The sequence below is a fragment of the Papaver somniferum genome, chromosome 3 (genome assembly GCF_003573695.1).
Source record: "Papaver somniferum cultivar HN1 chromosome 3, ASM357369v1, whole genome shotgun sequence".
Taxonomy (NCBI): Eukaryota; Viridiplantae; Streptophyta; class Magnoliopsida; order Ranunculales; family Papaveraceae; genus Papaver; species Papaver somniferum.
Window position 1 is genome coordinate 112,139,795 of NC_039360.1, and position 72,089 is coordinate 112,211,883.

General features: G+C 37.5%; 1 protein-coding gene and 1 long non-coding RNA gene across 2 annotated transcripts; one reads left to right on the top strand and one right to left on the bottom strand.

Moving 5' to 3' along the window:
* The first annotated feature begins 29,386 nt into the window (after nucleotides 1–29,386).
* LOC113357082 lies at nucleotides 29,387–31,892 on the top strand. Its single transcript, XR_003363420.1, has 5 exons — nucleotides 29,387–29,863; nucleotides 30,006–30,057; nucleotides 30,415–30,561; nucleotides 30,764–30,815; nucleotides 31,260–31,892. It is a non-coding gene; the product is annotated as an uncharacterized LOC113357082 (long non-coding RNA).
* Nucleotides 31,893–40,006: 8,114 nt separating this feature from the next.
* LOC113359862 lies at nucleotides 40,007–40,849 on the bottom strand. Its single transcript, XM_026603434.1, has one exon. The coding sequence runs from the start codon at nucleotides 40,847–40,849 to the stop codon at nucleotides 40,007–40,009; it is 843 nt and encodes a 280-aa protein (XP_026459219.1).
* Between the last annotated feature and the right edge of the window lie 31,240 nt (nucleotides 40,850–72,089).

Sequence of the window (72,089 nt, forward strand, 5' to 3'; positions counted from 1 at the left end):
GAGGTTGCTTTGTCTTTCTGGCATTTCCTTCTGCCCTAATTGTCTTCCCATCATGGATGGTTAGGTCCATCACGATTACCCTCTAAAAGGTGAATTTTCTCTCATGAGTGTCAGTGATCTCAATGTCTTTTTCTCTAATGTCTCAGTAGAATGTTATCCCTAGCAATTCCAGTTTCCATCTTTTCGATGAGAAACAGTATGTAAACTTAGCTAACCGGATACTATGTGACACTAGAAGTTTAATAATGCAACTAAAAAGTTTCTCCCATACCCCCAAACTTAAATCTAACATTGTCCTCAATGTTCTAAAGATAAAATTAAAAGCATGAACAAAGAGAAATTGTTACCAGTTTAAAGGAAATAAGGAGATAAGGAAAGATATTACCTTGTTGCATGAGCATGGGTTACCTCCCAAGAAGTGATAAGTTTAAAGTCTTCAGCCAGACATCAGAAGAATTATTCACCACATAAAATCATAAAGTAGTATCCGGAACAACTGTGGGTCGTCTGAATTGAAAAGTGTTATCACAAATAGAAGAAAACTGCAGCAGACCAAGAAAGTCAACCAACCAAACACACCCTTATCTCTATTTAAGACAACTATGTCTAAGTTTGGTTGGGGTTCAGGCTCTATAAAAGGGTCTAGGTAAAATATTTTCATTGGCCGAGTTTCCTCATAGGCAGGATCCAGAGTGTCAGGTTGTAGAGTCTGGAAAAACTCAAATAAAAACTTAAAAGCACATAATAATAACCTGAATAATTGTGGATCCTCTAAGTCAATTAGATTTGACTCACACAGTTGACCATAATGGTGGTCATTCTTAAGTAAATGTGTCGACGATTCTAATTTCCTAAAATAATTAGTTTTAGTTCTAAAAACTATATAATGACACATTTCGAAATGAGATACTCCCACATTTGGTAAATAAAATCTTGGTGGGACAACAAAATCAATTATGGTATCTTGGACCGGATTAACCACATCAACCAGAGGATGGGTTTCTATCAACTGAGTTTCTTTTTGGACATAACTAAGTTCAGGAAAACGTGCATGAAGATAGTCCCTTAAGATGGTAGAGGCACAAACATCAAGTCCCAAATTAGGGACCTTTGTAAGAGTCAAAGGTAAACAACGAGGATAATGATTACCCCCAAACCTAGAGTTGTCAATATCCTTGGATAAATTAGTCACAATTTCCTTAATTTCTAAATTATCAGATTTAGGAAAACGGTCTTTTATTTCTTCTAGGTTGTAATCATGTGGTTCTACAGTGCTATAATCCTCAGCAGACACTATTGTTTCCGAATTGTTAGACTCTAAAACCCTAGTCTCAGGATAAACTCTTTCCTCTAAGCCATCCTCGGCTTCATAATCACAATAATATACTACACCATCTAAAACTATGGTGTCTCTAGTCATATCCTCATCCTTTTGAATATGTGAATTATCAACATTATTAGGATTTGAACTAGAAACAACATTATAATCATAAGGATCAATTGGTGCAACAATTTCCTCGTCATTATGACTGCACATTTCAAATTCTTCATCGACACTGTCCTCATCATCATAACAATACAAGGATGGTTGAACCTTATCAAAACATGTAGTGTATTCAGATCTAACCTCTTCCTCTAAATTAGGCGAATAATTATATGCATTATCAGGGGCAAGATTGGAAACACTATTTTGGTATTCAAGTTCATTATGAGCAATAGTCTTAGGTGCATTTTGGTCCTCCTGCTTATTAAGAGTCTCACACAGTTTATCCATGAATATTTCAGATTCACATATAGATTTATTGAACTTCTTAAGTGATTCCTGTAAAGAAAGACTTGTCAATTGAAACTGTTTGAGTGCATCTTCTATGGAATGAGTTTTATATTCATCAGGAACTGGTGGTAATTGTTTGGTTAAATCCTCTAAAGATGGAGAATTCTCATTTTTTCATTATAATATTTCCCATTCACCCGTTAGTATGATTGGTGGACGTGCAAATAGTAATTGGGATCGCCATGGTATGAACCATAACCCTCAGAAGATCGGTAGTGGTCCCAAGTACTATCCACACTATGGGCATAATACGAATATTTTCCAATTAGATACTCAGTTGAATAATCATTATATTGGTCTTTATAATACCACTTGACATTTTTTTTGTGCACGTGCAAATGCAGGGTCGACTAAAATTGGTAAGCTCAGGTTACCTTAAGCTGAATATACCTACAGTCAAAGACTGGTCAATGGTACTTGGCTAAGGTGTGTGGAATTTCGGCTGGTAACTCCCATAAGGCCCAAGGCACGGGTTCAGCGTACTTTTCCACGGGTTTTCCTAAAATCAGTTGTCTGACGATGCAATTGGTGTGTGCAACGTGTTTTTTTTTTTTTATAAAGGAAACAAAAATATTTACAAAGAAAATAAAAATTCTAGACTAATTATGTATCAGTAAATAAAATATCTAAAGAATCAGAATATTTCCTAAAATAAATATTTAAAAAAAAAATAAAATCGGATACTTACCTGTTTAGTGCAGAAATTTTATTTTCACTTTAAATCTCCAATTATCCTGCACACCAAAAATAAAAAGATACCCAAGTATAATCTAGCAAATAAAAGGAATATTATAAATCTAAACTAGCCTAATATATACAATATTCACAAGAAATCAAGAATAACAATCATTAGTCCCTGGCAACGGCGCCAAAACTTTGATGGGATTTAATTATAATACCGCAAGTGCACGGCTATCGATTGGATAATATGCAAGCACAAGTCGTTCCACTGGGACTAAATAGTTACCTTTAATTTCTAATTAATTTATACGCCAAAAAGATGTAATAATAATTAAACTAATAAAAGAAATAAACAAATAAGAAGAAAAACCTAGGGTTTAGATTTCACCGCTATGACGTAATTAGATAATTATAACTATTTTAAATAATATTCTCTCAAAAACTACTCAAGACGATTTCGGACACATCGTACGTCTTGGAAAATATAACTTTATAACCATTCCATTCTCAAAATACTAACAACTCTCAAAACTAAAAATGATGATCTCTACACAAGAATATAAACTCTTTTAAGCAAGCACGAGGACATGTAAAAAGAATTATTATCATGATAAACGAGAATATAGGACCCAAGAGAATTATTATTAAAATAAATTAAACTCTCTAAAATACATCATCGGGCTCCTCTTAGCCCTAGTAAAGAGATTACACGATCATTACAAAAAGGAAGAAGAAAAGAAAATAAACTAAAACTATTTTCTCTGGACTACGGACCCCGGACCTCCCCTTTCCCTTTGCTTTAACCAGTATTTATAGTTTTCAAAGAAAACCACTTCCCTTTTTCATATCCACTACCACATCATCATCTAATGAAAGTATGCCACGTGTCAAATAATATAAAAAATCCCCCAATCAAAATGCGCCATGTGTCAAATACTGCAATCAATATCTTAATTATTATTTCCAACCATAAAGATTAATATTCTTTCCCAAATCTTCATATATTCCATTACTCCACGTCATAAAGAAATATTTTCTTCATTAAACTAAATATCTTCAAATATCCTTTATCATAATATCTTGCACATGGTCTACACATGTCGTGGCACATTTCTACACACACCCATATCCAAATAATTGGCCCAATAATTCTACATGTTTCCTTTTGGGCTTAACCCATCAAATCACTTCCTTTCTCCAGCAGAATTCCGCAATTTAGTCCATAGAGTTTTATTTTCTAAAAACTGCAAAAATAAATAAAATTATCAAATATGTACAAAATAAAGAACTAAATAAATGTAAATTTGAGTAGTAAATATGTAAGAATTAAGTACTTATCACTAAGTCTAGTGTGTGGAAACCAATTTCGGAAAATCCCCTAGTTACTATTTCTAGAGGTCATAGACTTTGTTATCAGAAAGGTTTCTCACCAGTGATTCCCAGAAAGACTGCGAGACGCACCCTTTTTCCTGGAAGCTGCAATGAAAAGACAATAAATGTTGAGATAAGATATCCTGGAGGAAATTACAGCTACTCTCTCACAAACTATGGTGAGACTATGTCTCCCTCTGCTACCTAACATCAGAATGTTCTATTCTTGTGTCTAACTTGAGAAACACAAGGATAAGGATTTGAGAGATGCTCAAGTATTGTGCTATTTTTCTCTAGCTTGTATATCTTTTGATGTAATGCTCTTCTCTAGTTTACTTTTCTTTTGTCACTATGACCTTTTGGGATGGAGAATCTTTGAAAGCTGCACAATGTGCAATATTTCCTCTTAGGGCCATTTCTCTTTTGGTCGTCCCACGAATGTCCGCATATCCTCAAGGAACTCTAGGGTTTCTAGCCAGGGCATTCACAAACATATATAACTCTTATATGTGTTTCATTCTTCTTCAGAAAGGAGCTCTATGGAAACTGTTCCGAAAAAAGAAGTTAACCCTATGGTTGAGGATGATCTCAAAGGATGTGATTCTGGTCAAAAGTTTATACTGAAGAAGATGCTTGAAAGAAAAGAGTATAACGCTTGGATTGGAGAATCTGTCAAGGATCTGATGCGTGTTCAGAATGAAGTTAAGAACGAACTGGCTAACCTTCAATTGCAGATAAACCAGCTCATTGATGGACAGGCGAAAATCCTTGGTACTCAGAATATCTTGATCAGAAATCAGAAGAAAGTTATCCTTGATTGTGCAAAGGCTCGTCATTACGCTCGCACTGTTGATCGGAAAGTTAATGTTCCGACTTATGAACATGGTGTGTCTACAGTCAGCATGATCAAGGATATCAGTGACTCATACTTTGATGGACCATTTCAGAGGTATGAAATTATCAAGGAAAACTGAGGATATTTTCAGATACCTAGTATGTCTTCCTTTGAATTAGTTAGAAGAATAACTAGTGCTTTGAATAGAGAAGATTGTGACTACACATAGCTATTTTTGTTTTCATCTTCTTATGTTATTTTTAGGTTTATTGGTTTTTAAATTCTAAAAATATTTGGAAGATGATATTATTGCAGTATTAATCTGGTTTGAAGTATTGCAATATTTTTATGGGATATGTATTGTTTGCGTCTGTGAACTTGAAGGTCCCATATTGTGTCAAAAGTAAAGTCGTTCTTAAATTGATATTCGTATTAATGAAAGGACAATGGACTTTTGACAATTACAAAAGTTATGCCTACGCAGTCATTTAATTGATGGAAAATATGATGAAATCTTTTGTTTGACAAGGATAAAGTCTATTATGTCGTTATGCAAATAGTGATGGAAAATATAATAGATCCTTGTATGTTATCCACGCTATTGATCTTCATTGATCCATTTTGTTATGTTTTACCGTGAAGGCTCCACGGTGTATCTTATGTTGAGCACCTTACAACTATGTCGACTAATATTGGACTTGTTGGTTGTTCCATGCGATGCTATATGTTGAGCATTCTTGAACTAAATTAATCATCTTGATTGGTTATTTAGTTATTTGCTCCGAAAGTCTTCTTTTATCGAGCAAAATCTTTTGACAATTAAATTGATTGCTTCAGTGATTAGTTTGGTTGTGTATTCCAATTAGATTAATTATAGGTTCTCTTGTAATTAATCTAGTTGAGTTTTTCATATATTCCACAAGTTCTTGTGTTGAGTATATGAACGGCTATACTAATCATGTTCTATTGGTTGTTATAGTCGTATATTCTGTAAGGTTTTCTTATGTTGAGTATTTGAATGATTAAGGTAGTCATCTCCGTGTGGTTATCTTAGTCGTAGCTCCGTGAGTTTTCTCTTGTTGAGCACAATCAATTAAATTGATCACTTTTGCGGTTTGATTTAGTTGCGTATTCCGATTAAATTAATCATGGGTTTACTTGTGATTAATTTGATTGAGTTTTGGATATAGAAAATCATTTCCATGGTTTATGGCGTCCAATTAAAAAATCCTTCTCTTTCGAAATTAAGGTCGCTCTTGTTGTTCCTTCGGGAATGACATCAAATGGGGGAGAGTTCTTTTGAACTTGTGCTTAATGGTAATATCTTGCGGGGTGTGTGGCTGTGGAATTTTATAGGGGTTATCTTGTATCTTAAAACTCCTTGATGAATGAATTTAGCTTCGGCTTTATGATTGCATCTAATTTAAGTTGGTATGTATTTTTTCTTTTAGTCTATGAAATGTCTCTTGTGGAAATTTCATTATGATCCCGTTCTTTTACCTTTGCCAATTTTATTGACAAAAAGGGGTAGAAATAATGTAGTTCACACTACAAATACATATGGTTTTCGGATCATTGTGTAAGGGGGAGTGGTTTCCATGATCGAGATGGAGTATTGACTAAGGGGGAGTGATACATATCTCCACAGTATTGTTGTTAAAGTTGTGATGCAATTGGACTTTGATGTTACATCATGATACTATGACACTGTATAATAATGATCGAGAATCTCGATTTCTCTCATTGTTATAGCTACGGATCTTCAACAACGGTGGTGCTAAACTTACAACCTTTGGGATCATTGGAGTACTTGGAAGGACGAAGATTTCAAGGAACGTTGAACATTAGACTATAGAATAGGAACCACTAAAGTTTATCTTTTTTGTATTCCATATGTATTAATAGTTTTGTCACTAATATTGAAAAGGGGGAGATTGTTAAACCATAGCTCGGTCGACCTCGCATGCGTTGCTATATCAAGCATGTTTGTCAATGTTAGTGATCAAAACTATGAGTTCTAGTCTATTATAGCTAAGTCTCAGACTAGGATAGAAAAGTGTAGTTGAGCTCAAAGACTTCATGGCGATTCATCATACAACGACGAAGATCTACGCAAGGAACCGTGGAACTTCATCAACAAAGAGGTATGTGGAGACTTGAACTTATCTATCACTCAAAAGTCTATCTATTCTATCTCCTGCTTCTTATGAGACAAAAAGTCGTATGCTATATAGACTGGATCATACACATTTGACATTTCGAGCGGAGTATTCACTACTTATCTTTTTCTCGAAATCGTTTGTTGCTAAAGCGTTTCGCTATGATCAAGTTTATCTTCACCTAGTGACGAAAGTCATGAAAAGTTTCAATTACTTTGAGAATTGCTCTGACGTGAAACGGTTTGTGAATAACGGCTATATAATGTCCTCTGAGAATGTCTCAATGATTGGAATGAGAGTTTAGATTACATAACCATGTATTCCTTAATCCGAAGTTTTCGAACTTTGTTGATTGAGAGAAACCAGAGGAATTGGATTTTCCAAGTCCGCGAACTCAGTTTACGAACTCAGTCCGCGAAATGAAGGAAGTTCTCTTGCCGAAAATTTCTGCTGGGATTTTCCAAAAACTCGTTTGCGTGTTTAGTTTGCGCTGCGGAAGTCTCTTTGCCGAGATTTTCTGCTGAGTTTGGAAAACTCTGCCGGTTGTCTTAAGTCCGCGAATTTGTTTGTGAGCTTAAGTGGTTATGATCTAAAGATGTGCTCTGAACATGAAACTTAAATTACTAAGGAATGCTTTATGCAAACCGTGGCTATAAAGTTCATGAGCCGATTCATCGAATCGAATCATCTTTGTTTCAATCGTGTCTTGTGTAGTTACATAAGATCTCATAGCAATTGAACAACTCTCTAACTAGTTCATTTGAGTCAATTGAACTAGTTATGGTGAAGAAGAACTATGTTAATATGAAATGCTCATATGGTTAACCTTTTGGGTTACTATGTTGAACCAACATACACGTACACGTTTGGGCACGGTTTTCACAATCCCAATAAACATCTACCCAAGTGTGTGTGACAAGCTAAGTTTTCAATCTAACGGTTGAGAAATATTAGCTTGAATCTAAATCAGGTTTTCATCTAACGGTGAATATGGATTGCTTTGTAACTAAGGCAAAACCCTGATTTGAAGGCTATATAAAGGACACATCTAGCATTGTGCAAAACTAATCCCCACACGTCTGTGTGATACTAGTGCCTCGCTAGAGTCGATTCTCCTTTAACCTTTGGTTTTCTTCTCTAAAACCAGGTTAACGACTTAAAGACTTCATTGGGATTGTAAATCCAGACCGATACTACTTTTATCGTAGTTGTGTGATCTGATCTTGCATTTTCTATCGTACGATTACAATATATTGATTGGCTTGAGATCGTGAGAGTTCTCTGATAGTCAAGATAAAGAAGTCACAAACATCTTCGTCTCACTGTTTGTGATTCCTCGACAAACTGCTTGTGTAGTCAATAAGTATTGTTGAGAGGTGATTGATTAATCTAGGCTGTTCTTCGGGAATATAAGACCGGATTATCAATTGGTTCCTGTTCACCTTGATTTTATATCTTAATACGGAGCAAAACCTAGGGCTTTTCTGTGGGAGACAAATTTATCCTTTGATAGACTTTTCTGTGTGAGACAGATTTGTTTATTATCAAGTCTGCGATTTTGGGTTACAACAACTCTTAGTTGTGGGGTGAGATCAACTAAGGGAATCAAGTGCGCAGTATCCTGCTGGGATCAGAGGCGTAGGAGTATAACTGTACCTTGAATTAGTGTGAGACTCATTGAGGTTCAACTATAGTCCAGTCCGAAGTTAGCTTGTAGTAGGCTAGTGTCTGTAGCGGCTTAATACAGTGTGTATTCAATTTGGACTAGGTCCCGGGGTTTTTCTGCATTTGCGGTTTCCTCGTTAACAAAACTTCTAGTGTCTGTGTTATTTCTTTTCCGCATTATATTTTATATAAAAGAAATAATACAGGTTGTGCGTTAAGATCATCAATTGGAAATCCAACCTTTGGTTGTTGATTGATATTGATTGATCCTTGGATATTGGTCTTTGGTACCGTCCAAGTTATTCATTGTATTTGATAAAGACTCGTTATTATTTTTAGCTTGAGTAAAAATCAAATGAAGAGAGAGATATTAATTCCTTGAGATACTATAATCTAGATTGAGTCTGACTGTCTAGTTAATTCTCTAGCAAAGTATTTCGGAGTTAGTCCATACAGATTGCTAAGCGAAATATTGGGTAGTATTGTTAGACCCCCGCTTTTCAGAAGTCCCCAGTCGTATATTTCTTTGTCTGTTGCTGCTGAAGGCTCATGTGGCGTCTCCTGAATCGATAAACGCTTTCCTGACACAATATGGTTCAATGCAGCAAACATGTCTCCCCTTTGAGATTTTGATAAATACAGCAATTCGCAAACATGTTCAATTAAGGATTGAACTGCTTCCTTGACAGGTGGTTCAGAAAGAGTGAAGGCTCTGACTGGGAGAGGATCTCTGTGTACTCCTCCAGTCCCCAAGTTAAGCTCTCCTGATTGAATCTTTTCCTTAATTATGCGTTTCAAAGTTCTGCAATCACTTTTGGGATGGTTGACGAACCTATGAAAGCGACAGTAACGAGGATTTTCCATGGCCTTTTCAGTTCGTTCTTTCTTGACATATGGCAACTTGATCGCGCCGTCTTGAACCCAGACATCTAGTAGTTCAATAACCTCTTCAATGGGAAATGGGAAGTCAGGTGCCTCTGGATCAGCTTCCACGTGTTGAGCAGGAACTTGTGCATTATCCTTCCGTTGCGCCTTTGAAGGAGTCGAGGAAGTATGCTTGATTTGTGGCTCGGATTTTCGTTTCCCTCCTTCTGCAACAACGTTTGTGGAAGGTTCGAGATTATATTGTTTGTTGATCAAACGTCTGCTGCCTCGAGTCTCTCGTGGTTCTTCGTTTTTTGTAGTTTTAGCCCTCTCCAGTAAAGCAGGTGCAGTAGTTGCCGATCTCTTAGCCGCTGCATGAAGTTCGGAGAAAGTCTGGAACCTGAGATTTTCTAGTAAAGCCCTATAGACTGGAATCATTTCATTGATGCACAAGTCCACGAGTTGCTGTTCTGTGACATTTGGATCATGGAAGTCCAAGGCTTGATCTTTGAACCTTTTCAAATAATCGTTAGGATGTTCGTTGCTCCTTTGGAACATCTTACCGAGATCAGAGAGGGGTGATTTGCTCTGAAACGAAGAAATACTTTCTGTAGAAAGCATTAACCATTTCACCCCAACTCTTGATACTTCCTGGTGCGATGTTGTTATACCAGGTATATGCCCTGCCTTTCAGAGACTTTGAAAATTCCTCCAGTCGAACAGTATGGTTGTGCTCATGTTCACCCAATGCTTCCAAGAATCGGGAGACACGTTCTCGAGCGTTGCCCGTTCCATCATAAAGGGTGAATGTTGGAGAGGTGTAACCTTTTGGCAGAGGAATCCTTTGCGTAGCAGCAGGGTATGGAGGTTGGTGACGGTGGACAAAAGACGTCTTGTCTTTTCCACGATCCTCCAAAAGGCGTTCCAGATATTCACGAGTGATAAAACTGGATGGTTCTTTCGCTGGCGGATTGTCTGCAGCCTTAGGGATTTCTTCATCATCTACCACATGAATTGGAGTGACCTCGGGATCAGCGTCCGAGGACGTTTCTTTTGAGTCTTGAGATAATTGCATAACTCTTTCTCCTGAATTTTCTCTGACATCTTGTCTGTAAGAGTCTTGAGATAATTGCATAGTTCCTTCTAAGTAGCATCCATGTCGGTCTGATTTTTGGCAAGAGTCTCTTGCACCTTCATGAGATCACCAATGGTAGGTGGATTTTCTCTGATTTCTTCAGGAGATCGACCAAAGAGTGGATTGTTGATGGCGCCCGTGCCGTCACTTGCAGGGGTGATCACCGGAGCATTTGGAGGAGTTGTGGTGGAAGGCTGCGCCGGAGGAATAGTAGTGGCAGGTTGCGCCGGATGAGTGGTAGTGGCAGGTTACGCCGGAGGAGTTGTGTTGGCATTATCACTAGAGCTTGCAATATTGGGGTCGGGCGTTGAACCCGGATTAGTAAATAAACCAGACCTAAGACCGACCATCTTTTTGAGAATTGAGATTGCAACCGAGAGAATGATCTCCCACTATGGTCGCCAATCTGTAGATGGGGAAAAACGATTTCCTGGTTTTTACGGAATTGAGGAGACGACCGTACGGAGGAGACTCCTTGAACCGAGCGAAATTTTTAACCTCACACAGATGCACTACAAGAAGGGAGTGCTTTAAGTTCGAGAGATCAATTTGTAGGACTTTGGCCTAAACCAAGACAATGTCCGTTCCAGAGTCAATTAGGTCACAAGAGAGGATGGGTCGATCTGTAGGAGGGAAGCTGAGAAATGTGTGAGATCAATGTTGATCGAAGATTGTAGGTGTGTTCTGTATTCTGCATAAAGAAATAAGATAAGCTCTGATTAATTGAATTTTTTCTGTTGAGAGTAATTGCTCAGACGTTGAGATGTTAATCTCGTGTTGTCTGTTGGACGAAAAGATTGTCTTGTCTTCAATCACGATTCATAGACTTATTTATATTGCTAGAATTGAAAACACCTTGATCCCATGAAGTGTGACAGTTGCTGGAGTCAAAGAGTGGGGAAGTGGAAATCGTGTTAACACCAGTTGCTCATCGTGTGGAGACTTGGTTGATTTTCTACCCACTAATTTGTTAACTCCTTCAAATGATTGCACGATTTGCTCACATTCTCATCGTGTGTATGAACACACATGTCGTAGACCGCCTTACCAAAACCCTAGTTAATCTCCCCCATGTAACACGATTGACGTCTCGTGATTGTGGAGTCTGCAAGTTAGACGTGTATTTAGTTAGTCAGTTGCTGACTTCATGGGACGATGAGTCCTTGTATTGCTGAGTCGAACATATGTTATGGGACTCATGAATTGAACGTGTATGTTGAGACAGAAGTATAATTGTCGAATAAATGTTGATAGTTAAGGTGAGCATATATTGCTCATGGAACGTTGAATATTGATAGTTGAACCAATATTCCTTAGTATGAGAAAGTGTTGCTCGTTTGATGAATTATTGGTAGTATGACCAAGTAAAATATTATTTTAAGATACTAGCAACTGAACCGAGTATAATTAATAAAATGTTGATCATAGGATCGTAGTAAAATTATTAGTGTTTGAATCTGCTCAGAATTATGTTTTCGCAGAGCTTTGGATTCGAAACCTTAATTTTGATCAATTGATGATATATTGAAAATGAACCATGGAGTGAAGGAGGGACCGACTACATGGGATGATGGATCGACCATGTAGCGCCCAGATGCTCGAGTGAACAAAATACCAAAGTCTCTTGAAGACCAGTTGGTGAAAGGATGATTAAATGCTGGTTTAATCATTTATTCAAACAATGTTCGTCTGAACCTTAGGTGATAAAACCTAATAAATTATGAAGAGATGAGGGACCAACCAAGGGGTCGTGAAAACCGGCTCTGGTTGGTCACGGGATCGACTGACGATCGTTTTATGAAATTCCAAAACTGTTTGGAAGAGTTTGAACCTAATGTGAACAAATTAGGTCAAATGATGAAAGTATGTGGGACTGGCCTCTTGCAAGCCAAAGAGCCAACCTTGATCGGTCAAGGTAATATGCTCGCGTCGCCAAAGTGTCCGTTCCTCAGCCCTGAGAATTTTGATAATTTCTGATGTGCGTTTGAACAACATTTTGAGAAAATTATGAAGAAATCAAGGATTTTGCTGAAACTGAGGAAACTTCATAAGATGAAGGACATGATAATAGAAAATTAAGGAATCATGAAGTTTGGGACCGGCTATGGCCAAGGCCAAAGAGCCCGGTCCCATGGCACTTTTCCTAATTTCATATTTTTTCATGATTTTAGGGAAATATCATGAAATCAAGGAGTTTGTTGAAACCAAGGAGTTTTGTTGAAATCAAGGAGTTTCCTTGAAGTGAAGGAGTTTCCATGAGATGAAGGAAACAAATAATATTAATAATAATAAAATAAGGGCGTGTGGGACCTGCTTGGGCATGGTCGGCTGCTTAGGCCCCGGTCCAGTGAGCTTTCCCTAATTTTATGTATTATTTCATGATTTGGAAAATAATAAAATATAAAATTGGGAGGCCACGACTAGGGCATAGTCGGTCGGCTAGTAGGCACGGTCCCACGACACCTTTCCCAATTTTATATTACTTCCTTGATACGAAGGAAACACCATGAAACTGAGGAGTTTCCTTAAAACGAAAGATATTTGTTCAAATGAAGGGATTTTCATGAGATCAAGGAAAATAATAAAATATGATAAAATATAGAATTGGGCGTGGGACTGGCCACGACACGACCGGGCGGCCGGTGGGCCAGTCCCCCAGCGCCTTGATTAATATTTTATTATTTATTATTTTGTTCCTATTTTTGCATAGGTTCATCGTTCCTTCGTATTTTGGAATGCTCGTTCGTGCATTCAGGTGCTCGTTAGTGCATTAGTACACTTGCACCATTTTGGTCGGGGCTTACTCGATAGTTGCTCAAATGCCCGTGTGTTGAATATTTATTACTAACCCATGGAATTCTGCTGGGAAGAACCATGGATTGAAGTAACGAAATATTATGAAAAACGTAGAAATATTTTCCAGGGATTCAGTTAATGAATCTAATGATTTAGGAATAATTAATTGATGGCTCTATACTAGTACGATCATCTAGGAGCATTAATTATTCAGGAATTGAGCGATATGAGCTTGTTGAAGCGTCATATTTCTTTTATATAGTCAGGGAAAATATTGTTACATCCAGAAGACGTTATTGCTCTATACTAGCACGCAATCTGTCTAGGATCCGTCCAATATTTCGATTCTATATAGAAGTAATTACTTAAATTGCTCAGTATTTATGAGATATGCCGTTGCCTCAGCTGAGAGACTACATATCTACATACACTCTGAGAGACTGTATTCTCAGTCAGAGATTCTTGTGGCATGAGCTGTCATGCTTCGATGAGAGACATGAGCCTCAATACTCATCTGATTGCTGGATCAGGAGCACTATAATTATGGTTTGACGATTTTATCCCTTGTCGAAAATTCACCATCTACAATCGGTTACACCAATTACTAGGATCGGTCACACCAATTACAAATATCGATCATACCATCTCATGGTGATTACTTAGGATCAGTTACACCAATTAATAAAAACCAGTCATACCAAATCATAAGTCACGTATTGTGATTAGTTATACCAAGATACATAACATAGTTACGATCGGTTCTACTATCTCACACATATCGGTCATCCAAAGATTTACAATGAATATCCAGACCAATAAGCCTAATGATTCACGAAACAAGTTCATGAATGTACTTCTTTTAAACGGATGTAAAACATTGTTTCCTAGGATGAAATCTTCACCATAACCCATTCACATAATCATAACAGTATATACAAGATTATGTCGATGTCATATCTATGAAGTTCAAAAGATAAGCGTTATACTTAGTAGTCTAATACTTAATACTATGATCATACAATTATGACCATGTCACATCACTAGAGTATTATACAATATGTACATCTTCGCAGTTATGTTTTCAATATAGCACGACTTGAGAGATACGTTAGGAATGAAATAGTTCAAGTAAATATTACTAACCTCAAGTGGAAGGATGACGTCGTCGTTGTAGTTCCCTACTTCTTCACTTTCTTCAGATCTTCGGAGTAATACTTGTATGTCTCAACATTCCTAGACTTTCTGGTCTAACCTAAACGAAGTTGACTCTAGTATATAATCAAGCGACTTTAGATGAGTTTTGACACACTAAAATATGATAACCAAACTTGACATACCAACGCTTGGTGAGTTCAACCGAGCTATGCTCTAACATCTTTTTTGGTCTTCTTGACATTGTGAGCAACCATGTCTTTGTAGTGACATAAGAGTAATGAGCTGGCAACACAATTACAATTCAGAAGCTAAAATGGATAGATAATAGCATCAAAAGAACTAGTGCACGTGTTGGCTTGCTTTCAGGTTCTGGTAGGAGAAGAAGTTTCCGGCACTGCTTTTGCAGAACTCTAGCCATCTCTGGTGGTGTCTAGTTATATTTGATGAACAACTGGATAAGAGAGCATCGGGTAATTAACCATACAATTTCTTTCATTTTGTTGCAATAAAGATACTAAGTTGTACCAGTACTCAATCTTGTGTATTACGTGAAAAAGCGGGGGGTCTAACAACCACACCTAATGTTTCGTTTAGGCAATCTATATGGACTAACTCCAATATATTTCCAAGAGAATCAACTAGACAGTCAGACTCAATCAAGGAAAATATATCCAAGAGTTATATCTCAATTTCTCAAATCAATCTGCAATCGAACAAATAGAAATCTGTGAGCCGGATTAATAAGAGAAATAACTTGGATGGTACCAAAGACCAATATCCAAGCGTCAATCAATTTCAATCAACAACCAAAGGTTGGATTCACCAATTGATTGAACTACGCACAACCTATGATATTTTAATTATATAAAAAATATAATGCGGAAAAGAAATAACATAGACACCATAAATTTTGTTAACGAGGAAACCGCAAATGTAGAAAAACCCCGGGACCTAGTACAAATTTGAACTCCACAGTGTATTAAGCCACTACAGACTCTAGCCTACTAGAAGTTAACTTTCGACTGGAATGTAGTTCTGCCCTAACCAATCTCACACTGATTAAGGTATAGTCGCGTTCCTTACGATTCTGAATCCCAAGTTCCCAACAGGACTCTACGCACTTGATTCCCTTAGCAGATCTCACCCACAACTAAGAGTTGCTACGACCCAAAGTCGAAGACTTGATAAACAAATTTGTCTTACACAGAAAAGTTCATTGAATAGATAAATCTGTCTCCCACAGAAATACCTACGAGTTTTTGTTCCGTCTTTTGATAAATCAAGGTGAACATGAACCAATTGATACATCGGACTTATATTCCCAAAGAATAGCCTAATAATATAAATCACCTCACAATGATCTTAACTGTATGGTAGCGGAACAAGATACTGTGGAATCACAAACTTTGAGGCGAAAATGTTTGTGACTACTTTTTATCTTACTTATCAGAGATTAAATCTCGAGCTAATTTAGAGAAGATAGTATTCAATACAATAGAAAAAGATAAGATCAGAACACACAAATACAGAGAAAATAGTTGGGCCTGGCTTCAGAATCCCAATGAAGTCTTTAAGTCGTTAACCTATTATGGTTTTAGAAAAACCTAGGTTAAAGGAGAATCGACTCTAGTCGGAACTAGTATCACACGGGAGGTGTGGGGATTAGGTTTCCCAGTTTCTAGAGTTCTCCCTTATATAGTCTTCAAATCATGGTTTGCAATCAATGCTACCTTGGTAACAAAGCATTCAATATTCACCGTAAGATGAAAACATGATGTTTTGGGGTAAAAACTGATTCTGCTGGTTTTGGTAAATTTGGGTGTGCCGCCGAGAAACAAATCTAAACCCTAAACAAATGCAATGCACGGGAGTACTTTAGATTCGATAGATCAATCTGTACAATTCTGACCTAAACAAAGAAATGGCCGTTCCAGACTTGCTTCGGTCACAAAGTGAAGCAGAAGGGTTGATCTTAGGGAGGGAAGCGAAGAAGGTGTTGAGATCAAAAAATATTGGATTTTGAAGGTGTGGTTGTTTATGACTTGTATCATAATATGGATCTGGCTTGCGGAATGTAAGCAATCAGTTCTTGGTATTTTCTGGATACTTGTGTTGATAACACTAACTGTTGTTTTCGAAATAGGTTGAAAAACTATTTATACAAGTCCTGATTGAGCACACCTTGATCTCGTAAGAAGTGGAGACAATTAAGTAGTGGATAAGTGGGGTTGTGTAAAAAGTGGTGACCGTCACGTTTCCATCATAAGGAAAAACTGGTCAGCCTTACACCCACTACTCTCTTACCGTTATTGATCGACCGCCCTTTCCTGACACTTTCTCGTAATGGGCGCGTTGCACGACGCACGCTGTAAACCGCCAGACCAATACCCTGATGAACATCCCCCAGTTTGTGACATGTTTGATGTCTCGAGTATTTTCGTGGAAAGTATGCCGCAGGTTGCTGAGTGGGTCTTGTGTTCAAGACCTAGATATTCTGACCAATCGCGCGCAACCTGGGTGGCGGATAGTCATGTGTGACGAGCCAAGTCATGAGACTTGCCGCCAAGAATAGAATGTGATGCTATTAGGTTAAATAACTAAGTTATTTGATACTCATAAAATATCGTATTGTCTTCGATGCATGTAGAACATCGCTTTTAAGCAAGCAGCTCAAAATAATTGATGCATGTGAAGCATCGTTGTATAAAGCTCGCTTAAATCAGTCGCGGATCTTAATGTCTTAAAGGAGCATGACCGGCCATTTTCAGGAAGCTTCCAGAAGCTATTCACGTGCGCCAAAGGCAAGCCGGTCGGTCTCTATAGGAGAGTAATGGCTGGCGACTATGGTGACATATTATTGGTCGCCTAAAATTTAATCTAGGCCGGTCAATTCGGATGGCGAAGTTGGACAACCGAGATGATTTGCGGAAGTTAATGGCTGCCTTAAAATTCATGTAAGCGGCTCGACCAGCCCCTTTTGGACGATCATTTGGGAGCCATATGGGGAGGCCGTGGCTTGGCCGATCGTAGCTTATGGAAGGGGATTGGCTACCTAAAATAGGAGTTAGGCCGGTCAATTCATCTGGAGAAGTTGGGAGGCCGAGATGATTTGCGGCAGTTAATGGCTGTCGTTGATTTAATTTAGGCTTTAAAAAGCCGTGTGGCCAACGTTTTTGGTATTGGCGCCGTGTTGGGAGCGGTTCGTCTGGCAAGCACAATAGCTCGGCCGCTGGTGAGCGTATCCGCACTGTTCCCATTGATTGAGATTGAATCTAGGCCGGTCAATTCGGATGGCGAAGTTGGGCGGCCAAGATCGTTTTGCGGCAGCAATATGCTGCTGCTAACATAAATTAGGGTTTTATAACTCGCGCGGCCAACCTACTTTGGGTAGACGTTTGGTGGCTCCGCTTGCGAGTTGGAAGGATTTCGATCAGCCAAGGAATTAGTTGGCCTACCGGTATGCACGGTGGCGCTTGTCCGGTCACGTCAAGAGGAGGCCAAGCTTGGTAAACCAGCCAGCAAAATGTGCGGCTGTGATCGTTTTTGAGACTGACAATCCTAGATTAGATTCCTTAAGGAATTATCATCGACCAACCAACTTCCAACTTTATTTAAAAGTGTGTGTGGCGGGTTTAAAGCGATCTGATTGGTCGATAGGGAAGATGGCTGACAAGCAATTTTATGGGGCGTGGCCAGTCAGCCACAGGCAGTGCCTGCTAGGGCGAACTGGCCGGCCAAGTGGCGTGGTCGCGCCTCCTCTTTTACTTCTTGCTTTATGATTTTTGGTAGGACTTTTCTCCTACTAGTCCATGACGGATTGATTTCCTAGATTACCTAGGTTTGGTCTCGACCAATAGGGTTCGAAATATTGCGCAGGGCGCAAAAAACCTAATTTTTGTAAATTAATTAGCCTTACCATTTTGTTGTAAGCTCTGGAGATCCTTTGTTTGTATGCTTCTACGTATTTTTCTACCTTCCTCATCGACTCAAGCATGTCCAGTTCAACAATTTTCGAGTTGGACACTTCGGCTTTATCCCACTGTACTCCACTGGCTGTTGCAATCCTTGCTAAAGGAATTTTGATTTCTATTGGGAGTATGGCGTCGGCTCCATAGACGAGAGAGTACGGTGAAGTTCCGATCGAGCTCCTTTGTGCGGTCTGATAGGCCTATAAATCCATAGGCAATTGTTCATGCCACGTTCGCGGATTATCATGAATTGTTCGACTGAGAATTCAGATCAAAGTTTTGTTGGTGCTTTCTGCTTGTCCGTTTCCCCGGGGATAGTATGGTGTGGAGAAGACTTGCTTGATGTCATATTCCTCGAGCAGTTCTGTCACGTGCTTGTTGGAAAAAGGAGTTCTGTTATCGGTGACGATGTGTTTAGGAACACCGAATCTATATATTATGTATTCTTTGATGAAGGCTGCAATCGTGACTCCAGTGGTGCTTCAGAGAGGAATGGCTTCAACCCATTTGGTAAAATACTCAGTTGCAGTGATGATGTATTCATGCTGCTTTGAAGATGCTGGATTGATCTTCCCGATGATATCCAGTCCCCAGCTATAGAAAGGCCATTGACTATTCACAGAATTCAATGGAAGACAAGGAGTGTGGATGAGATTAACATGGATTTGGCATTGATGACACCTCTGAACGTGCGCAGCTGCATCATCTTCCATGGTCGGCCAATAATATTTCTCATGAATCTGGAGAAATAATTTCCTTTTTCCCTGATGCTCTCCATCATGCATCTCTTTTAAAATTGTTGGGATTTCATGCTCATCTAAGCATGACATTAAGTTCCCACCAAAACTTTTGCGTTATAGGATTCCATCAAGAAAGACAAATCTTTTAGCTCTCTGAATGAGTTTGATTGTTTCTTTCTTTTCCAACGACAATTCATTCTCTCGAAGGTACTTGATGTAAGGCTCCCTCCAGTCCCCAGTGTGATGGACTGTCAGAGCTTCTAAGTGATGAGGAGGCGTCTGACAATTAGGACAAGATCTTTGCAGGATTCTTGATTGAGTCTCCATGGAAGGCCAATAGTATCCCATCCTTTGAAGCTTTCTGTAAAGTGTTACCACCAACGTCTGTCCACGGATTTCTTCATGTATGCGTTTGAGTTGTTCTTCCGCTTCGTCGTTTCCAAGACATCGTGACAAGGACCCATCGGGATTTCGATAGTATAACGCTCCGTGAAGCAAGAAAAAATATTTTAATTCCTTGAGGCTGACTTTCCCTTCTGAAAGAGAACTGTTCAATTCATGAATAATAGGTGCTCACCAATCGTTTGCTTGAATGTCTTCGACTTGATCAAGCCAGGTAGATGACATAGTACGCCTCTGTACCGTGATTGTTTTCTCTGCTCCTTCGAATTGCAGCTTAGAAGCGAGAGTTGCCAGGAAGTCGGCATGCCTATTGTTAGTTCGTCCAGTATGGACGATCATCGCATCAGCAAAATGAGTTAATATCCTCTGAGCTTCAGCTCTGAATGGGGAAAGCGTGATTTATTTGAGAGAGTATGCTCCGTTCATTTGATTGAGCAGTAGTTTTGAATCTCCCCTTATCTCAAGGTGTGTATCTCCTGCTTGCTTGGACAAAGACAAGCCTAGTAAGAAAGATTCATATTCTGCTGAACTGTTGGTACAATGAAAATCCAGCTTGAATGAATGTGAGAAGACTTCGCCAGATGGAGATACTAGCACTACGCCCGGTATCATTGCTAGGGTGGCGGGTCCGTCAAAGTATAAAAGCCACGTTTCTTCTTTGATGATTAAAACTTCTGGAAACTCGCCGGGCACATCTGAAAAACGGGGGTCTAACAACAACACCCAATAATTCGTTTGGAAATCTGAATGGACTAACTCCAATATACTTTCAAGAGAATCAACTAAACAGTCAGACTCAATCTTAAGAAAAGTATATCAAAGAGTTTTATATCTCTATCTCTTGATTCAATCCGCAATCAGCAAATAGGAATTTGCGAGCCCGATTGAATATAAGAGGATTAACTTGAATGGTACCAAAGACCAATGTTCAAGTGTCAATCAATTCACTCAACAACCCAAAGGCCGGATACAAGAACTGATTGATCTTAACGCACAACCTGTGATATTTCTATTATATAAATAAAATATAATGCGGAAAAGAAATAACACATACACCAGAATTTTGTTAACGAGGAACCGCAAATGCAGAAAAACCCCTAGACCTAGTCCAGAATAAACACACAATGATTATAAGCGGTTACACCAATTTCCTACTACCTATTCGGACTAGATGTAATACCTTCTTCAGCACTTGTAGAACTCCTAGCAGAATACCGATTCTCTTTAGAAATTCTTCACGCAAATCTTCTAGCAGAACCCAAGGTTCTCTTTAGAAGATACACCAACACGATTGATACGATTTGATATTTTGTTTGCACAAAACACCAGTTTGATTTCCCTTTAGATGTGAATCAAGGTTTTAGAAATCTTGTGTTTGTTTTGATAAAAACAATTACTAGGTAAAAGTAATATCAAAACAAACTTGTAGATTAGGGTTTTATTTTACAATCAGTATACGTACACACAAGGAGTCCGTGAACCTGATTTTCGTAAGTGAACTTGGGCGATTCCAAAGATCAATTTCCAAGTTAAGAAAAACCTAATAATTCTACAACAAGAACAACTAGAAAAAATCTAGAGATATCTTGTTTAAAACTTCTCAAGGATTTTTACGAGATGCCTCAATAGAAGTTTTTCTTTCTAGTCTCCGATTTCGACTAACAAGTGTTGGTATACTATCGGAAACTGAAATCTATCAAAACCTAGGGTTTATGATCAACAACTCTTGAATGGTTTTATATCATAAGAGAAAACCTTAGAATAAACAAGAGGTGAAAACCTAGATTACAAGTTGTATGATCAATCACGAAGATTAAATCCAACTCGGACTTGTGATCCCCAATACAAAGACTTTTATCTCACTCTTGTTCACGAAGAACAGGAGACGTGGAAAACAACCTCAAAGCTAACACCAATTTTTACAAAGGGGATGAAAAACGTGTAAACTCCCGAACCCTTTATTTATGGTGAACAATAGCTTGGAAGCTAAGCAAAGCTATTTTCCTTTTTCAAGACTCTTCTAATTATGGGAGTCTTTCCTAGGTTATAAATATTATGCATAAATAATTAAATAAATAATTAATTTGCAAATATTTATTTATGTGAATAAATCAATTTTAACTTAGGCAGGAAATAAAAGTTATCACAAACAATTTAATATGGTAATCAAATATGTTTGGAATAATAGCCATCTTGCCTAGACAAGGAAACATCACCAACTTGACCAAAAATAACTTTTAGTCACGAATTGGGCCCAAGTCCATGAACCACTACAAACATCCCATGGATTGTTTCCTACTAACGAACTTTAACAAATCACTCATAACCTCATCGTTATAACTCGGAATTGAGTGATTCTTGGCTCGTTGGATTCGTAAGCTCATTCACTATAACATGAGATTCTTTATAAGGATAAAGGTTATTGTCTCCAAGTTCATGAATCAAATAACCTCAAGTATATATACATAAATGTACATTTACCGTCATCGGAATTGTTTCATAGAGTGAGCGTATATCTTGATAGATTAGAAAGGTAGAATTAAACAAGAATCCAAATGAAATCAATCACATACCTTTGTTGATGAAGTAATTGTTGATGTCTTCTTGTAGTCTTCAATCTTCAATCTTCATCCTTTAAGGATAGCTTCGATTCAACTTCTTAGACCTATTTTAGTCCGAAACTATCTTTAGTATGCTAAATCAAGAATGCATTTTGGCAACTAAAATTGACATACCAACGCTAGTGGGTTCAACCGAGCAGTGCTCTAACAACATCTTCATGTAACATTGTTGTATCTTCCCCTGGAAAAGCAGCGAGCAAATTTGCAACTGCTTGGCCTTTGATTGCTTTAGGTGGTACACAAGCTATGTCGAACTCTGACATCTGAAGTAGACATTTTGCTGGTCTCCCTATCAAGGCTGGCTTTGATAGTAGAAATTTTATAGGGTCAGCCTTAGAGACGAGCACGACTCTGTTGGATAACAAATAGTGCCTGAATTTCTGGATTGCATGCACCAATGCTAGACATGCTCTTTCAGCTTTTGGGTATCGGAGTTGAGCGTCCCTCATCGTACGGCTGAAGTAGTAAATCGGACGTTCGATACCTTCTTCATTTTCTTGAGCAAGAAGTGCTCCGATAACGACATCGCTGGAAGCCGTGTAGAGTATTAGTGGCCGTCCTTGCACTGGATATTTCATGACAGCAGGTGATAGTAGTATCTGCTGTATTTTCTGGAATGCTTCTTGTTAGACGGTTGTCCATGTAAAACTCGCTCCTTTCTTCAGTAGAGGGGTGAACTAAGCAATAAGTTCAGCCAATCCAGGAATGAAGCGTCGAATATAATTTACCTTTCCCATAAAACTCTGGAGTTCTTTCACAGTGCGTGGAGGAGGCATGGTAGTAATGGCTTTCGTCTTGTCTGGATCAACTTTGATTCCTTCTGCGGTGACCAAGAATCCTAGAAACTTTCCGGAGGAAACACCAATAGCACACTTCAGAAGATTCATCTTTAATTTGTATTCTCTGCATCTTTCAAAAACTTGTCTCAGAACTTCGAGGTGGGATGCTCGAGTCTTCGACTTTACCACCACATTATCAACATAGTCTTCCACTTTCTTGTGCATCATGTCGTGGAATATGGCAGTCATGGCTCGTTGATAAGTGGCACCTGCATTCTTCAATCCGAAGGGTATCACGGTGTAGTGAAAGTTCCAATAGGAGTACGGAATGCGGTCTTGTTGGCATCATGCTCATACATCTTGATCTGGTTGTATCCACTGTAACCATCCATGAATGAGAACATACAGTGACCACTGGTTGCATCAACGAGCATATCAATGTTGGGTAAGGGAAAATCATCCTTTGGACAACATTTGTGCAGATTCCTGAAATAAGTGCAACATCTGATTTGACCATTTTTTTTCTAGACGGGAACAACGTTTGCCAACCATGTTGGATGTTGAATAGATTTGATGAATCATGTTGTTAGTAGTTTCTGAATCTCGACTTTGATTTGTTCCTCGACTTCGTGTCTGAACTGCCTAGGCGGTTGTTTGACAGCTTTGGAGCCAGGAGTGATATGCATATGATGCGTAACTAATTTATAGTCTAGACCAGGAATTTCTTCATACGTCCAGGCGAAGACATCCTGATATTCTATCAGCAGATTTATCAGCTCCGTTCGTTCCTCTGGTGACAGCGCGGAACTAATTAAAATTGGCCTTGGATTATCTTCTGTCCCGATATTGATTGTTTCGAGATCATAAGTGGTGGAATCAGTGTCGTCTTGAAATTATCGTGGAGCGTCTTGAACCTCTTCTTCGAGTGATGACTCGCTCTGACATGATTCTTCCGGGCGGGGAGACTTTTCATCGTTCTCCCCAGTTAATTGCTAATCTTTGCGTCGGCGATATGATCCTCCCCTCTGCGTCATGACTGGCTATGGAATTGGACCTCGGGGTTGAGACCTGATCCTTGCGGCGTTTAATCGGTTTAGCAGATAACTCGATCGACTTAGCACCTAAGGATGATGGTTTGTCAACAACTTCTTCAATGGACTTCCAGCATGGGAGTGGAGTACTGTAAATATTTCTTGGAGGTTCAGGGATATCCTTTTGAGACTCAAGAAATTCAGAATCATAGACCGGGGCGTAAGGAGATGATGAAGCCGCAATACGAATAATTTTGTTATTTAGCAGAGCCTTCATGCATTTATGGTATGTCGAAGGAACCACTTTATTGTCATGGAGCTATGGTCGTCCGAGTATCATGTGATAATCAGGCTCTTGTTCGATCACATGAAATTTGGCTTTTGGTTAAATAGGCCCTACCTTCAAGTCTATGTATGCATACCCATATGTATGGATCTGGCTCCCTTCAAAACCTGTCATTAAGATGGGATGGCGAACAATTTTACTCTGTGGGAACTTGGTCGCTTTGAGGGTCTTCATAGTAATAATATTTGTAGAAGCGCCCGTATCGACAAGAGCCCTTTTGAATTCAGAGTCTTTGATAAAACCCGTCACGTATAAGGCACGATTATGCCCTTCATCTGCCATGCGATCTTCTTCTACGAAGGTGATATTGTTGATCGGATGCTCAGACATCATGGATGCTTCTTTAACAGCTAAGCATGACGGAGTTAGTTGCATGTCTGATGATATTTGGTTGAGTGCAACGAACGTGTTCGTACGTTGATCCCTTGAGAAGTGCAGGAGTTCACATAATTCTCAATCAAGTGTGTGACTTCTTGATCCACCGGCTTCTCATAGGTGGTAAAGCTGTTGGCTTGAGAGCTAGCGTCAGTGGTGTCGAGAGATGAGCGCTACACAATTTGAGCTCCTAAAATTCTTGTCAGGTACACCATGCAGTTGAACAAATTATCGATCGCTCCCTTCAATCGATTTATGTTCCTTTCTAAGATATCCTGCCTTCGTCCCAGTTCGTCTAGTGACAGAATTTATCCATTGAATGCATTAATAGATATAAAAGGAGTAGTAACGTACAGATGACGAATATTACCAGAATCAATCGGATGAGCCAGAGAAGCGTCACCATTTAAGAGATTCTGACTGGAGTTTTGAGTAACTGAATTTGATCTAAGACCGACCATCTTTGTGAGAATCGAGATTGCAACCGAAAGAATGATCTCCCACTTTGGTCGCCAATATGTAGATGGGGAAAAACGATTTGCTGGTTTTTACGGAATTGAGGAGACGACCGTGCGGAGGGGACTCCTTGAACCGAGCGAAATGCTTAACCTCACACAGATGCACTGCAAGAAGGGAGTGCTTTAAGTTCGAGAGATAAATCTGTAGGACTCCGGCCTAAACCAAGACAATGGCCGTTCCAGAGTCAATTCGGTCACAAGTGAGGATGGGTCGATCTGTAGGAGGGAAGCTGAGAAATGTGTGAGATCAATGGTGATCGAAGATTGTAGGTGTGTCGTGTATTCTGCGTGAAGATATAAGATGAGTTCTGATTGATTGAATTTGCTCTATTGAGAGTAATTGCTCAGACGTTGAGATGTTAATCTCTTTGTTGTATGTTTGACGAAAGATTGTCTTGTTTTCAATCATGATTCAGAGACTTATGTATATTGCTAGAATTGTAAACATCTTGATCCCATGAAGTGTGACAGTTGCTGGAGTCAAAGAGTCGGGAAGTGGAAATCGTGTTAAAACTAGTTGTTTAGCGTGCGGAGACTTGGTTGATTTTCTACCCACTACTTTGCTAGCTCCTTCAACTGATTGCACGACTTGCTCACATTCTCATCGTGTGTATGAACACACATGCCGTAGACTGCCAGACCAAAACCCTAGTTAATATCCCCCCATGTAACACGATTGATGTCTCGTGATTGTGGAGTCTTCAAGGCAGACGTGTATTTAGTTAGTCAGTTGTTGACTTCATGGGACAATGAGTCCTTGTATCACTGATTCGAACGTGATTTGCAAATGTTCTGAGACTCATGAATCGAACGTGTCTGTTGAGACAGAAGTATAATTGTCGAATAAATGTTGATAGTTAAGGTGAACAAATATTGTTCACTTGATGAATTGTTGAATACTGATAATTGAACCAATATTCCTTAGTCTGAGCAAATATTGCTCATTTGAGCAAATGTTGCTCGTTTGATGAATTATTGGTAGCATGACCAAATAAAATATTATTTTATTTTAAAATACTCTGAACCGAGTATAATTAATAAAAATGTTGATCATCGGATCGTCATAAAATTATTAGCATTCGAATCTGGAATTATGAACCCTGGACTCGAAACCCTAATTCGATCAATTGATGATCAATTGATGGTTTAATGACAATTAACCACGGAGAAGGAGGGACCGACTACATGGGATGATGGGTCGACCATGTAGCGCCCAAATGCTCGAGTGAGCAAATACCAAAGTCTCTTGAAGACGAGTTGGTGAAAGGATGATTAAATGTTGGTCTAATCATTTATTAAAATAATGCTCGCCTGAGCCTTAGGTGATAAAACCTAATTAATTATGAAGGGATGAGGGACCGACCAAGAGGTCATGAAACCGTCCCTGGTTGATCACGGGATCGACTGACGATCATTCCATGAAATTCCAAGTTGTTTGGAAGGATTCTAGTCATAATACGTGTGATTGTGCAAATTAGGTCAAATTGTGAAAATGCGTGGGACCGGCTCCTTGCAAGCCAAAGAGGCAACCTTGGTTGGTCAAGGTAACATGCTCACATCGCCGGAGTGTCCGTGTCTCAGTCATGTGAATTTTGATATTTTCTGATGTGCGTTTGAGCAACATTTTGAGAAAATATGAAGAAATCAAGGATTTTGCTGAAACTGAGGAAACTTCATAAGATGAAGGAAATAATAATAATAAAATGAAGGAATCATGAAGTGTGGGACCAGATATGGCCAAGAAATGTCCGGCAGGCCAAAGAGCCAGGTCCCATGACACTTTTTCTAATTTTATATTATTTTCATGATTTTAGGAAAATATCATGAAATCAAGGAGTTTGTTGAAACCAAGGAGTTTTGTTGAAATCAAGGAGTTTCCTTGATGTGAAGGAGTTTTCATGAGATGAGGGAAAAAAATAATATTAATAATAATAAAATAAGGGCGTGTGGGACCAGCTTGGGCATGGTCGACCGGCTAGGGCCCGGTCCCACGAGTTTCCCTAATTTTATCTTTTTTCCTTAATGTGAAGGAAATATCATGAAATCAAGGAATTTCATGAGATCAAGGAAATAATAAAAAATAATAAGGAATACAAGGTGTGGGACCGGCCACAACTAGGGCATGACCGTCCGGCTAGTAGGCTTGGTCCCGCACACCTTTCCTAATTAATTATTATTTCCTTGATGTGAAGGAAACACCATAAAATTGAGGAGTTTCTTTGAAACGAAGGAATTTTTTTCAAATGAGGGAATTTTCATGAGATCAAGGAAAATAATAAAACTATGGTAAAATATAAAATTGGGCGTGGGACTGACCACGGCACGACCGACCGGCCGGTGGGCCCAGTCCCCAAGCGCCATGATTAATATTTTATTATTTATTATTTTCTTCCTATTTTGCATAGGTTCATCGTTCCTTCGTGTTTTGGAATGCTCGTTCGTGCATTCAAGTGCTCGTTAGTGCAATATTGCGGAGTACACTTGCACCATTTTGGTCGGGACTTACTCGATAGTGGCTCAGATGCCCGTGTGTTGAATATTTATTACTAACCCATGGAATTCTGTTGGGAAGAACCATGAATTGCAGTAGCGAAATATTATGAAAAAACCTAGAATATTTTCCAGGGATTGAGTTAATGAATCTAATGAGTTAGGAATAATTAATTGAGGGCTCTATACTAGTACGATCGTCTAGGAGCATTAATTATTCAGGAATTGAGTGATATGAGCTTGTTGAAGCGTCATACTTCTTCTATATAGTCAGGGAAAACATTGTTACATCCTGAAGACGTTATTGCTCTATACTAACAGGCAAGTTGTCTAGGAGCCGTCTAATCTTGCGGTTCTATATAGAATAACTTACTGAAATTGCTCAGTATTCATGAGATATGCCGTTGCCTCAGTTGAGAGACTACACATCTACATATACTCTGAGAGACAGTATTCTCAGTCAGAGATTCTTGTGGCATGAGCTTTCATGCTTCAATGAGAGACATGAGCCTCAATACTCATCTGATTGATGGATCAGGAACATGTATAATTATGATTTTATAATTTTAGCCCTTGTCGAAAATCCACCATCTACAAATCCACTTTAACTCACTTGTCATGTTTCGTAGATGCAAAAAAATAATTTCAGTGAGATTTAGAGTGTTTGTAGTCGTTCATTTACGAACGACTCAAAATTTCAAAACATGAAGACATACATGTTATTCAGTATAGTCACCGGTGATTATGTGTGTTTCAGTTGAACTAACATAAACAATATAGGAAATCTAACATCGTAACTAGCATAATAGGACTACAAAATTATGTCTAACATAAACAATATAAGAAATCTAAATCATAACTAGCACAATAAGACTACAAAAGTTTGTTTTCTGATGTACGATTTGTCTAAAGTTTGGTCATTTTATCCTAAATTTTTAATTATCAAATCTTCCATAATATTAATAATGATTTATGTATTGCTTGCAGATTAGTTTGACGAATTATAATAACAAAGGATAAAGAAATAATAATTTTTTGGTGTAGTATAATTATATGAAATTTTAATTGAATGTTAATAGTTTTTAATGGGAATGGAAAATGAATGAAGAAGAAGACAAATAGGAGTGATAATAGTTAGTCTTGACTTTTTAAGGTGGTATATTGGAAAAAATAGAGTAGAAAAGTAAAATTACTTTCAAAATTCTGAGAGAGGTGGCAAATAGGAAAAATATGGGTGGTAAATATGTAATGACCCGACCCTCCGCTGATACTGTCCCCACTTAGTCACTGCGGTTATCCGGCAGTGTGGGGTTTTCAACGGGCATCGCTGCGGTAATCCAACGGAAACTTCACGGGAGGTCATCCATCCCTGGATTACTTCCGCCCGAGCACGCTTAACTGCAGAGTTTTCTGCCAAATTCATTTTTCCCTAGTATTGATAAAATCTTTATTGTCATAATTCATTTTTCCCTATTATATCTCCAATTTTTTTCCTCAAATATTCTTTAAACCATAACAAATCTAACTCCTTTAAAAGCCTAAATCATATGAGCTCCACGTTGAACGGTGGAGTACCTCCTTCCTCCTTCAACGGTGATCCTCACCCACTCTTAGAATTGCTCCGTTCTCCTTTTGCTCATAGGAAAGAAAAACATGGATTTCTCGCACAAAAATACAAAAAAAAAAAAACCTTCACAAAAGGATTTCCTCCACGAACATAAAATAAACTTATTCCGTTCACGAAAAACCTAAGAACAAACCCTACGAACAAAACCAGGGTTTTTACCCTGAGAAACAAATCATTAATCATGATACAGAGAAAAGAAAACCAATGATATGCTTCCAATCCATCGAACGTCTTCTTAATCGCCATATCTCTGGCTCTCTGCTATGAATAAAAAAATCTCCTTTATTCTCTCGCCTCCGATAACCCTAAACCTTCATCACTCACTGTTTTTATTTTTCTAATCCTTTATAATCCTAAGTTAGGGTTTCAGATGATTGTGAATTTGAAGTGGTGTTTTTTCTGTTGAAGATTGTGTTCAGTCGATTAGGGTTTGTTGGTGCTGTAAATTCGATCAGTGAGGTTTGTTCGAAGGTAGTCAATTTATACATTTAAGATTTGAGAGATGTTTTTTAAGCTAATTAGGAGATGACAATGGTGATTTGATCTTTTGCTTCTTCTCCGTTTTTGTTTTTACGATTTATGTTTGCTTTATGTGGCAAGTTTATGTTTGCAGGAAATTTAGGAGGCTAAGTTGAATCACAAATACGATGCAAAAGAAGAAGAAGGTAAATATGTGCAAACCCTAGAATTTTTAATCTGTACATTTTTTTGATTAATTTGGGTGTTGAAATCAATTTGGGTTTTCAGAGAACAAGCTGATCCACCACCCATACCTTTCCTCTCACTTTTGATAAATTTTATTCCCGTTTGCTTATACTCATCCGACGAGTTTCAAACTTCAATTCGTTATACAGTAATCAATCATACCCTTATAGATTTTTGGGTATACAGTTTTATTTTCTCAATCAAATCATATGTAAGTGTTTTCGATATGAGCTCAGTATACTGCAGATGTAGTCGTAACAATTTAGGGTTTTTATTTCTCATATACTGAAATTGGGTCATACTTGGTTAATTCGTAGTCGGTCATTCATGGATAACAATTCTCTGTTCTCATCTCCGTCCACAAAAAATATCAGATGTTTCTCTAATGGTGTTGTCGACAAGAATGAGAAAGGCAAAAAGGATTGTATCTTTTGTACCACTATTCGTGGAGAATCCCATGCAAGGTAATTTGATCATTTTATTCTTTCTTTACTGAAGCATGTATGTATGCTTATTAAAATCCCATGAACCAGAAACCATGTATGCTTATTAAAATTTATTTCACACTCTCTTGCACGATCTATATGTATGAAGTATAGTTGCAGTTACAGGAAATAACACGATACTGAGTATTAGAATAACTCGTTGATCTTCTCCTATTTGCAGTAAGCCCACAATGGAGTGGCACATTTCGGGCATGTGAAATTTGCGTGTATAGGTAAATCTCTTGGTTTTGCTCTTTCGCAATGTCTCTGTCATTCATGGTTTTTTCCAGATTTTGATTTAATGAGACCATCTGCTTTAGTGGTAATAGATCGTTACCATTCAATAGGACTTTGGATTTGTGTTAGGTGGTATGCTAAACATGGACTTCTATTTTACACATATAAACATGGACTTTGGATTCAGTGTAGACTATGTCAGTCATAAGCTTATTTCTGTTAAATATACATTCTTCTGGGTGGTATGCGAAACTTGGTCTTCTATTTGAGAAATGTACTGGTGTTTTAGATTAATTGAAGATTTTTTTTTCGGTTTCAATTTGAGAAATTTGCCGGTGTAGACCATGAGAGTTGTAATTGTTTTGTTGTTTTCCATTTGACGTAAAGCCAATCAGTTAGGAAAGTGAGAGGGGTTGTTGTGATTTTTGAATAAATTGCAGGGAGAAATGGTGTTTGCTGCGAGCTGGTTATGATGGGTTTAGCTGGGGTTTCAAAGGGTTTGCAGAGGAGTTTGGTTAGAAAATAAAAAGGGGTTCTGCTGGTTGTATTCAAAGTAGTGGATATCGAGATGGCAGATTGAAAAATGGAAGTTTCTTAGTGCAGGATAGGGCTTGATTCAGAAGCCAGAAAGGTTTAGTTGTGCTACTGGTCCAACTGTATAAGATGGGCATGGTGGTTGCTTTATATGAATGAGGAGATGATTTTTCTGGTGGTGGAGAAGGTGCAGTGGTTTTACTGTTGGTTAGAGGTTGAAGCTGAATTAAATGAAGAAGCTAATGTTATGAAGAGTAACATTAGCTAAGTTTTCCAGGGAAATGGTGGTGAGATGTTGCAGTTGGTTGTTGTAGAGTGGCTAATGAAGATCGAGTTGAAATCCAGAAAGGTGTTATGGGTGTTGGTATTGCACGAGCATGGGCCGATAATGAACTGGATTAGAGAATATAAGCGTCTTGGCCTAAATGAGTGTGTATTTGTATATGAATTTTTGCAGGAATTGGCTGGAATCAATGAATGAATGTATGAATGCTATGCTGCTATACAAGAGGTTTACTATGCAGTTCTTTTTATTTAAATCCATTCTCTTTTGTGGTAATTCAATACAAATTAGGAAGCGTATTATGTAAGAGCAACTGCAATGGTGTGATCAAAACCATAAATCAAATAGCAAAAAGAACGACCAAATTTAAGTTTAGTATGTGGTGTTACACTAGGGTGGAAGAGTAAATTTGGTCAGGATCACTTTATACGTCCGCCCCATCACGGGATCACATTATACCTTCGCCCCACCATCCATCAGGATCACATTATACCTTCGCCCCATCATCAGGCTCACATTATACCTTCGTCCCACTCATCAGGCTCACATTATACCTTCGCTCGGTATCAGGCGCACTTATAATGTCCGCTCGACTATATTTGGTTTTGGTTTTAGTCTTGGTCCCAGATTAAATATACTCTGAGATTTGGTTTTAGTCCGGGTTTTGCTCTTTAGTCCATCCCGCTATGTCTGCTTTGTGGACCATATTTATAGTTTTACTCGCCCACTGTGATTGCTGTAAGGCAATATAAAAAATAGTGTATGCATAAAAACCTTTCACAAGGTGGCGTAAAGATGAAACAGAAAAGTTGAATTATGCTTATTGACTTCTTTAGTATCGGATACCGTTTAATTAGCTTGCATCCCTTGGGATATTTGTAGAATATAATGCTACCCGCCAACTATCTAATGATATTTGTTTCAGGCATCTTCAGATCTTATGATTTTGCTTAACCAAACAGTGGTTGATTAATAACAATTAACGTTTGATCTCATTATCGTAATCATCTTGGTAACGATTTATTTTGACGTATTCAAGTTGTGAGGTTATTACTAAAGAAGGTTGTTATTGGAGCGTCACACTCCTTTAGAGGGGCATCACCTAATAAGACAAAAACGAATCACCCATAAGTAATCAAAAATCCCTTATTTTATATAATTTTGTGATGACCAAACAACCCTTATTTGGCTAATTTTAATTTAGTTTAATTAATTACGCCTAGGTTGGACATATAGCAAACCTAGGCGTAAAATTGGAATTATGCTTGGAAATCAACTAAACCTAGGCGTAAAATTGGAATTACGTCTGGAAATCAACTAAACCTAGACGTAAAATTGGAATTACGCCTGGAAATCAACTAAATCTAGGCGTAAAATTGGAATTACGCCTGGATATTAACTAAACCTAGGCGTAAATTGGAATTATGCCTGGAAATCAACTAAACCTAGACGTGAACGACATACACATCAAATTTTACGCTTAAATTGAACTAAACCTAGGCATAAGTTCTTCAAAAAATAAATTACGATTAAAAATCTAGTACCGTACCCAGGCGTAACACTAGCAGAAAGTAAATAAAATCCTAATTTTACTTCGATTTCATTCGATTTAAGCACAAAAACGAGTACAAAAAGATGGGTTTGTTCGATTATTACCTTACATACACCATGGGTTGTTGTTGAGGAGTTTGAAAACTTCATTCTTCAATTGATTGAATCGGTGGAATGAGTTGAGGATGAAGTTGAGGTTGATTGAGATGTTGATTACCATCACTAGGATCAGTTTGCTTCTTCCTCATCTGTCTTTATTAGTTTTAATTGAAGGGTCATTTTGGACAAATTGCTATTGAATCAAAAGTATCCCTTAACCAGATTTTTGGTCACCAGATATCCAAGTGACGCCCTTTTAAAGGAGTGTGACGCCCCAATATCAGCCTTCTTACTAAAATTGTCAATACAATTTTTCTAATCAGATATTTTCACCACTATCATGGGATGACACCCTCAATGTTTCATTTTCCTCAAGTGTTTCACACTGTTGGCCGAAATCCACGTTTTCGTCCAACATCAAAATCACGTGACACCTAAATAGAAAATGCATCAGGACGGGACAAGGCACAACCGCGCGACACCAAATCAAAAATCCATCGGGACAGGGCGAGGCGAAGCCGAGCCACACCAAATCAAAAAATCCTAAGCATGTATTGGGATGGGGCGAGGCAAAGCCAAGCCACACCAAATCAACTCCTAAGAATACATGGGAACGGGGCGAGGCGAAGCCGAGCCACACCAAATCAAAAATACATGGGACAGGGCGAGGCGAAGCCGAGCCACACCAATTCAAAAATCCTAAACATGTATCGGTACGAGGCGAGGCGAAGCCGAGCCACACCAAATCACAAATGCATGGGGACGGGGTGAGGCAAAGCCGAGCCAAGCATGCATTGGGACGTGGCGAAGCATGCATTAGGACAGGCGAGGCGAAGCCGAGCCACACCAAATCAAAAATCCTAAGCATGCATTGGGACGGGGCGAAGCCCCACGACACCAAATAAAAATGCAGAGGTGCGAGGCGAGCCACATCACACCAAACCAAAAATACGATTAAAGTGTATAAATTAATGATGGTTTTCATGGTTCAAAGAAAGAGCCAGTGATACATTGTATCTGTAGCTGGTGCATAACTATGTCATTCTATTTGTTGTTGTATATTGAATTGGTGAACCAAGTTTACGAAGCCGCCCGGACATAACACGGGCACAAAATCTAGTATTTATTGAAATCCAACCAAATAAAATTAAGATTAAGCAAAAAGAAAGTTGAGTTTCCGTATTCTACTATTCAGATGAGCATGTTTCCGTCAAAGTAAGCTAAAAAAAAAATACGACCCAAGTTCTTTTTATTGGCTCTCTTGACTTGCCTGTATTGAAACCATATCTATATTGTTTGGCCGAACACAAACAATTAATATGCTTAGCAATATTTTTTTTTCTCTTTTTTTTTTCTTTTTTTCTTTTACATGTGAAAATTTCATAAATCATCATTGCAATAAGACCAAGCACTATGGTCGCTCTCATTCCTTCCCTATCCCTCAAATGTAGGGAAAAATTCAGAAAACCATCCACTATGATCTCCCGTATCCCTACATGAGTAGGGATATCCCTCACTTTCCCTATTTGAAGGATCACATCTGATCCGCCTTGTAAGGGAGGGAAATCACACGGCTACTCCAGTAGCCGTATTATTTTACGCTTTACGGATACTGAGTAGCCGTTTCGATAAAAATATTTGTTTGACCTTTTTACGTTTACACCTCTCTCACACCCGATCCTAACCATCCATCATTAATAACGGCTCTATTTTCTCCACCGTCGGATCCCAACTGTCATTTTTTCAAAATCCTCTATAAATACCACTCTAATTCTCACACCAAATCACATCAAATCAATTGATTTCTTATTTCTTCTTCTTTACATCAATTGATTTCTTATTTCTCTTCTTCTTACTATACTTCTTTGACTTTTATATTTATCTTCTACTACTCAAGTTTTATATTTTAGTTTGATTCAAAATGGTTAATAATTTTGTTCTACGGGAAGAGATTGATCTTACTGCTTCCTTTATTTATGTTAGTATGGATGAAATTGTGGGTTCGGGACAAAAAAACGCTATGTTTTGGATACGTATACACCAAATTTTTGTCAAACACAACGGCAATCCTAATGGAAGAGATTAGGCAGCCTTAAAAACCAAGATGAAAGCAATAAAAAAAAGATGTCAGAGAATTCGTGTCCATTCTTAACGCTATATATTGGCAAACCAAAAGCAGTGTGAGCCAAGAAGATTTGGTAAATTCTATTATTTTTGTTAAGTTTTCAATATAGTTGGTGATGTTTTTAATAAACCAAATTTTACATACAAAATTTTTCAGACAAAAGAAGGTCGAGAGCAATTTCAGTTTCAAACAGGGCAACCATTCAAGTATGATGCATGTTATGAAATGTTTAGAGAAAAGGTCCCTGGATTTAATTATGAACTCATTGTGGGCCAAAACAGTGAGTTGTTTAATAATCATCGTGACTTTGTATCATTCGAAGATGGTACTGAAGTTCTTTCTAATAGAGAGACTCATTGGAATTACAAGTATAATGCACGTCCTATAGGAACAAAAAAAACAAAAATGCAAGCTAGACAGAAGAAGGATCGTGAGCAAGGTATATTTAGAGAAGGTGATGAGGGAACATCTTCGATTAAGATGGAAGAAGATAGGATCTATCAACAAAGTGCTAGTATTTTGGAGTATCTTAAGGAAACACGATCAAGGAAGGAAAAAATGAGAGAACAAGAATCCCAATACCAAACAATTTGGGAGTATACTCAACAACCGAGTTATGAAATGGAAGAACAACTTGATTTGCAAAAGCTTCATCAACAGACTGGTCAAATGCATCAACAACAAATGCATTTAGATCAAGACAGTGCAATAATGTCTATGGACCTTAGTCGGTTAGCTCCCAACGAAAAAAAATATTATCGACGCAAGCAAAAGGAGATCTTGAAGGGGATGAATATAATCAACATTGAAGATTCATAAGATGATGATGTAATCCATCTCTAGTTGTTTTATCTTTTATTGAGTTTAGTTTTTTAAATTCTAGTCTAGGTTTAAATTAAAAGTGTTGTCCTAAAGTTCTAGTTAGTATTGTTGTTAACTTAATTTTAAAAGTGTTGTCTAAATTAATTTAAATTGTTGTTTGAATTAATAAAAGGCTTGAATATGTTGTAACGAAACGGTTTTCATATTCAAATTAATAACTTCATTATCACTTCACTAAACTAATATTCATTAATAACTTAAAAAAGAAATTACAATAGATCATTCGATTAAAAGCGTGTATCGCTCTGTCTTCATTGCACGATAGGTCTGAATACATTACATGTTATTATTTTTCTTGGTGTGAGATTCAACGATCAATGCCGCTTCGATATGATAAAACGGTTCTCATCTCCAGGATTTATATGCATCTTGTGCAGCGGACCTGTACCTTCTGTACCTATCGAGAAACTCATTTTACTTGATGCATAATCTCCTAACATGATTTGTCCTTGAACAAATGTGGGATGGTTCATAATCAAAGCGTGGTTGCTTACCCGTCGGTTTAACGAAAGGACCCCAACCAACTTGAATCCAAAATATAGTATGATCTTTAGGATCTTCTGGAAAATCATCCTTGAGAAGGTAAAAGTTTCTAATCCATTCCGTCTCTTTTACAACATCCTTTAACCTTGCCCTCAGTTGGAATTGTTCTTGACCTCGTTTCCGTGCCTTGAGTTTTTCTTCGTATTCTGTCGCAGCCGATGATGAATTTTTGGTTTCTTTTGTGGATTTTGTTTGCTTAACACTTCATCCATCACATTATTTGATTTGGTAGGTGATGAAGACGTTGTTGCGTTCGTAGTAGCTTGATCTCCTCTTTTACATATCTCTTTTTCCATTGCAGCAATTGATTGAGTGGTTCGCTTGCATCTTCTAAGAATATCTTCGATTGAGTTGGTGGTTATTGATTGATTTACCATTGAATAGATGTTTAGCTTTGATTTTCACCTCAAAGATTGATACTGCAAAGAAGAATGGGTAGATTGATGCTGCAAAGAAGAAATGGTTATCTTTCTTATATAGGAATCATTCCCAACGACCATATTTATTAAAACTCGTGCCCAACGGCCATATTTCTTAGAACTCGTGCCCAACGGCTCTATTTCTTAGAACTCGTGTCCAACGGCTCTATTTCTTAGAACTCGTGTCCAACGGCTCTATTTCTTAGAACTGGTGTCCAACGGCTATATATTTCTTTGTATAATTAGAGAACATTTTTTCTAACCAACAACAATCTCAATTCATTCTCAAATATAAACCTCAATCATGTATTATAACAGTTCGAGTAGAAATGGAAAACAAATAGTATGTGTGGAAGCAAAAGGGGTTTGTCCATGTTGTTTCATGGATAATCATAGTCTACTTCAATGCCCATGGATATATACAAAATGTCCCCAACGTGGTTGCACCGGCACTAGGAAGGTAAAAGAGTCGATACCGGAGAAGATAAGGTATTTGGAATGTGAGTATGCTAAATGTACGGGAAAAGCACAATGTTTGGAGGATGCAATGAATGATGCAATAAAACAAGATAAAGTTGACGAACTCTGTAAGAACTTCAAACTAAAAGGAAAGGTGGAGTTTGAATGCAGCAATGGGATTCCCTATGAAACCGAGGGTTGTAATTTCTTTATGAAAATGCACCGGTCAAGTGCAAAGAAAACATATGGAAAACGTTACTGGAAATGCCTTGTCTGTGAAACGGTGGCATGGGCTGAATAAATGTTGTTATGTTTTAGTTTAATCAAGAGTTTGAATATCAATTGATGTAATGTGCTTTTTTTTATAATTAGTATGTGTTGTTGTAAGAGTTTAAATGTGATGAGCATGATGTAATGTGCTTCTGCAATAAATAATAATAGCTATTTTCATATTCATATGATTAACGATTACATTCAGCACGTGCAACCAGCATTTAAACCAATATGCGACCCTATTGGACGAGTTATGTCTCGTGAGGGTTTATAGAGAGATATACCCACAAAACTTATCATTATTTAAATTGTTTACTCTTCATCTGATGATTCAGAGGATGAATCTTCAAAGGGGGAAGGGTCATACTCTGAGAATCTGTTTTTCAAAATCACATAGCAATTAAAAAATCTAAAAGGTTTCCCCTTCTTTTTTTTCGTAACTCTCCAAAGAAAATTGCTCCTACAACAAAATAAAACAATATCAATTTACAATTAAATTATTCAACAATTCAGTACACATACACAAAAAATTGTTGGATAGGTAACCTGTAAGTTTCTTACGATTTCCGAAGGTACCGGTGTCCTCCAAAGATATAAGGATCTCCGTGTCGATACATATACTTTCACGTCTGAAGTGATAACGTTTAACCTTGTTTTCAGATACTTCACCGTTCTTTCATTAGGATTCCCGTTATCTATAGTCAACCTTTACAACAACTGCTCCAAAAAATTTGTGTTATTTAGTTGTTCATCTTCTTCTTCATTCTTTAGATGAATATCAACCCATAAAATAACTATCAATTCGTCATCATCCGGAATAAAAACCCACCATAATTAAAAAAGAAAAGTGTTGTAGATAATAAGTTAGACAAAAATAAGTGTTTATTTTTGAAGATGGAGAAGAGAGTTTGTCGAACTAATGTGTTCATTGGTAAATAATATGTGAATCCTTTATACATGGTCAGTATAAATATCCACACATTGTATAAAGAGATTGCACGGATAAGTATACTAATCCATATACTGTACAAAGAGATTTCACGGATATGTATACATATCCACATACTATACAAGGAGATTTAAATGATTTAAACCATATGCCATCAAATATAAATGTATTCATTTGCATACATAAATGAATCCCCAAAATAATTTAAAGTCTGGTATTACATATGCATGTAACATTAGAAATCTTAAAACACAACAATGAAATACTTCCTATGCCTCAACATCATCATGATCATACATACCCGCATCATCGTATGCAACATCATCGTCACTGTCAGAATCCTCATCATCATCGTCCTCCTCATCGTCAACGTCCTCATCATCGTCATAATCCTCCTAATCGCCAGAATGCTCATCGTCAGCTCCATCATGTTCATATTCGTCTCCATATACATGTTCAACTGCATGTTCAAAGTCATCTGGGATTTGATCATTGTAATCTCCATAATAATCAAATGGTCCATCCTCGTTTTGACCAGGAACTACTTCTTCTTCTAAGTATGTATCTTCATAATTTCCTTTTGATGATGGAAGTACCACGTATTCCATATCTGAACCCTCCAAACTAGACAAATCCCCTGCCTGGCCTCCTCTACCAGGACGCGCAACAATGTGCTTGACAAGATGATTTCTTAGTTGTAGGTGCATTTCTAGGTTTTTCAGAGATGACATAAATACCCGACCATTAATGGTAGGTTCCGGAATCGGAACAGGAACAACTCTGCCCCAATCCGTATCCCGACGTTCATGCTCGATAATCATGTTGTGTAAAATAAGACAATATTTCATAATTAGGTTCAAGTCAGATTGTTGCCAATACTTACATGGTGATCCGACAATTATGAATTTACCCTGAAGCACTCCAAAAGCACGCTCGACATCCTTTCTTTTAGCCATTTGATACTTGTTGAATCTCACATACTCGGGAATTTCCAATGTCTGACTAAAAGCTTGTACAATTGTAGTCAACTTTGGATAGATACCATCAGCTAAGAAATAACTCATATGGTATTAGTGACCATAGATGACATAATTGCATGGAGGTGCTACACCCTTTAGCATGTTATCAAAAAGGGGTGAGTGTTCCAACACATTCAAATCGTTGTTTGATCCAGGCATTCCAAAAAAAACATGCCAAAACCACAAATCGTATGATGTCACCGCCTCTAATACCAAACTACTATATTTGTCTTTAACCCGGTAAGTTCCTTGCCAAGCTACCAGACAATTCTTCCACGGCCATTGCATACAATCAACACTACCCAGCATTCCGGGAAAACCTCGTTCTGCATTCTCAGCTAGCAACCTCTGAACATCTTCAGGAGTGGGTTCACGCAAATATCTTTCTCCAAAAGTCATGCAAATGGTGTGGAAAAATATTTTTAGATACATGTATATTGTAGTTGCACCCATACGAGTGTAATCATCAACACTATCAGCTGCCGTACTTTTGCACAAACATTTTATCACGACAACTAATTTCATATGCGGAGAATGCCCTATAGTACCGGTTGCATCTGGAAGTTGGTGCCATTCTGGATCAACTTCAAGCAATTTTCCTAACAATTTCTCGAATAAGTCTTCCCTCATGCCTAGACGTTGTTTGAATTGTCTTGAGGTATAACCAGTTCCAGACGTAAAATAATCATTCATCATTTTGGTATCATTCCACACCCGATCACGCGTTATTACACTACGTGTATGTACCTCCCTAGGTACCGATTGTCTAATAATACGCAATCGTTCACCCAAACATAGTTGTGTAAACATTAGCAAAGCTTTCTCTTCTTCATCACTAGAGCTATCCAAATAAATACCATATTTAACTCTCACATAAGCACGCATTAGACTCATTATGTACCTTTGCAAACAACAAACACAGTATCAATTTGTGTATACCAAATAATTATACAAGTCAATCAATGTTATACATCGATATAGTAGTTTACCAACATTTCATTTAACATAAATCAAGACGCACAACAATTAATCATGGATTTTTCACTAAATATATGTTTTAATTATATTATTGAATTGCATACTACAAACCTAACCAACCTAAAAACAAAAATTTCATCAAAATCAGAATCAAAATCAAATTAATTTCAAATCCTAAAATTAGAATCACTCACCTTAGATGATTTTTTGGATGAAATTCGAAATTGAAGAACGGATTTGTTTCACCTTGGAGTAACGATGAAACCCTTTTAATTTAAACCAACGAATCGCGATGAATCAATATGAAAATTGAAAGGGGATAAAAGGGGTTTGAAAGGGTTTTGAGAGGATGAAAAACTAGAGAAGAAGAAGAAGTGGGAAATCCAAGCGAGGTTCTGATGACTTAAACTATAAAACGGCTACTCAGTAGCCGTACTGGTCAAGTCAACGAGTTGACTGAGTAGCCGTATGGCACTATTCATACGGCTACTGAGTAGTCTCCCTAAAAGTAAAGAAGTAGCTGAACAAGATTCTTCATTTTGCATATCCACTACATAAAAATCAACTGGAAATATTAATTCATTCAATTGATCTAACACGTCTTCCACAAGTCCCTTAGGATCAATGGAAGACTTATTTCCCAATTGAATAACTGTCCCCGTCTCCTGTAAAGGTCTAAGATTTAAAGAATCACAAACATGAGTTGACATAACACTTATGGATACACCAAAATCAAGTAAAGCATGCTCAAACCTCTTGGTACCAATAGTAATAAACACCGTGAAACCTCTAGGGTCTTTGCACTTTGCATACATCTTCTTTAGTAACATAGCAGAAGAATTTTCGCTTATCTGAGCAACCTCATTAGCAGTCAACCTATCTTTTTTGTACACAAATCCTCCAGAAATTTGGCACACCTGGTTCAGTTTTGATGGTCCCAATAAATGGGATGTTGATTTGAAACTTACTGAAGATCTCCATTATCTCTTTATCTTGAGCTTGCTTTGTACACTTGTCAAAACATCTAGGAAAAGGAGGTGGTGTAACATGTGTAGGAACCCAAACCTTAGGTTGGCCAGTTGAAGGTGGCTTTTCGTTAGGTTCGGCTTGCACCTATTCTTCCTTACCTGAACTCGAATCTATAATCGGTTTTGGGTCTGATTTTGAGAACGACCCCAGATTAGAATTTCGGTCTAAATCATCACTTAATTATGCTATTTTGGATCCAACTGCTTTCCACTTCTCAACAACACTGCATTAACCTGGTCTTTCGGACTAACAAAGGATTGTGAAGGAAGTTTTGAAGATATCCGAGCCTTCATTAAATTCATATGGCTTACTATCTTCCCCATCTGAGTTTGCAGATCCTTAATAGCAGAATCGGTCTTATGTTAATATTTTATGTTTTTTGGAAAATTCTGTCATGTTTCTGGATATTTCCTTTTATCTTTGCATTATAACCTTCATCATATCATCTAAACTAGAACTTTGATTATGTTGTTAAGGTTGTGGTTGAGGTTGGAACTGTGGTTATTAAGAACCACTTCGTCTCTCATATGGATTAGAGTTGCAGCTTGCTTATTTACATAATTGAAATTCGGATGATCTTTCGAACCTGTATTATAAGTAGAAGAATAGGGGCCATACCTTTTCTTTTGATTTTGTAAAAGAACATTTACCTTTTCGGCCTCTTATCCATATGTAGGAACATAAGTTGCACCACTTTCTCAATATTGTTTAACCAATGTTCTGATTGCGAAGACCCTACTACCTCACTAGTTCTTATAGTATTTGAGTCTTTTCTGGTATAAAAATGTTGCACATTCAAATCCATACTCTCAATCAAACTGGTTGCTTGTGAGAATATCTTTTCACTAAGTGCACCACCTGAGGCTGCATCAATCAAACACCTCTATTCTGGAAGTAACCTTCATATAATTATTGAATGGTGAATACTGGAGCGATGTTGTATTATAGGAAGCTTGCCAACAAACTTTTGTACCTTTACCAGTATTCATAAAGAGTGTCTCCTGTAATCTGCATAATACTACTGATCTCCTTAGGAAAAGCTGCAACTTTGGAAGTAGGAAAATACTTCTCCAAAAATAGTTTCTTCATGTTAAACCATGTCTTAATGCTTCTGGAAGGAAAATAATACAACCACGAATCTGCTTGATCTAATATGAGAATGGAAAAGCTTGCAACATATTCGTTTCTTGTCTTCAGTACCCTGCCGTAGACTTGTCATCACATTCTGAAATACTTCAAGATTCCTATTCGGATCTTCGCCTAGAAGTCCCTTGAACTTCGGTAAATGGTGAATCAGAGTTCGACTTTAATTCAACTACGTCAGTTAGGATAATACACAATAGTTGTGAATATAAGCATCAAGATGTCAATTCTCGCAACTTCTTTTCCGGAGGTGGAGGCGGTGGAGGATTTCCGTTCATCATCTCTTTTAATGACGAATTTTGTAGAGTTATTCCGCTTTGAGTAGTAATACACACTGCTGATAATCGTCGCGATAACTAGGAGCCCGAGATTAAGCACCTGAAATTGAAAAAATGTTGAAAACAGTACCAAAAACTAAAAATAAAACCAAAAAAATAAAATTTAATATAAAATAAAAAATAAAAAAAATAAATGAAAAATAAATAACAACTAAAAGCTACCAACTGCTCCCCGAAAGCGGCGCAAAATTTTGATGCATGTCGTGAATGCAACAAATTAAATCACTTATTTTCACACTATTAACTGGTAATATAATGGTAGCAAGGATAGTTCCCATGAAGAGCAGTGAGTTTTCAGTTGTCAAATATCACAAATGGAGGGTTTTGTTTATTAGGTTATAAAGCAAGGAAAATAACAAATCAATTAATAAAGATGTAATCAAGGATGAGAGATATGATCGAGGAGTCTTTCTTCGTTACTAAACACTCATCAAAGTAATAATTATCTACTCGTCATTAATCACAGATTATCACCAACCGTAGGATAAATGTTAGATCGGCATTATCCCCGAAATTTCTTTTATCACTGGATACATAATTTCTCGCTTACCAAATTCTATTTTTCTAAACCACCTAGAAGTAGATAATCCTAGATGTAACCTAGTCAAATGCTTTAAAGTCTATGAATTTATGTCAATCCTAGTAGTTAAACTCTTAGATCAAGGTCCACTTACTATTTTTTTCTTTAATCGCGATTGCTCCACAGAATCCCCCTGCAAGGTCTCATGATTTCTACTTGTGTATAGGTTGTTCGATTATTACACTTACCTCACAATATTTTACTAGAAATAAATCAATCAAATAATCAATATAGTATACATCCTAAACCATCATCATTCAATCAATCATAAACAATAATAATAATAATAAAAAAAATCGATAATCATGTGAAGAAATCAAAATAACTTCATACAATGAATCAAATCATGTTTAGAACTTAGAATTCATCCTCAATCAAATAGGAGTTTAGCTACTCATGGATTTAGTAAAAACCATGATATACATATGAGATAATAAAAGAGAAATAAATTTAATGATGAAAGCACCCAAAACCCTAGCTTTCTCTCCTTGTCTTCTTTCCTCCACTTCAGAACCTTGATTAAACACGTACTGGAACTCCTTTGAAAAGCATTTGGAAAGTCTCCCTAAATATCCCTAACAATATTAGGGTTTGGGAATACTTCGGAACTAATTTCCAAATTTGTCAAGTATTTTCGTTACTTTTCGAAGTAGGGGATCGGTCCTGCTAGAGATCCCTGGGTGAGAAACCGATCCTAGTAGAGATCCTCAATAGAAATCCTGAAACTATTTTTCTCATATGAACTCAGAATGACCTCATTCTTTTTGAGTTCACTTAGTCTCTTCATTTTCTTGAACATAGAGCTGAAATATCTTGAATTTGGTCGAGTTCCACCTGGTCATTAGCCCACGCTCACTTTTATGTCCATTTCAAGCTTTCAACACTCTTTTCGCTCTTTTTGGATGATTCTACTTGAACAAGAAAAATAAAGGAAAACAAGAGTAATAAAAGGTAATGTACAAGAAATATAGCAAATACAGAAGCTTGGAATTGATAAGAAAAGTATAGTAAATTATGTACTTATCAGTACCATTACAAGAATAAGGTGATATGTGAGGTATATTCATTTGAATAAGGATTCATCTCTGCAAATAATTTATTTTTATCTTTTTTCTTTATTATGTTCCCCTTTTTCTTCATTGATCTTTATCAATACATAGGTTTTGATATTTTGTACATTATACAAAATGATGTCATGCATACTGAAATGAAGAGGGTACCAAGTACACCACAATATTTTCGATGTCAACCTATATGACTGACACCTTGCATGATCCAATATAAAAAGAGACTGTCAAAAAGATAACAACCACCAGATATACACTCGGTACATAGTACAATTCCGAAACTGAACTTAACTATAAGGATCAACCCAAATGTTTTCATTAACGTACAAGTGAAATTAATTTACTATAACTAAAACGATAATTATGATGTGAAAAGTAAAGTAAAAGCATAACACAATGTTTTGTTAATGAGGAAACCGCAAATGCAGAAAAACCCGGTACCTAGTCCATTTATGAATGCTCTTAGAATTAAGCTGCTATATAAAGACTACTACTAACTTCATATAGTTGAGACCAAGTAATCTACCCCTAGTTACCTAGTTTCTTCAGTATCCCTGCGCCTACAACCACTATGGACAAGACACGTGAATTCTAAGATACAGTACACTATCTTAAGTTGCTTCACCAGCCGTGATTACTTCTTGCACTCAACTTCTTTGGATAATATTCTGAAACAGTAAAGGACTAAACCATATTCGGTAACTGCTCTCTAAATATCAAGATGTAAATCAGAGATTTATGTGGGTCAAATAAAGGCTCTTCCGCTTAATCTCAGAAACTCCTGTAAGATCTACCAAGCTCTAGACTATATAGATAACTAGATCTATGTATACAAATTATCATATTCGGATACTGATGAATACCAACAAATGATAGTTTGTCGATATTATATGACTAGCAATAAGATGTCTGTCAAAAGATAAACAACGCTAAGTTTGATCCCATCCGATCAACAAGTATGTGCACGAAGTAAATCACAAAGATAGGAAACCAATAAGAAATACTATTGTCTTCAAATTTTCAATTCTTCAATGTACCTGTAAAAATAAACTTGATTCCACTTATGATCGATCATACACAGAGTGGAGTATGTTAACAATGGATGATCACAAGTCTACATAAAATGTAAAGACATATCAGAACAACCGTTAATCCTTGATCTAGTTTGAGTGACCTTATGTCAGAAGAGAAGGATCTCAAGAATAATCAAACTAGGTGCAATCAAGATTTAACAACCATTATCCAATTAAATCGATGATCGAAAACTAAAATAACAATGCAAATTTTAGTTTCCCACCAACGGTACTATCTAGACGCTTCTTAATCCCACATAAGTCTTTAAACTAGCGGATGTAAGAGATTTCTCCTAATTAGGTTACACTCCTCTCCAATATAGTATTACAAGTAATACTATTAGTTGGCTACAAAAGTGACTACAAAATGAAGTGCCTACCTCAGGATAAGTTTATAAGTAGAACAAACTTCGCTATCTATATACCAAGGTAGTTTGGACACCAAGGAATTTTCAGAATCGAAAATATTCTCAAGATATGAAATAAGCACTAGTATTCGATTTTGTCTAATTCCAACCGTTTCTGTTTGGGGTCTCACCTTGAGTATCAAGGAATATATTTAAACAATAAGAGATAAGATTTTACACATGTTCAAATTTCACTATGTCGACATCTTGAACTCTTCTATTTAGCAAACCCACATTCCGAAAAGCACACAAACCCTAGAGAATAAGTGAAACCTGGAGATAAGATTTTGCAATCGGGATCGGTTCTGCTAGAAATCCCCAATAGGGATGTGTCATGTTATAGATCACCAAGGCCATGCTATGGATCCCCAAAAGGGATCGGTCCTGCTATAGATCCTCAATAGGAATCACACCACCATTCTCATTGGTTCATTTCAACTACGAAACAAGTTCCGCAAGTCTTCTTTTCTAAAATCATGTAACTAAACATAGTTTTATAGGTATAAAATCAATCCTAAGTTCAATACACAATTTAGTAACAATTTACAAAGATATTGTCCATGTCACATTTACGAAGTTTAAAAGATAAGCGTTACATTTCGTATACAACTTTGCACGTCATGTTTTCAATCTAAACGACTTGAAAGTTACGTAGATACAAATGGAAACAAGTCAAGTCTTGTAAATTAACATCGAGTAAAAGGATGATTTGTTCGTTGATGTCGATACGTCTTCGGATTCCCCGGGTCGTCAGAGTAATACTTGTATGTTTTAATATTTCTAGACTTCCTATTCTAACCTAACGAAGTTGACTCTAGTAACCTAATCAAGCGACCTTGAGCTTTTGGAACTAAAATATGACAATTAATCTTGGCATGAGAACGCTTGGCGGATTCAACCGAACAATGCTCTAACACATAATGTTGTCTTAGTCTTACACATTTGTCACGACAATGGAATAAATTATTCAGATATCCGCGAGGACAATAACCTTTCTCCTTGTGTATGTGATATATACTTTAGAGTCTAGTTTATCCTGGAACTGATCTTTATTGTATATTTTTTCATCAATTTTTGGGAGTTGAATCTTACTTCTATTCAATATTACTCACTTCTTGCAGTTACATTCTCACATGATGGGTCAGTAGAAATAAATGTGGCATAATGCTCAAATCATGTATAGGAGTAAAACATTTACTTGGGGTTATCAAATGTATTTAATTCTTCTCTTGTTATAATATGAGTATAAAACTGTTAGAGCATAGCTTGGTTGAACCCACCAAGCGTTGGCATGTCGAGTTTGGTTGTCATATTTTAGTGAACCAAAACTCATTTAAAGAGTCGCTTGATTATGTACTAGAGTCAACTTCGCATAGGTTATCTTGAAAGTATTAGGATGTGAGACATTACAAGTATTGTGAAGACTTGAAGAAGTGAGGAGCTACAACGATAACAACATCCTTCCACTTGAGGTTAGTGATATTTGACTTGAACTGTTTCATTCCCTAATGTATCTTTCAAGTCGTGCATATTGAAAACATAACTGCGAAGCATGAATGATTACACTCTAGTTAGACGTAGTAGTAAGGAATACAATACGAAGTATAATGCTTATCTTTTGAACTTCGTATATAAGTGTAGATGGGGAAAAACGATTTGCTGGTTGTTACGGAATTGAGGAGACGACCGTATGGAGGAGACTCCTTGAACCGAGCGAAATGTTTAACCTCACACAGATGCACTGCAAGAATGGAGTGCTTTAAGTTCGAGAGACCAATCTGTAGGACTCCGGCCTAAACCAAGACAATGGTCGTCAATTCGGTCACAAGAGAGGATGGGTCGATATGTAGGAGGGAAGCTGAGAAATGTGTGAGATCAATGGTGATCGAAGATTGTAGGTGTGTTGTGTATTCTGCGTAAAGAAATAAGATAAGATCTGATTGATTGAATTTGCTCTGTTGAGAGTAATTGCTCAGACGTTGAGATGTTAATCTCGTGTTGTCTGTTTGACGAAAATATTGTCTTGTTTTCAATCATGATTCAGAGACTTATTTATATTGCTAGAAGTGTAAACACCTTGATCCCATGAAGTGTGAAAGTTGCTGGAGTCAAAGAGTGGGGAAGTGGAAATCGTGTTAACACCAGTTTCTCATCGTGTGGAGACTTGGTTGATTTTCTACCCACTACTTTGTTAACTCCTTCAACTAATTTCACGACGTGCTCACATTCTCATCGTGTATATGAACACATGTGCCGTAGACCGCCAGACCAAAACCCTAGTTAATATCCCCCATGTAACACGATTGATGTCTCGTTAGTCAGTTGCTGACTTCATGGGACGATGAGTCCTTGTATTGCTGAGTCGAACAAATGTTATAGGACTCATGAATTGAACATGTCTGTTGAGACAGAAGTATAATTGTCGAATAAATGTTGATAGTTAAGGTGAGAAAATATTGCTCATGGATCGTTGAATATTGATAGTTGAACCAATATTCCTTAGTATGATCAAATATTGCTCATTCGAGCAAGTGTTGCTCGTTTGATGAATTATTGGTAGTATGACCAAATAAAATATTATTTTAAGATACTGGAAACTGAACCGATTATTATTAATAAAATGTTGATCATGGGATCGTCGTAAAATTATTAGTGTTTGAATCTGCTCAGAATTATGCTTTCACAGAGGTTTGGATTCGAAACCCTAATTTTGATCAATTGCTGATCAATTGATGATTTATTGAAAATCAACCATGGAGTGAAGGAGGGACCGGCTACATGGGATGATGGATCGACCATGTAGCGCCCAAATGCTCGAGTGAACAAAATACCAAAGCCTCTTTGTAGGATCAGAATTTCGCGACAACGATACGCTCGCGAAATTCTTAACAACGCATTACAAAAATGTCGCAGAGCACTTTGAGAAACTATACAATAGGTGATATTAGCTTAAACATAAGAAAAATGTAATAACTTTGCGAAGATTAGCGAAATTAACATTTGTAAGCTTGCGATATCATCGCAAGCCAGATCCGAAATTAGGGGAAATCTTAGCTGCATATGAGCTGTCACCCACTAGGTAGAATCCTATATAAAGAGAAAGGCAAGAGAGAGAATGGGGATAGATAATCAGAAAGAGAGACACACTTTAGAAGAGGATACATTCTTTAGAGAGAGAAAGTAGAATTGGTTGTATTATTATTATCTCCTTCTTCTTCCTCCTTCAAGAACCTAGAGCTCCAAATACTCATTAATGGAGTCTCCATGTAATCAAGATGTAATTACAAATAATCATAGTAAAACCTAACCCCCTGGATGTAGATCAAATTGATTGAACCACGTAAATCTTGTGTCTTATTTTCTATTTTCATTATCTTTATATTTATTTTCATATCAAATAAGTTTAGATCTAGAAATCATGGTCATGATAATACAAGGGGTGTGATGTAGGATTTCCTGCAACTACATAATGGCGCTAGAAACAGGGACGAGTAAAGGATTTATCCTTCCTGTAACTTGTTGATTCAAGAAATTTTCATGAAGATTAGCTACTGTTCATATTTTTCTAGATCTACAAAATTTAGGTTCAAAATTGGAAATTTTATGAAAGAAATCACACTTTCAGGGAGTTAACATCATCAACAATTCAAAGACATGAAAATAGTGAGAGAAAAAAATTAGTTGTTGTGGTGAAATTTAAAGAGAAAATGGAAGTTTCAGTGGAAGATTTTCATGTTCAGGAGAAGAAGGCAAATGTGAAAGAAGTTAAGGAAGGACGAAGAAAAGATAAGAGGCAGATGCTGCAATTTCTATCACAAACAGAAATTCGCACAGATGGTTTGAGCTGGAGCGAGTAAGCGATAGGTCACGGGTTTGAATTTCGCAGAGACACATATTTTTCATTTTCTTCTCATTTGCATGGGAGAATAAAAGAATAAGAGAAAAACATTGTGCGTTTATTTCGCAAAGAGATTCTTGAATTGTTTGGTCAAGAGAACAATATGTACGTTCATGGTCGCAAGTTCGAACTTCCCTGCGAGCATAGTTTTCTTCTTTTTACAGATAACGAAGAAATGAATAATTTCGCAATATTGTTTCATTAGTTCGCAAACAAGAGGTAGCACAGTTGGTCAAGCTTCGCTAGAGTGAGTTGTAAGACTCGAGTTCGAATCCCTCATCAAACTTAATTTTTCGCACATTTTTGAAATCCTAAAGGCGAAGAAATGGAATAAAGTACAGCATTGTATGTTTCTTTCGCAAGCAACAAGTAGCGCAGATGGTCAGAGAAGGAGTATGCAAACTAGAGGACATGGGTTCGATTCTCCCTGCAGGTTGCGGGATCAATTCTTGCTTCTCGCATGTTTATTTTTATTATGCGAAATTTATACAGAATTTCCTCTTACACAGTTGGAATTTGATTACTTCGAAAGAACTTTGATTATTTCGCAAAAGAGGCTTAGCACAGTTGGTATAGTGCGAGAAAATCCAAGAAGCGGATCAAGGGTTCAAGTCTCACTTCTCACACTTCTTTTTGCTGCGCGAAATTCATACATTTCAAGGCATTTATTCACTTCTTTGACAACAACAACGACTCACATGAAAGATAAGTACGTACGAATAAAAAGATTTTTGATTTTATTTACAAAAAAAGCGATTCAATCGCACGATTACAAAGATATCAAGATTTCAAAGATTATAAAGATTACTAAGATTTCAAGATTACAAAGACTTCAAAATTACAAAGATTGCGAGATTTCAAAATTACAGAAAACTGAGAAAATTTAATTTATATGTTTCTCTAGAATATTTCTTTTAAAGAGAATAAAAATATTTTTGATTTGATTTACAAAATGCGAAACAATCGCATAATTACAAAGATTTCACAATTACAAAGATTTCAGAATTATAATATATTAGAACTTCTCTTGAATATTTACTTTGCTTCAAATGATATGATATTATGAGAATGAAAGAATGAATGAAAGAATAAAAGAACAAAGAAACGCGAAAATTTCGCAAGAGACAATCTAAGATCCATAAAAATCTAAGATTAGAATGGGGCGAACCTTTATGGCGGACATCCTAGTTCGCGAATAAAATTTCGCAAGAGGCAAATGTAAGACCTAAAGTACGTCATAGAAGGGGGTACCTGTAGCATGACTCAGGGAAAAGGTTACACCTCCCCTGGAACCTGGGTCATGGAGATTTGGGGTCAATAAAGCCTACCCAGGAGAGGCACCTTTATTCTGAGCCTAAGCATATGACTTAGGTTGGGCGATTAAGGTAATAAGGACTCTCTCAAGGAGTGCAGAATTTGATCAAGGCGCCGAGGTACACGGTTGAGTCAAGAGTTCCAGGGGCGTTTGAAGCGTCCTTGCCATTCTTGATAAGTCTTGGCTTATACTGCATCGGCCCGAAGAAAACCCCACTTAGGGTGCAGTCTCGTAACCATAAGCCCTATAGGTAAAAGGGATAAGAGGCTGCGAAAACAACTGGTTGTTGTTAATACCGGATGGGAGGAGCTAACCTTGTATGGTAGAAGTACGCCTCCTTGAAGGGGCAACCAGGGGGGAGATAAGGGAGGCACCCTCCATTAGGGAGCTGATAAGTGTCTTAAGACACAAATGTCATGAGGCTTTTTACTCGCAAGGGTGTTAAGGCTTGTCATATTTGTGCAACAATCCTGAAGAGGCAATAATACTAGAGAAAAAGATAAGACGAGATCAATGGGCCATTACATGAAAGTGTGAAGACGTCCTGCGATTTCGTCGCAAAACGACAATGTCATGGGGCTTTATTTTCGCAAGAATATTTAGTCCTATCATATTGTTGCAACAATCCTGAAGAGGCAATAATACAAAAGAAAAAGTTAAGGCAAGATCAATGGGTTTTTGCATGAAAGTGCAAAGACGTCCTGCGATTTTGTCGCAATGACAAGAGGTGGCAAAATAAGACCTTTAACTAGGAAGGCAAAATAAGACCACATAAGAAAATGAGTAAGCAAGTAAGCTTGCAAGAATGATTATATGTAAGCAAACAAGCTTGCGAATATGTACATGGAAATGAAACTGAGGCAGTGAAACTGCCGCAGACTTGATATTATGATCATACTGTTATGAGATACTAATAGTGCAGGAAAAAGGAAAGATGAAACACAAGTAAGAACTTGTGAGGAACAATAACTACATGAAGAGGAATGCATACACTAAAGAAAATCCAGAGATATAGAGAATGGAGGCAATTTAAAGCTACATCAATTTTAGCGTGCAAAATGAGCTAAGTAACGCAAACATTAGCTATACATTGCAATAGATAAGCATTCTCATCATACAAACATCATACTCGCATCATAAAAGCATTGCATAAGTATTTCATAACATAAACATCACATACACATTTCATAACATAATCATCACATAAGCATTATATTCGCACAAGTACTTTACAAAACTGTAATATTGCAGAACTTCGCAATAATATCGCAGAATTTCGCAGAATTTTGCAGAATTATTCAGAATTTCGCAGATTTTTTTCAGAATTTCGCAGGATTATTCAGAATTTCGCAGAATGTGTCAGAATTTCGCAGGATTATTCAGAATTTCGCAGAATGTGTCAGAATTTTGCAGAATGTGATTATTTCGCAGAATGTGATTATTCCGAACGATATGATCATTTCGCTCAATTATTTCTCACAATTATAAGCAACTTGAAGAGATTATACTATCGCATGAGCACAAAACATGAGACAGAGGAAAGATGAGAATGAAGAAACAATTCGCACATTCAACATTTTCTCAAAGATTCTACCCTCATAGATAAAGAACAGAGGCAACTATGGATTACCAAGAAAACATTTTATGTTCTTTATCTTCTCGGAAAGAATCACCAAAAATGGAGTAATAATTTCGCATGAATAGAGGCAATACTTATTATTCTCATTCAAGGACGGATACTTCTTACATTTCGAGAATTGAATATTTCTTATACTTCATCAAGGATACTTCATGCTTCTTATACTTCTTCAAGGATACTTCATACTTCGCATACTTCAAAAGATGATACTTTTTATTTACTTCGCAACATTCCGGAACTTCACAAAAGAATAGAGGCAAGTACGTACTTTTCAAATCCAGTATTCTTTTGCTCGTTCCTTCATCAACAAAGATCAAAGACTACTCCAACAACTACAACAATGGATTTTTTTCCTGAAGATCGCTCTTCAAGCAATATTCAAGAAAAAAAAAGGCAAGATGTAGGATCAGAATTTTGCGACAACGATACGCTCGCGAAATTCTTAACAACGAATTACAAAAATATCGCAGAGCACTTTGAGAAACGATACAATAGGTGATATTAGCTTAAACATAAGAAAAATGTAATAACTTTGCGAAGATTAGCGAAATTAACATTTGTAAGCTTGCGACATCGTCGCAAGCCAGATCCGAAATTAGGGGAAATCTTAGCTGCATATGAGCTGTCACCCATTAGGTAGAATCCTATATAAAGAGAAAGGCAAGAGAGAGAAAGGGGATAGATAATCAGAAAGAGAGACACACTTTAGGAGAGGATACATTATGTAGAGAGAGAAAGTAGAATTGGTTGTATTATTATTATCTGCTTCTTCTTTCTCCTTCAAGAACCTAGAGCTCCAAATACTCATTAATGGAGTCTCCATGTAATCAAGATGTAATTACAAATAATCATAGTAAAACCTAACCCCGTGGATGTACATCAAATTGATCGAACCACGTAAATCTTGTGTCTTATTTTTTATTTTCATTATCTTTATATTTATTTTCATATCAAATAAGTTTAGATCTAGAAATCATAGTCATGATAATACAAAGGGTGTGTTGTAGGATTTCCTGCAACTACACTCTTGAAGACCAGTTTGTGAAAGGATGATTAAATGCTGGTTTAATCATTTATTAAAACAATGCTCGTCTAAACCTTAGGTGATAAAACCTAATAAATTATGAAGAGATGAGGGACCGACCAAGGGGTCAAGAAAACCGTCCCTGGTTAGTCACGGGATCGACTGACGATCGTTTTATGAAATTTCAAAACTGTTTGGAAGAGTTTGAACCTAATGTGAACAAATTAGGTCAAATAATGAAAGTATGTGGGACTGGCCTCTTGCAAGCCAAAGAGCCAACCTTGGTCGGTCAAGGTAATATGCTCGCGTCGCCAAAGTGTCTGTGCCTCAGTCCTAAGAATTTTGATATTTTCTGATGTGCGTTTGAGCAACATTTTGAGAAAATATGAAGAAATCAAGGATTTTGCTGAAACTGAGGAAACTTCATAAGATGATGGAAATAATAATAATAAATTAAGGAATCATGAAGTGTGGCACCGGCTATGGCCAAGGCATGTCCGGACGACCAAAGAGTCCAGTCCCATGGCACTTTTCCTAATTTTATATTATTTTCATGATTTTAGGGAAATATCATGAAATCAAGGAGTTTGTTAAAACCAAGGAGTTTTGTTGAAATCAAGGAGTTTCCTTGAAGTGAAGGAGTTTCCATGAGATGAAGGAAACAAATAATATTAATAATAATAAAATAAGGGCATGTAGGACCGGCTTGGGCATGGTCGGCCGTCTAGGGCCCGGTCCCGTGAGCTTTCCATAATTTTATGTATTATTTAAGTAGAAATTGACGTTTAATCCCAAAGTTGTTGGGCTTTGGACGCTTTAGTCCTCCCGTCTCAAGTCCGGTACAGATTAGTCCAAAAAAAACCGCATGCTACAGTCTAGTCCAAAGTTGGACGAGTTAGTCCAAATTCAAGTCTGAGTCCCGAGTCTGCGAGTTTTCGATATACCATAATTAGACTTGAAGCGATTCCTTATATATAAGGCGTGTTTTGAAATCGATTTTTTTGGATCTCAAATTCAAAACAGGTAGCATGTCAGAGATTAAACAGTTTCAGAGAGGAGATTTAACAGTTTCAGAGAGGATTTGATCGTTTCAGATAGGATTTGATCGTTTCTTCATCATATTTCAACTCAGATTACATTCGAAAGTGTTCTGAAATTGAAAATTCACGACAGATTGAGAGATAGATCGTTCAAGGTTTGAATTCGGAGGTGATTTAACAGATTCATAGAGGTTAGGTTTGATTTGATTGTTAATGGAGCATAATTCAACCTAAGGTTAGTTTTCTTTTGGTTGTACTTCATCCGTTACATCTAATTTTCAGGTTTTGTTTCTGATTTTAGTTTTTCTGAGTTTATGAGTTGATGATATCAATTCTATGATCTTCAGTTGATATTTTGTTATATACTATCTTTTGATTCTCGTGATGATGATGATTTACTGTTAATACTAGATCATTTCGAGTTTTGTTTACTGTTGTTTGATGATGTTTTTTTAGTTTTATGATGCATGATATGAAATTAAGGAATCATGAAGTGTGGGACCGGCTATGGCAAGGCATGGCCGGCCGGCCAAAGAGCCTGGTCCCATGGCACTTTTTCTAATTTTATGTTATTTTCATGATTTTAGGGAAATATCATGAAATCAAGGAGTTTGTTAAAACCAAGGAGTTTCCTTGAAGTGAAGGAGTTTCCATGAGATGAAGGAAACAAATAATATTAATAATAATAAAATAAGGGCGTGTGGGAACGGCTTGGGCCTGGTCGGCCGGCTAGCGCCCGGTCCCATGAGCTTTCCCTAATTTTATGTATTATTTCATGATTTGAAGGAATTTTCATAATTTGAAGGAAATATCATGAAATCAAGGAATTTCATGGAATGAAGGAAATATAAAAAAATAATAATAAAATAAGGGGAGTGTGGGACCGGCTAGGGCATGACCGGCCAGCTAGGGCTCGGTCCCACGAGTTTCCCTAATTTTATGTATTATTTCATGATTTGAAGGAATTTTCATAATTTGAAGGAAATATCATGAAATCAAGGAATTTCACGGAATGAAGGAAATATAAATAATAATAATAATAAAATAAGGGGCGTGTGGGACCGTCTAGGACATGACCGACCGGCTAGGGCCCGATCCCACGAGTTTCCCTAATTTTATATATTATTTCATGACTTGAAGGAAATATCATGAGATTAAGGAGTCATCATGAGATGAGAGATATAATAATAAAATAATGAGGAATCATAAGGTGCGGGACCAGCCACGACTAGGGCATAGCCGTCCGGCTAGTAGACACGGTCCCACGACACCTTTCCCAATTTTATATTACTTCCTTGATACGAAGGAAACACCATGAAACTGAGGAGTTTCCTTAAAACGAAAGATATTTGTTCAAATGAAGGGATTTTCATGAGATCAAGGAAAATAATAAAATATAATAAAATATAGAATTGGGTGTGGGACTGGCCATGGAACAACTGGCCGGCCGGTGGGCCCAGTCCCCCAGCGCCTTGATTAATATTTTATTATTTATTATTTTGTTCCTATTTTGCATAGGTTCTTCGTTCCTTTGTATCTTGGAATGCTCGTTCGTGCATTCAGATGCTCGTTAGTGCATTATTGCTGAGTACACTTGCACCATTTTGGTCGGGGCTTACTCGATAGTTGCTCAGATGCACGTGTGTTGAATATTTATTACTAACCCATGGAATTCTGCTGGGAAGAACCATGGATTGAAGTAACGAAATATTATGAAAAACGTAGAATATTTTCCAGGGATTCAGTTAATGAATCTAATGATTTAGGAATAATTAATTGATGGCTCTATACTAGTGCGATCGTCTAGGAGCCTTAATTATTCAGGAATTGAGTGATATGAGCTTGTTGAAGCGTCATATTTCTTTTATATAGTCAGGGAAACATTGTTACATCTTGAAGACATTATTGCTCTATACTAGCAGGCAAGCTGTCTAGGAGCCGTCCAATCTTTCGATTCTATATAGAAGTAATTACTGAAATTGCTCAGTATTCATGAGATATGCCGTTGTCTCAGCTGAGAGACTACATATCTACATACACTCTGAGAGACAGTATTCTCAGTCAGAGATTCTTGTGGCATGAGATTTCATGCTTCGATGAGAGACATGAGTCTCAATACCCATCTGATTGCTGGATCAGGAGCACGTATAATTATGGTTTTATGATTTTATCCCTTGTCGAAAATCAACCATATATATTAAGTCCCCTTCTTGGTGAGGGACAGTCATGTTCCTCAGTCAGCACTGGATGGTGATTTTCCAGTTACGAACAAAACAAGTAATTGAACTTAGTCGTAAGATAAGATGTTACTGGATTTTCGATTGTGAGAGCGAACCACGGCTTGAACGACGATCCCAGTGGCATGATAGAGCATCACCTAATGAGCATAAATTGGTGTAGAACCGCTGATTTGATGACGGACCTTGGTCGGTTTAGGGTTCATGGGCCGGGCCCAATAAGGAAATCCTTGTGAAATTAGGTTTTGGGAATAAAATTTGATATAAAAGGGAATTAATCCTTCTTTTTTTTAATTTCACCTACACGACCACCACCTTCATATCTTCATCATCTTCACTCATCAGGGAGGAGCAGAATTTTTCGCCGGAATTTTCCAGCCGGAACAGCCACCGTCCGATCACCGTCCGACCATATTCCGGCCGACGCCGACCAGGTACGCAACATTTTTTTTTTCTTCAAAGTTTGTTGTTTGTTCATGAGTTGTTCATCATAAAATAATATGTGTATGTACATACTTTGGATGTGAGTTTTATGAAAAAATCCTTGTTTTAGGAACGTACGTTCGATCGTTAGTTTGAGAAACTAGTAATAATCCCTGATTTAAAAGAGATTTTTTTTTAATACATAGACTTGTGTCCAGTGATAAAGTTTTATTTATGAGAACCAAACCTTCATCTTAAAAAAAGGTGTGAACTTTTACAAAATCGAAATAAACCCTCATTTCAAAGACAGATGATAGTACGAAGGAAAAAGATTTTTTAATAAAACCATGGGCTGTTCACGAAATTTTTTTTATGAAACCGTGGAATATCCATGAATTTTATTTACGTGAGCCTTGCTCACGTCAAAAAATGTTTTTTTTTTTATTTACGTGAATAAATCACGTTTATATATATATATGTATATATTAAAAATCAAAACTTGAATTTTGTGTAATTATTAGAAGTAAACAATAATTTATGATGATATAATGTTTTAGTTTTTCATAATTCAGTGATTAATGTTCACACAGTGAAAGTGTTTATGATTTTATGAAAACCTGAGTTTTGCTCGTCTTTTGTAGATTTCGAGGAAACGAACGAGTTTCGAAGGGTTAACTCTTGCATCACAATCACTACTATTAGTAGAATCGTAAAAGGTAAGAGTTGAAAATTTACATTTTTGTAGATGCTAGCTGAGCATTTATCATTTGCATGATTCAGTCATCTCGTCAAAGTTTGCATCTTGTATAGATGACTGAAGTAGAATGTTATGTGAACCTTTCAGCGCAAGGATGTCTGATTCCCAAGCTAATGACGTCTCCAAAGATGATGCATGCATAGATAATGATGCCTCCAGGGATGATACATGCATGGATGAGACTTCCATTGGCGAAGAAGAAGATGAAACACATGGAATCAAGAATGTTCCAAACATAGAGGATGCATTCTTTGTAGATCAAGGGCCTGAAAAGCGTCTCGGAACTCCAACATTTCGTCTTCTGATAAATCCTAGAGAGGTTACTCAGAAAAAGTTGGTGACTCCTCGGGCATCCATTCGGTTCTGTCTTGAACGAGGATATTTTTTTGCATCAATCATTGAATTCAAGCTTTCTCGACGGCCTTTAGAGAAGTTTTCTGGATGGGAGAGGTATATGCTGGGTTTTCCTCGCGTCCGAGCTAAATTGCATGATGCTCATATTATACGGGCTATCCAAGCTTCTGGAGACTTGTTCATTTTTCACGATGCGCGAGGTATTGTAGCTCTACTTGCTCATTTTTCAAAAACTCGGTTTTTTACTTGATTTCGTGTCGGTTGATCAACCTTTGGTGAAGGAGCCTCCTTCTGCTGAGATGATTGCTACTCGACCAAGACTGAAACATTTTCCTGGTGGTGATAAACGGAAAACATCTCCAGGATGTTCACAAGTAAGTATTCTTTGTGTAATTTTCATAAAGTTATGATAATTGTGTTTTGATTATTGCATCAAAATTTTCCACAGGACGGTCGTAACGTAAGACCTCGAATCGATGTAGACCTTTCAGAAATTGAAGCAACTATTCATGGTGGAGAAGGCAGTAATAAGAATTATAAGATGTTACCTAACACCATAAAGTCCCCAGTGATCTCTTTGGTGAGTTGTCGATATTTCTTTCACCATGACTTCTTCTCATCCGTGTAATTAGGATCAAAAAACCATTTTTTGTTAATTTGTTACACAATTTTACTTCATCAAGTATTGACGGTCTTCAGTTATCTGTCGCTGGGCAAACAGTTTATGGCTTGAGTGAAGAAGAGGTCGTAAGTGTTTCTTCGTACATCCAATTATGATGCTTTGTAGAAAAAGATGCTAATTGTTGAGAATATGTCCAGGAAGATGTCGCCATGGAGATGGAGAGTATTGTTGATGTTCGTTCCTCCTCAGAAAATGGAGATAAAGAAAATTCTCAGAGCTCAAAATCGAATGAAAGTGACGGTGCTCTTGGTGTTGATGCGGGTAATTCAGGTTCTTCGAACGCTTCAGAGACCACCCGAGTAAGTATTTCCCTTACATTTAATCCATAGGAGCATAAAATTCCCGATTTATGAATGGGTGAATGAGAATTCATGTGAATATACGAAAAGTTTTGCCGAAATACGTCACCAGATATTTCAGATCTCAGCCTTTTAGCAAAAATGTTGCAGAATCTTCATATGATGTTGGATTTTTGCGATCTACCTATGTATCTTTATGCCCAGGAAATTTCCAAGCTTTAACATAGAATATTTTAGAGTTTTTAGCACTATTAGGAGGTAAAATCAGCGAAATAGTAAACTTCCAGGAGACTTCCAGAAAATTTTCAACTGTCATGTAGTCGGATGTTTTGGCCACATGTTTTTGCTCGTTCATCTAATTGTATACAACTCAGCCTTAGATTCTTCACCAATTGCTCCCAGCTCGTCGTTTTGTACATGGAAGTATAAAATCTTCTCAGACGAGCTTGTTGTAAAACGTGTTTTTGTGATTTTCACGTTATTTTCTGATGTCTAGCATGTAAAATGAAGAACTTAAGTATCATTAGTTCACTTTCATGCCAAACTTTATGATTTCCTTTAGTTTCATGCTTGTATGATCCTAATCTCATGTAATCTTCGAATTAGGTGTCAAATGCCGAAGTTGAGAATGAAGGAGCTAATAATGATAACTCGAGAAACCCTAGGTTATTGATGGAGAGACAACCATCTCTGCACTTCAAGTCCATGAGATGGTTATTACTGATGTTGAGACTTCAATAGTTATTGCTTCAGTGGCGGAAGAAGCTGAACCGCGAGTAGAAGAAGCTGAAGAAACTGTTGCCATGATGTGGAAGAAATTTGGTCACATCGTCGTTACCAGAGATCCCAAGCGTGCTTATTATTTAGCAATGCAAGTAAGTGTTATCTTGAGTGTTGTAAGTGATATATGCGCTAGGGCCATAAATAATGTCACTCCAGATGTACTCTTTGATTGGGAATTCAACTTGGAGAATTCTGAGAGACTTGGCTTCAACGTGAAGTGGCTTCGTAAGAAGATAAATGCTATCAAGTACTCATGTGAGAAGAACATACCCTTTCCAAATGATGCTGTGATGGAGAAGGAAGACAAGATTGCTAGGCTTACTGAAGAGATGAACATGGAGAATGCGGCTTTACAAGTCTTGAAGGATGCAGAAGAGCAAAAGTCTTTCTTTGCTGATTTTTTTTTTGATTTCTTTTCATAATCTCTTGAACTTCTGAACTTCTGAGAGATGTGAGGTTTTATTTCTGGTTTTGATTAGTTTTGGATAAGTAGATGATTGAGGATTTTTTGGGTTTGATAGAGATTTTCTTTAAGTAAACTGAATTTTGATAAATTGCTGAATTCAAATTACTGAATGCAAGTATTGCAAGCATTTTGGAGGAATTGAAATACAATGAAAGAAAATTCTAAACGCCAAATATTTGGGGTGTTCGTGCCTTGAACATCCAATACCTCGAATATCCAAAACCTTAAACATCAAAGGCCTTGAGCCAATTCTCGTGTATTACGGACACAGTCTCCTTGCTATCCATGTTGATTAATTTGTAGTATTCACCAGCAACATACTTAGAGATCATAAAAGGTCCTTCCCAGTTGGAGTTCTTTGCAGAATGAAAGTTACGCTTAGTTGCTTTGAGAACTAAATCTCCTTCCTGGAATTTGTTAGACTTGATCATTCGTGATATGAATATCTTATGTTGGTTTGGGATTCTTCGTGCAGTGGAATTCCATGTTGTTGAAGTCTTCCCACCTTGCGGCACATGTGGACATTCGTGCAAAGGAGAATATTTGGGATACTGTTTGTCGAATTCAGCTATTATTTCAGCAATGACTGTATTAGTGAGGTGTTCAATTCAGAGAGGTTATGCATCCATCCACTTAGTGAAATATTACTGAGGTGAGGTTATCCATTCATAGCATTTTGCAATAGCTAAGTTGTTGGTGGAGTGAAGCCCTCAGACCAAATAAGGTATTTGAAAACTGATGATATGGACACATGAGGAGGAATAAAACTTGTCTGAGTACGAAATATTTTGATGAAAGCATTTGCATTTTCTTCAGGCTTTTGTGTTATCCCTGTCAGGGCTTTGACCTCCTCCATATACTCGAACGGTGAAATATCTTCTTTTTCTTCTTCTGAATCAGAATTTTCTTCAACGGAGAAGTGTGCAATCGAAGGTGTTGGTGTTAACTTTCCATCATGAATCCACGTACGCCCTAAGATCATATCATTTCCTGGATCTTCTCGGATTATGTAAAACTTTGTTTCTGTCCAGGCTGAGTTTATGTTCACCTTGAGAGTAATGTGGTCATAAGCCTCTCTGGGCATTCCTTCATGATCCATAACTGATGCTGGAGCATGAATGGCTTCTTGTCATGTGATACTGGCGGCTCTGAGAGTTTTTAGAGGGATAAAATTGACGGCAGTTCCGACATCAATCAATGCTCGTTTGAATTCGTTTCTCTTGAGATGGACTGTGGTGAGAAGTCCCCAGTCGTGCATTTATTTGTCTGTTGCTGCTGAAGGCTCATGTGGCGTCTCCTGAATCGATAAACGCTTTCCTGACACAATGTGGTTCAACGTAGCAAACATGTCTCCCCTTTGAGCTTTTGATAAATACATCAATTCACAAACATGTTCAATTAAGGATTGAACTGTTTCTTGACAGGCGGTTCAGAAAGAGTGAAGGCTCTGACTGGGAGAGGATCTATGTGTACTCCTTTAGTCCCCAAGTTAAGCTCTCCTGATTCAATCTTTTCCTTAAATATGCGTTTCAAAGTTCTGCAATCACTTGTGGGATGGTTGACGAACCTATGAAAGAGACAGTAACGGGGATTTTCCATGGCCTCTTCAGTTTGTTATTTATTGACATATGGCAACTTGATCGCGCCGTCTTGAATCCAGACATCTAGTAGTTCAATAACCTCTTCAATAGGAAATAGGAAGTCAGGTGCCTCTGGATCAGCTTCCACGTGTTGAGCAAGAACTTGTGCATTATCTTTCCGTTGCGCCTATGAAGGAGTCGAGGAAGTATGCTTGCGTTGTGGCTCGGATTTTCGTTCCCTCCTTCTGCAACAACGTTTGTGGAAGGTTGGAGATTATATTGTTTGGTGATCAAACGTCTTCTGCCTCGAGTCTCTCGTGGTTCTTCATTTTTTGTAGTTTTAGCCCTCTCCAATAAAGCAGGTGCAATAGTTGCCGATCTCTTAGCCGCTTCTTGAAGTTCGGAGAAAGTCTGGAACCTGAGATTTTCCAATAAAACCCTATAGACTGGAATCCTTCCGATGATGCACCAGTCCACGAGTTATTATTCTGTGACATTTGGATCATGGCAGTACAAGGCTTGAACTCTGAACCTTTTCACATAATCGTTAGGATGTTCGTTGCTCCTTTGGAACATCCTACCGAGATCAGAGAGGGTGATTTGGTCTGAAACGAAGAAATACTTTCTGTAGAAAGCATTAACCATTTCTACCCAACTCTTGATACTTCCTGGTGCGATGTTGTTATACCAGGTATATGCCCTGCCTTTCAGAGACTTTGAAAATTCCTTTAGTCGGACATTATGGTTGTGCTCATGTTCACCCAATGCTTCCAAGAATTGGGAGACATGTTCTCGAGCGTTGTCCGTTCCATCATAAAGGGTGAATGTTGGAGAGGTGTAACCTTTTGGCAGAGGAATCTTTTGCGTAGAAGCAGGGTATGGAGGTTGGTGACGGTGGACAGAAGACGTCTTGTCTTTTCCACGATCATCCAAAAGGCGTTCCAGGTCTTCACGAGTGATAAAACTGGATGGTTCTTTCGCTGGAGGATTGTCTGCAGCCTTAGGGATTTCTTCATCATCTACCACATGAATTGGAGTGACCTCGGGGTCAGCGTCCGAGGACGTTTCTTTAGCTTTTCCTTTCTCCTGAGTTTTCTCTGACATCTTGTCTGTAAGAGTCTTGAGATAATTGCATAGTTACTTCTGAGTAGCAACCATGTCGGTCGGATTTTTGGCAAGAGTCTCTTGCACCTTCATGAGATCACCAATGGTAGGTGAATTTTCTCTGATTTCTTCGGGAGACCGACCAAAGAGTGGATTGTTGATGGCTCCCGTGCCGTCACTGCAGAGGTGATCAGCGGAGCATTTGGAGGAGTGGTGGTGGCAGGCTGCGCCGTAGGAATAGTAGTGGCAGGTTGCGCCGGAGGAGTGGTGTTGGCATTACCACTAGAGCTTGCAATATTGGGGTCGGGCGTTGAACCCGGATTAGTAACTGAACCATACCTAAGACCGACCATCTTTGTGAGAATTGAGTTTGCAACCGAGAGAATGATTTCCCACTGTGGTCGCCAATCTGTAGATGGGGGAAAACGATTTGCTGGTTTTTACGAGACTGAGGAGACGACCGTACGGAGGAGACTCCTTGAACCGAGCGAAATGTTTAACCTCACACAGATGCACTGTAAGAAGGGAGTGTTTTAAGTTCGAGACATCAATCTGTAGGACTCCGACTTAAACCAAGACAATGGTCGTTCCAGAATCAATTCGGTCACAAGAGAGGATGGGTCGATATGTAGGAGGGAAGCTGGGAAATGTGTGAGATCAATGGTGATCGAAGATTGTAGGTGTGTTGTGTATTCTGCGTAAAGAAATAAGATAAGCTCCGATTGATTGAATTTGCTCTGTTGAGAGTAATTGCTCAGACGTTGAGATGTTAATCTCGTGTTGTCTGTTTGATGAAAAGATTGTCTTGTTTTCAATCATGATTCAGAGACTTATTTATATTGCTAGAATTGTAAACACCTTGATCCCATGAAGTGTGACAGTTGCTGGAGTCAAAGAGTGGGGAAGTGGAAATCGTATTAACACCAGTTGCTCATCGTGTGGAGACTTGGTTGATTTTCTACCCACTACTTTGTTAACTCCTTCAACTGATTGCACGACTTGCTCACATTCTCATTATGTGTATGAACACACGTGTCGTACACCGCCAGACCAAAACCCTAGTTAATATCCCCCCAAGTAACACGATTGATGTCTCGTGATTGTGGAGTCTGCAAGGCAGACGTGTATTTAGTTAGTCAGCTGCTGACTTCATGGGACGATGAGTCCTTGTATTGCTGAGTCGAACAAATGTTATGAGACTCATGAATTGAACATGTCTGTTGAGACAGAAGTATAATTGTTGAATAAATGTTGATAGTTAAGGTGAGCAAATATTTCTCATGGATCGTTGAATATTGATAGTTGAACCAATATTCCTTAGTATGAGCAAATATTGCTCATTTGAGCAAGTGTTGCTCGTTTGATGAATTATTGGTAGTATGACCAAATAAAATATTACTTTAAGATACTGGCAACTGAACCGAGTATAATTAATAAAATGTTGATCATGGGATCGTCGTAAAATTATTATTGTTTGAATTTGTTCAGAATTATGCTTTCGCAGAGTTTTGGATTCGAAACCCTAATTTTGATCAATTGCTGATCAATTGATGATTTATCGAAAATCAACCATGGAGTGAAGGAGGGATCGACTACATGGGATGATGGATCGGCCATGTAGCGCCCAAATGCTCGACTGAACAAAATACCAAAGGGGTCATGAAAACCGGCCCTGGTTGGTTACGGGATCGACTGACGATCGTTTTATGAAATTCCAAAACTGTTTGGAAGAGTTTGAACCTAATGTGAACAAATTAGGTCAAATGATGAAAGTATGTGGCACCGGCCTCTTGCAAGCCAAAGAGCCAACCTTGGTCGGTCAAGGTAATATGCTCGCGTCGCCAAAGTGTCTGTGCCTCGGTCCTGAGAATTTTGATATTTTCTGATGTGCGTTTGAGCAACATTTTGAGAAAATATGAAGAAATCACGGATTTTGCTGAAACTGAGGAAACTTCATAAGATGATGGAAATAATAATAATAAATTAAGGAATCATGAAGTGTGGCACCGGCTATGGCCAAGGCATGTCCGGACGGCCAAAGAGTCCAGTCCCATGGCACTTTTCCTAATTTTATATTATTTTCATGATTTTAGGGAAATATCATGAAATCAAGGAGTTTGTTAAAACCAAGGAGTTTTGTTGAAATCAAGGAGTTTCCTTGAAGTGAAGGAGTTTCCATGAGATGAAGGAAACAAATAATATTAATAATAATAAAATAAGGGCATGTAGGACCGGCTTGGGCATGGTCGGCCGTCTAGGGCCCGGTCCCGTGAGCTTTCCTTAATTTTATGTATTATTTAAGTAGAAATTGACGTTTAATCCCAAAGTTGTTGGGATTTGGACGCTTTAGTCCTCCCGTCTCAAGTCCGGTACAGATTAGTCCAAAAAAACCCCGCATGCTACAGTCTAGTCCAAAGTTGGACGAGTTAGTCCAAATTCAAGTCTGAGTCCCGAGTCTGCGAGTTTTCGATATACCATAATTAGCCTTGAAGCGATTCCGTATATATAAGGCGTGTTTTGAAATCGATTTTTTTGGATCTCAAATTCAAAACAGGTAGCATGTCAGAGATTAAACAATTTCAGAGAGGAGATTTAACAGTTTCAGAGAGGATTTGATCGTTTCAGATAGGATTTGATCGTTTCTTCATCATATTTCAACTCAGATTACATTCGAAAGTGTTCTGAAATCGAAAATTCACGACAGATTGAGAGATAGATCGTTCAAGGTTTGAATTCGGAGGTGATTTAACAGATTCATAGAGGTTAGGTTTGATTTGATTGTTAATGGAGCATAATTCAACCTAAGGTTAGTTTTCTTTTGGTTGTACTTCATCCGTTACATCTAATTTTCAGGTTTTGTTTCTGATTTTAGTTTTTCTGAGTTTATGAGTTGATGATATCAATTCGTATGATCTTCAGTTGATATTTTGTTATATACTATCTTTTGATTCTCGTGATGATGATGATTTACTGTTAATACTAGATCATTTCGAGTTTTGTTTACTGTTGTTTGATGATGTTTTTTTAGTTTTATGATGCATGATATGAAATTTAACTAATACTAGATCCTAGGCTTTTGATTTATTCAATTATGTGTTCCAGTAAGATTCTGGAGCTTAATTGATGGAGTATTTTTTATCTAGGTTTACTGTTACTTCATGTTGTTGGCTTCGATTAAATGTGTACTTTCCTGTACACCGTTTACTTTTAGGTTATACGAAATTATTGTTTGAAGCTTCAAATGTTTATTATCATTTCTTTTATAATATGTAGGGGTATCAAACAAGTCTGAGAAGTTTATTAATGCTGTTTTGAATCATGGTGAGCATTCTGCTGTTTTTCGTGTTAATACTAAAATAACCGTAGAAGAATTGTAGCATTTAGCATGTAAGCACTGGAGGTCTTTGTCTCCTGGGAGTATATGTTTCAGCTATATGGACAATGGTCAAGTAGTTTTTGTGACAGGTGATATACAACTGCAAATCTTAATTGGTTTCATGATTCTTATTGATAATGAATATGTCTATTTGCACGTGGATATGATTCGGAATAATACTTCTCGTTCTAAGTTTGGTTGTACCAGTAATTCTGGTTCTAAGTCTGGTTGTAGCAGTAGTTCTGGTTCTCGTTCTTGTGTAACTAAAAGTCCTAAGATGGTAAGAGTGTTAGATCATGATGCAGACAAGGGGAAGCCTCTGATTATTGATGAATGGGTTTATGTTTTTGATAAGATTGGTAGAGAATTTATGGGTGGTGTTAAAGCTGTTAGGATTGTTGTTGATAAGTACAAGATGGATACTGGTTTCAAGATTGTTATTCTTAAAAATGAGAAGACTCGTTTTACTGCAAAGTGCGAAGAAGATGGTTGTGGTTGGAGGATTCACTTTGAGCCTGTGAATGGTGATATTTCTCGGTTCGTGCTGAAAGATTATAATGTTCACAGGTTAGTGTTTCATACTAGTCCACATTACTTATCTTTAGGATTTTTTTGTGTATGTCCATAGTGGTGGACATAGTTGTGCATCTTATATATGTAGATTTGTTTTAGGTGTACATTGTGGTGCACAATACTTGTTGTACTCTTAAATTACATATTCTTGCTTGGTTTGTGTGTATGTTCATAGTGTTGTTTTTGAGATCTTATTAGGTATACAACATGGTGCACATTACTTATTCCAGTTTTTTTTTTTTTTGTAGTTGTGGTGTTGGTTTGAGGTTGAAGAGTCCTGCAGTGACAACCAAGTTAGTCAAGCATTTGATCGCTGACAATATACAGGGTGATCCTAGCTTAAAACCCAATCAGATCATGTCACTTTTTAAGAAAACTTATGGGTCCAATATTAAGTATCACCATGCCCGTAGAAGGAAAGAAGCCGTATTTGAAGAACAATATGGCGATGACGAGAAGTCGTATAATGATTTTACTTGGTATGTCAAAGCAATTGAAGAAACTAATCCGGATAGCTACGTGAAGTTTGAAGTTGAGGATGAAACCAGTAGATTTCAAAGGATATTCATTTGTTTCGGTGCTTGCAAGCATAGATATAGGTATCTCAGGCCCATGATTTATTTGGATGCTACTTTCCTTACTGGTAGATACAAGGGTACTTTGATGGCTGCAACATGTGTCAATGGAAACAATGGTTTTTACCCATTTTCTTTTGTTATTGTTTCTTATGAAAACAAAGATAATTGGTTTTGGTTTCTGGAGAATCTTCAACAAGTTGTCGATGGTCGTCAGATTGTTTTCCTTAGTGATCGTCACGAAGGACTTTTGCAGGGCATTCCAAAATATTTTGCTAATTCATATCACAGCTATTGCTTTTACCACATCAAGTGCAATCTCCCCATCGGATCAGGTGATGCGAATTCGAAGCCCGTTCTTGATTTTTTTTACAAAGCTGCATACTCTTACACACCAGCGAGATGCAATTGGATGTGGACATGTTGCTAACTATATCAGGACTATTCCAAAGGATAAATGGGCAAATGCATTTTTCCCTGTATGCAGATATAATGCTCACTCTTCAAATCTTGTCGAGTCCTTCAACAACTGGGTTCTTCCTTTCAAAAAGTTTCCTGCTTTTGCTCTTCTCGATGCGATACGGTGAGTTTTATGTTTACTGTTTTATTCATTTTATTTATTTTTAATGTGTACATATTTCCTTTTGTACAAATGTAAGTCTGTCTATATTGATTTGATTTTGCATACATGGATTTGCTTGATCTGTAGATACTTTGTACACATGTTTTATCTGTGACTCTGCAACTGTGTGTACATTGTTGTACACATCGATTTCCTTAATGTGTATATTGTTGTACACATGTTTTATCTGTATTCCTTCTAGATCATGTTTTTGATTTTATGTTTTGTGTTTTTATTATGTTAGTTTGAAGGTTATGAATATGATGTCTGAGAAAAGGATAAAAGGTCTTAAAAATTTCAACACTAGGCTCACTCCTGAATATGAGGCTTTACTAAAGGAAAACATCGACATTGGTCGTACTTGGAATGTTGTTCAGTCCATGGAAAGATTGTATGAAGTCAGGTCTTTTTGGACTCATTCTGTAGATCTATTGCAGAAAACTTGTACATGTCACAGGTGGCGAGTTAATGGTTTTCCTTGTGCCCATGCTTGTGATGCCATTCAAGCTACGAGAGAAGACATCTATTCATTTGTTGAGCCATACTTCACCACTGAATGGTACAACATGACATACCAGGAGATTATCTTGCCAATCCCCAATTATGACAAGCTGAAGTCTTATGATCCTAGTGATAGGGTTATTGTTTCTATTCCTGTTCCTCCTCCTGGTGGACGAAGAACACAGCGTATGAAGAGTGCTTGGGAGAAGTAAAAGAGGCCTATGATGTGCACAAAGTGCTTCGCCCTTGGTCACCACAACAGAGCTACCTGCCCCATGATTTGATGTTTTTTTCTATGTTTCATTTTTTCAAAAGATTCTATATGTTTGGTCTTTACTTTTGGTAATGTCTTTTCAATTTTCTTTGGCGTGGATAATTAGTGCCAGGACATGTGTACCATTATGAACACCTTCTTGTGAACTTCAGCTTTTCTTACCTGTCTTTTTACACGTGTACAACTATGTACACCTTGGTGTACAATGGATGCTATTAGTCTATTTTGTTTAGTAATATTCTATGTTTTCAGATCTGTATAATTAGTAATTACTTTTGCTACGTTCAATTTTTATGTTTTCAGTTCTGCATGATATAAAAATTTTAGTAATATTTTTGTGTCTTCAATTTTTATACTTTTGATAAAGTATGAAAATCTTTCAGTACATGTGTACCTAAGTACCTTTATGTACACCTTCTGAACATTTTCTGCTCTGTCAGTAACTGTGCACAATCAAGTACACCTTAAGATTTCAAAACCTGTAATATACACTTCAGTGGTAGTGATAAGTCATAAACTTGTAACATCAATAACATCAATATTGAAACTAATAAAAATATTAATTCAAGGTCTTGATAAGTCATAAACAAGGTGATAAAAACTGAAATTTGAATAGTTGTATGGAAAGATAGAAAATGTTTAGAAGCAATTCAGAAAGTGATATTGTATAATGAAGCTTAAAATAAACTCTTCTTCCTCCTCAATGGTTGCATTTCCTTACTCAGGCGCCACTGCTTGTGCTCTTCATCCTTTGCCATGTCCCACACCTTTTCATATGTTCCGACTTTTTTCAGCATCTTGGCCACCAATGTTGCTCTCATTCCCTGATAAATGTTTTCGGCCCTCTGCTGATCTCTTTCGATACTCTTTCTCTTCTTCATACTTCGTTTCATAAAGTAGCAAGTGTATAGGAGGCAGTCTGGATTGATACCTTGAGAAGGACACTGCATGATGTTTATTTCGTGCGGTTCTATAAGTGCATCACCCTTGAAGGTTCTATTCTTGTTGAGTTCCAATTGAACCACATTTGCCAGTTGATGTGCATCAATTTTGTAGTCCCCATTTGAGTGCAACGAGTTATACCACTTCCACTCTTCAGCTTCAAAATCAAACTTCAGAAGCGACCAGTGAAGTCCTACTGCCATTTTTTCTGTAGAGTGATTGACAGGGATTACAAGAAATTCCAGATTGTCAGGCATGTCCCGTATGAAATCAACCACTAGTGTTTGTACAGTGGTCATGATATTTTTGTTCACATAGTACTGCAATCAATAATTTGTTGGAAAATTATTAGGTGCAACTAAGTCAGACAAACAAACAACAGAGCATGCACCTAAATAATTTGTTGCATGCCAGAATTATAGTATTATAATATGACACCTAAAGAAACATTTTAGATCTGGAAACAGATGTATCCATGACGTATGATACAGGTGTACATACTTGTACACACCTAAAGAAATCTGCAAACAAACAACAGAGCATGTGTACAACTATGTACACACCTAAATGATCTCTATATATATGAGATTTTAGAGTTGCTTTTGAGAAACTTACACATGCAGTAGGACTCATTATTTCGCATCTCATGTACCTTTGATCATCTGGATGACGAAAGCTATCTCTGAGCAGTGCATTGCAACGTCGATGGACATAGAACTGCAATACCTCTTGGTCCATATACTTGTTGAACATCAATTCGCAAAGTACTTTTCCCATAATCAGAATCTCTTCCCTGACTGTTGGATCTTCGAGTCTTATTAGTTCCCAAGCTAAAGTGCTGCAAAATCATAAGGAAATGTTAACATGGTGTACATAGTTGTGCACATAATTTTTTTCAATAAGATTCAATCATTTGTATAGTGATAGGTATTTTTGTGTGAACTTACCCCAGGCTTGCATAGTCGAAGAATTTTTGTATCCTTTTTTTTGTCCTGTCCTGGTTCCATGGCTTGGTATAGTTCTGATTGACGAATATCTGGCAGTGGGAGAGCAGG

Bases quoted from the DNA above. Each gene is read 5' to 3' on its own strand.
- LOC113359862 (XM_026603434.1), bottom strand. From the start codon at position 40,849: ATGAGTCTAATGCGTGCTTATGTGAGAGTTAAATATGGTATTTATTTG.